The sequence below is a fragment of the Nesoenas mayeri genome, assembly GCF_963082525.1.
Source record: "Nesoenas mayeri genome assembly, chromosome: 5".
Taxonomy (NCBI): domain Eukaryota; kingdom Metazoa; phylum Chordata; class Aves; order Columbiformes; family Columbidae; genus Nesoenas; species Nesoenas mayeri.
In genome coordinates, this window is record NC_137548.1 from 14,123,430 (window position 1) to 14,195,518 (window position 72,089).

The window sequence follows — 72,089 nt, forward strand, 5'->3', positions numbered from 1 at the left end:
AGCCAATTGCTTCGGTTCATCTAGTAATCATGTTTCATTCCACTTTTCAAGTGCTTAGATTTGGTTAAAGTTTTAGATGAGCATTTCCACTCCATTCTCTCCTCCTGCACAGAATATGTGACCCCATCACTTAATTTAAAGATCTGAGATGAATTCTGCACCTCCCTCTTCCCCCATTCCAGGCTCCCCGTCAGTAGTAGAAATTGCTGTTTATGTTTCACCTAAACTCTGACCACATTTTCCATAGATGTGAAGTCACTGTGACTCCTGGTCTTGACAAGTTATCAGTTAGATTAGTTCCTTCTTTTTAATGAAACTGTTGGCCGCTCCAAGGGGAGGTAGACCACTAGACATCTAGTGTTGTTCTGAAGTGCTATCTAAAGCAGGCCAGAATTTGTCCAGTTTTCAAATGTGAAATCTCTACCCCTGTACATGTAGCCAGTTCTAAGAATATTTGCAACTCACAGGCAGCTTAAATCGTACTCACCTGTTGCCAGCCTTCAATGTACAGATTTGGGCTTGTGTTCTGCAAAAAAGGTGGAATTTATTGTTACAGTTAGACATGAGCCATTCCCTTCTCTGGTTGAAACATCAGATACATTTCAAGCTCTTCCATTTAACTCACCAGGAATACTCAGAAGTATATACCCCTGCAACTAGCTTAGCAAGCCCTAGGCAACTGTTTTGATACACTGATCCTTGATGAACAGAAAATCCTATGGAAGACCATAGTGGAAACTCAGAAATTGTAGCAATTAAGCACATTAAATTTATCTGATGGACTTTAATACTTCTGAATTCCTTTCTTACTAACTCTCTCAACTTCATGTTTTAGTGTCCTAGAGAATGGCTTATGTTACTGATGTGATGATAATGTAAACAATTGTGATTGCAAAGTGCTGCATTTGTGTGTTTTCTTGACTTGGAATGTCTCAGTCAAAGAGGACATTTTCTTAAATACTTTTAAAATTAATTCAGCCATTATCAAGAAATCTATACGAATGCAGTAGCCACAGAAGTTTAACGTTTTATGATAATGTTTTCCATTTGTGTAACTACATAAGTCATAAAATAGGTTCCAATCCAGTGCTGTCTGCTCCACAACTGCAAGGGTTCTTTCAAAAATCATTCACAAAATGCTAGATGGTAAAAATAGATGAAGACATTTTTCTGGTCTATGACTATAAATATTATTACACAATTGCACTCGTACATTTGTATAAATCATGAGGGAGTGTTCAGTTCAAAAGAATGTGTTTCTGAGAAGGGAATATAATCTTGGGGTTCAATTTTTTTTCAAAACATTTGAAAGTATATAAAAATATAATTCAAAAGACTCATGTATGTGTTGAGTTAATTTTTTTCTTTATTGTGCACATACTGACCTACGTTTATGATGTATATTAAGGCACAATAATACGTGTCCTACCTTCATGCATACACAAACCCATACAAGCACACATGCATCACACAACAAGAACAGTGAGTTATGTTAATTGAAAGAACTGTAATCCATTCTGAATCCTAGGACTATATGAACAATAAAAAATTCTAAGATCCACTTATGAATTTCTAAATTTCACTGAATTTTCACAAGGAAATATGTTTGTTCAAACACTTTAAGAACATTATATGATCTTTGATGAAAGAAAGGGATAGTTAACAATTACAGTTATAAGCTTGGTGAAGTCAGAGATGGAAAAGACACCTGTCACATAGTGTAGCTCCACATTTTCCACTGTATGTATTTGCTTTGTGCATTTGTATTTTAGAAGTCCAAAGAAATATACTTTTCACCTCTGAGTCATATAGGGGCATATTTTTGACACACACATGCACCACTGTATCTTTACAGCTTTTGGTATAATCTTTTCCCCATTGTTTTGTTCCTATGGTGTGGGATGATCTGGGTAAGACCTGTTTGGGAGCAAAGGATGCTACACAATATATATGAAAGGGGAGGGAGGGCAAAAGTTCTCGTGATATGAATTTTAAAGAGTTGTGTGGAAAGGGTTAAAATGTTTCAAACTAGCCATGCGTTGCACTCGAGTGATTAGGTGTAACTCCCAATTAAAGATCAATAAGGCCTTTAAAGTGATTTATAAAAATGGATTAGTAAGAAATGTCCATTTAGAAAGTACTGTGAGTAAAATTACTATACTCTCTGTCATATTGATCGGGCCTTTATGTCTAAACATGCATTAACTGGGCCAGACAATAAAAATTAATCCTCTTCTTTCGTAAAATGGAAGGTCATTTTCCCAACTCTCCCTAGGGGGAATGATGTCATTAAACATGCTACTAAGACATTTTATTAAATCTGACTAGGCTGTTTGCATAAAAGTAAATTAGAGCAGTCAATACTGGAAAGAAAGGAATTTTAAGGAGCAATAACTATAGGTATTTATTGTAAGTGTATTATACAAGAGAGGCATAATTAAATTCAAAACAACTCCATTAAAATAATGTTGAGGGCCTGGCTTAAAATGACAAAAGGCAAGGTTTTTAGAGCCCTAAGCATGCCCTGTTGTACCTAAGCATTTCAGGGGTCTCCAAGCAGTAGGTGATTTGACATACCATATGTGCTGATATTCTCTGCTCTCTCCCCTCCAGGATAATGTTATTTATAAATAAAACCACTGAGCAAAGGGGTGAAACTGTAACTAGCGCCAACCTGACTGAGACAGTGTCCTCAATAAAACACCTGCCGTTTATGTTCCAGCATGCACCTCCTTGCATGCATGTTCCCTTGGATAAGAAGCGTCTTTCAACACTGAAAGAAAAAAAGAAAAAGAGAGGAAGTCATTTAAGATTATGTTCTGCTGAAGGCATGTGGACTTCAAGCTGCTGGAGCCACTTGCCTGGTCCCCGACAGGAACAGAGATGAGAGAGTTTACACTTAAGCATAACATCTCTGCCATGGTACCATGTGCAACCATTTGTGTCTGAATGCACCCTAGGGCCACTCCTGGGCCAATTTTTTTGAAGGTTAAAGTCAGAATTTCAAGTTGCATTTTTGTGTGTCCTTGCGTGGTGCAGACCTCACTACTATACCTCTGGGTAGGTGACCTCCTTCCCATCCCCTCTGCTCTGAGGCCTATAATTGACCTCCTCCCTTCTACAAAAAATTCAGAAGTGGTTAAGTTATGGGGCCACTGCATATATTACTGACCACACAGGAATGCATTATCTCTGCAATCTCTAGGCAGCTATACACATCAATTTGTTGTCTCTTATCTCTGAGACTATAGATAATTCGCGATATGGAACATCTTTTTGTTAGCACTTTAGCAGAATGGAGGTCTTGGTCATAGCCAGAGGACCATGCTCTCGTGCTAATTTCAATAATATGCAACCTAATGCTGCTCTTTTTATTACAAAATGTTCTTAGTATGTCAGCACTAAATAGTTCCTATATTTTGCCAAAGATATTATAGAGAATATAAAGATAAAAATTATCTTTCTTTTTAACCCAAATAACTGAAATTAAATCAGGGTAGTAGATGAATCTCAAGTTCAAACAATTTACCAGAGTTTGATAGGTTAGAAATAATCTTGTGATTGTGAAATCCAGACTTGAGCTCTGGGTTTCACGGTTGGGTCATAGATAACCCATGCCACAGGGTGATCATTTTAGGTCAAACCCCACAAAAGCCCTGAGGAGCCCTATGGTGACAGCTGTGTAAGTGCTCTAGAAGGAAATCATTAGAGGGGGGTCTAAGCTGTAAGCAGCCAAGAGAGATGAGGAGAGGGGATGTATGCTGTGGGCGTGGGAAGGCTGCTGACCACTGTGGGACCCGGAAACATGGATGCAGAACTGCCTGAAAAATATACTAATAGTGCCTCTGTCTCATGCCTACTAACATAGGAGGATTTTTCTGATTCTGCATTTTGGCCAAAGAGTGAAAAACTGAATAATTCCAGATTTTGGTGGATGGTTGGCAGAGAAAAAAAAAGACCAGTTAGAAATGCCGTTTTGACCATTTGAAATCTCCTCTCTGCTCTCCTTGCAATTAAATGATTGTAACAACCTTCAGATATTATTGATTACAAAGAAAAAAAGTAATAACTGCCAGTTTCCTAAACTGTTTATTAAGGGGTTTGAACATAGACAGATTTTTCGCTCGTATTTACATCTGTTTCATGGCTTGAATCTCTGAAATTCATAGAATTATAGAACGGTTTTGGTCGGAAGGGACCTGAAAGATCACCTAGTCCAACCCTCCTGCCTTCCACTAGACCAGGTTGCTCAAAGTCTTGTCCAACCAAGCCTTGAACACTTTCAAGGAATGGGACAAACACAACTTCTCTGGGCAACCTGTTCCAGTGCCTCACCACTCTCATGGTGAAGAATTTCTTCCTTATATCTAATCTCAGTCTACCCTTTTCCAGTTAAAAGCCATTACCCCTTGTCCTGTCACTACATGCCCTTACAAAAAGTCCCTTTCCAGCTTTCTTGCAGGTCCCCTTTAGGTACTGGAAGGATGCAATAAGGTCTTTCCAGAGACTTCTCCAACATGAACAACCCCAGCTCTCTCAGCCTGTCTTCATAATAGAGTGGCTCCAGCCCTCTGATCATCTTCATGGTCCTTCTCTGGACTCGCTCCAACAGGTCCATGCCCTTCTTATGCTGGGGAGCCCAGACCTGAGTGAAGTATTGCGGGTGGGTTCTCACAAGAGCAGAGGGGGAAGAGTCACTTCCCTTGACCTGCTGGTCATGTTCCTTTTGGTGCAGCCCAGGACATGGTTGGCTTTTAGGACTGCAAGCGCACATTGCCAGATCATGTTGAACTTCTCCTACCAAGTCCTTCTCCTCAGGGTTGCTCTCAATCCATTCTCTGTTCTGCCTGCATTTGTGCTTGGGATTTCCTCGACCCATATGCAAGACCTTGCACTTGTCCTGATTGAACTTCATGAGGCACAACTCTCAAGCCTGTCAAGGTCCCTCTGGATGGCAGCCCTTCTCTCCAGTGTGCCAGCTGCACCACTATTTATTGTTGACAAATGCATTAAACAATGTCACAATGAAATTTTGACACGAAAAGAAATACAAGGTCTCATAAATTATTTGCTAGGTAAATAAGTTCAGTCCATGTAGTTCTTCAAGGAAAGCATTTGAGTCAGTCTTATATATGGTATACAGTGAGCAATAGGTATGGCATCAGCTCTCCAGAGAATACAGATAGTGAGTGTCCAATTTGAACAAGTTAATCCAACCTAAGTCTGTTTTTTTTTTTTTCTTTTTTTTTTCTTCCACCAAAGCTTCAATATGCATCCAATCTCAGGATATTGGATTTTTCTTTGAGGGAAGAAATAAATGACTTACCTGGGGAATAAACCCAGTCTTCTCTCACTGTATTGCTCACCATATATATTGTGCTAAAATAAGGTTCACTGATTCTAATGTAAATCTCTAAAGCTGAACCGTGATAATATGAGTTTCTGCATTTTATGTGGTAGGTAAGTAGGTTGTATCTTAGAAAAAAAGTAGTGAGAGAGATTAGTGATTGTACCTAAGGAGAAAGGGAACAGGCTCAAATACCTTCAGGGTCTGAAACTCCTTGACAGACTAGGAAAAACTGTTTGAACACATTTGTTTTTGTTTAAAATTGAGATGCATCTTGCAATTTGACTGCTTCCCCCCATCTCCCTTTTTACACACACATTTTGTGACATCAGGATTTTGTCTCTATGGGCAATTCATTCCAGTATGAACCAGCTTGCATTGCTATGGAAAGATCCGCATCTCTAAGGCTCCATCCTTTATGAAGGTGTTATTGTAAAAATTTCTGGGGGATTTTCATTCTTGCAGAAACAGGAATTAATTTTTCTTCTAAAGAAGTTATGCTGTAGCACACTTCTGTCTGACATGATGTTTTCCCACATGGTTTTGCTGCTAACCCCAAATGTCCAATCTGTTTACTGGAACACCTTTTTGTAGCCTGAAGTCAAGGTAACCGGATGAGAGCTCCCTGTGCTAGCACAGCCAGCAGATTCAGCTTCTTTGAATGTCCAGAATGTCTATCAATGACACATCACATGCTCCTCCACATGTAGCACACTTCTTCAGTGTCCTGAGTAGGCTGTGGATCGCGTCTGTCCCTGGGATACTTTGTCTTGCCAACAACACTGGCTATAGCAATGACTGGTAGAGTGACTGTACAGGATCAAGGTCCAGGGATGGCTTATGAAAGCAAAAAGGAGACAAGTGTAGCTCTCATATTGGTGTGACTGCCTTGCCTTGTTACAGGAATTCTGACAGGATTTCAGGCTGGGATTAACATCACAGACTTGATACCAGTGAGATGCCAATCATCAGGAGTATTCCAGTAAATGGACAAAACATAACTTTTTCTTTTTTTTTTTTTTTTTTTTGTTTTTTTTTTGACAGACAAGAAGCTGTTTGATGTTTAACAGTCCAGCTGAGGAGATTCATTCAGTCACCCAGGCTGCCATTCTCACTGTCACCAATCTTTTAGTTCCTGGAAATGCTCAGGATGCCAAGACCATGGTAGAAAAAACTGGTAAGCAACTCCGCACTTACAGTGGTAGTGTGCTCCGTAATACAGAATGAACATTTATTGCCAAAGATGGAAATGGTCATATTGCATGGAAAAAAGATAGTATCATTTCCAAATACCAGTATTTCTCTTTCCAAATTGTAGCTTCCCTGGGGATCCCGAGAACGAACAATTACAACGCATGAGTGTGCCCACTGTAGAAGGGCCTGCACAGTCTTTCATTACTTCTCACTGATACCTTCCCACATCTTTCCTATCCCAGGTTCTGGATCAGAACATCTCTAGAAAACTATATACTTCCTATCGGTTCTCTGCTGGTTTCATTTCCTTCTCTATGCCAGCTGGGCCAGATTTAAGAAAGCATACTACATCATGTGGCTGTTTAGAGTCATCATTCTGTAGCTGCATTATAAAGTACCTATCATGCTTTGATCACCCAGGAAATTAATCCAATTAATCAGTGAATAATTACTATAAGCATAAATCTTTAGAAGGGTGGTTTTTTTTTAATCTTCTCAGGGCACTTTTTCAATAAAAAATTAGCAAGATTTTTTAATTGATAAAAATCTAAGAAAAACACATAGTAAGTAGAACTTCAAGTTTTTTAAAGCTAGTAAAAAGGTACATCATAGCAAATGCCAAGAAAGATAGGCAACATATCATATGCTATCATATAGCACTAGTAAGTCAGAAGAGCCTCAATGCCACAAAATAATTTGAAAATATCTGTAGCTATATCAAGTGTCATCTAAAACACAGAAATAAGGTTTCAGCACTTGCATAATGAACCTACTTTCTCCTTTACTCTTTAACTAGTGAATAGGCCCTTCCTGCTGTGCAGAACCATAGGAAGTATAACTTAGCAGAATAACAAGAAGTTACCCAGAAGCTTGCAGAGAAAAGGCTTTCCAAGGAGCAGGAGAAAAAAAGGGTTACATTGGTGCAAGCCTGTCTGGTCTACCATAGAGACAAGGAAACAGGGAGACAAATAGGCACTTTTTGATGTTAACGGATGGAAGAAATTATTTTTGAAAAACATTCTCTGCCAGACTAGGTACCCCTCTTCTATCTCTTTCTCCTTAGGCACACTGTTGCATATCCTGATTTTAGGGAACTTGTCATGTTAAGAAGAACAATTTTTCGTTTGTTCCGCTATCACAATATCCTGGCCTGGCAGAGAAAATAAGTTGTAGGTGGCAGCTTCATTTCTTTGATCTCTTTATCTATCTCAGATAGTGGTATTGAGGCCAATCACATCAGTCCCTTCAATTCCTGACCAACCTCCATCAGCAAAGCCTAATATACTGTCTAGGAACCATTTTTAACCTCTTGTCAAGTGAGACTAAACTTCCAAATTCTGTGAACTGATACCACACTTGTTTAATTTAAAATCTTGTAACTGGAATTATTTGCTCTGCTTGCATATTTAGTAATCTACAGGTTTAAATCAAATTTTTGGAAGATTTTTATTTTTGTTAGAATTGTTCCTGCCTAGCTAACATCATGGTATAGAGAATCACTTAATTAATGAAATATTGATTCATAATGAAAATATTTTAAAGCAAAACCAACAACTTTGAAGAGACAAGGGCAGTGGCATAGTAAAACAGGAATTATGCCATTTTCAAAGTTTGTCGTACAGATACAGAATGATTGTATTTCTGTGTATGTCCCAGTGTGCATGAAGTGCAGAATCCTACGGTACATAAGGACTTTAAGTAATAGAAAGGAGTGCAGGATACCTACCCACAGTGCTGAATATATACACTGGATGACAAACCTTTTGCAATAGCAGGGGTTCATAAGGATTTTATCTTCATTTAAATGCAGACACCTGCTTATGGGAACTATTGAATGATTTCCTTTAAATACAGATTCTCTTGAGGAGATAAACCCCACATACAGATAGTTCAAAAATGGTTTTACAGCCCAATATACCACTCACCAATGTCGTCAATCTATTTACAGACCAACTTTCATTAAGGTTGTCATGGTTTCTTCCAAAATAACCCTGGTTACCAATTTCTATCTCACTCATTTGACTCACCTGAGCCTTTTGCAAAGACCAATAGACATTGGCTAGAGAGTTTACAATAAAAATGACAGGAGTTCTTACTGAACAAAAATATTGAGATCCTAGTTTGAGTCTGATTCAGCAATAGAGAGGATCCAAGCAGTCTATTTTGTGCTAGTAAAATCTGAGGGCAGACTGGGAAGGGGAAGAAGAGGAGAAAAGGACAGACCACAATGTGCTGGAAGGTGAAAGCTGTGTGCACACAGGGTACTGCAGGTTAAAAATATTGTATGGGATATTGCCTAGAAGCTCCTAGGCAATTATCAGAAAATCTTTAGCCCTAGACATTCTGATGAGCTTATTTGACTAGTCTTAAAGTACTTCAGCAAAACTGAGGAGTTTATAACATGAAGCAGTGCTGTCTGAACACAGCTATCCCTTGCTTTGAATAACTGGCCAGCTAAACAAATTCTGATTTTATACAGGTCAGGTCTCCATCATACTGCAGTTGCTCTCTTGTTCTTTTCTTGTTCTCTCTCTTTTAGTCTTAATATGCTCATTCCTCTCTAGACCAACTCAGCACCATTTCAGTGACAGGCCCTTCAGTGACATTCAACTGGATGATGATGATACCGCTCCTGCACTGCACATCTCTTCTAATTTGCCCCTCAGTCTTTCCTCAAGTAAATCTCCACTGAGAGCCCAGAATTAGGAGAAGCCAAGGAAAGAACCTCCCTGGAGAGCATTTTTTATGTGTAAAATTTTATTATTTTCTTTTTTCTTAGCTTAAAGCGTAATTCAGATGCTAGTACTTATGTTATCGGATTGATGAAGACTACATTCAGTTGAAATCTTCAGGAATGTAATCATAGCAGTTATGGTAGCATTACAGGGGAAGTAAGTGGTGTTCAAAAGTACACTGTTTCCTTTACATTTAATTTTCTTAGTGTACCTTGGTAATAAGGGTCATCTTTCTCTGGCAGTTTTCTTTAATTGATTCAATAACTCAGGAATTGTCCCATTTCTTTGATTCAAATGATCCCAGCCCCAAGCTGCCCGTATTGCATCCCATATCTTCACTTTCTTGTGAATGTATGTCAGGGGGAATAGCTTGGGATACTTTGTAACTGCAACCCATAGCAATCTAGTTCAGAAGGGTCCATACTTCATTAACTCCTCACACCTTGGCCAATCAAGTGCTTGTCAATACTCCATAACAAATCTAAAGTCCCTAGTAAAGGCCAACATTCACAATGGTAATTTACTACAGGGATGGAGTTGGACAAATCTGGAGCATTGCTAGTACCTGTTTGTCTGCAATAGCCTGGATTTTGTTGCACAACCAGAATTTAATCTTAATAGCAGATCAATGAAGTACCTCAATATTCAGCATCCAGCAGACCCAAGGCAACCACCAGAAACACTGAACTTTGGGATTAATAGTATAGTGTGAGTGCAATGCAACTCCCCTTGATGTTCCACGACATCATCTAATCCAAGAATTCATGTAGTGAGCTTTAGTTTTTTATCCTTGGGTTTTCTCTCATCTAGTTACAAAATCATGTCCATAAGTAAATAGATGTCAGTCTGAAACAATACATTTTTTTCCTGTAAGACTGTTACAGAGCTTTATGCATTTGTAGACTCGTAAATCTACCCAATTTTTGTCTAAATTTATTAATGAGTTATTCATAATTGATTTTTATCTTTTGATCTCATGTTGATATTTTGCCTTAAGTAATTCCCCACAACCAAATAGATTCACAGAAGGTCATGATTTCCTACCATGCTTACTGTTCCTATCCATCCAACTCCTTTAGTAATGACCTGCTACATTTGAAAGACAGTCATAGCAGGCGAGTGCTTTATGACTGTGACTGGTGAGTTTGCTGATAGACCCTGTGGTTTCACAAGGACAGCGGTTCCCTGGGAAAAGGTGCGTAAGTGTGCCTTAGGCTGACTGGAGAGTCTTCTGACAGTTTCTTGGGGAACTGAGCTATGAGCACCAACAGAGACAGAGTGATTAAGGTAGTGGTAGGACACATTTGTCCTGGTTGTCATTCCACCTTCCTTCTCCTGTTGACATAGGTAAAAAGGAGATGGTGGAGGGAAGATTATTGCATAGACAGCCACTGCTACTGGGGTGCATCAAGGCACCATAGCAGCCATGCAGCACTGTAGCTGCCATGGCATGTTTAGTGAGGATTATCCAGCCAGTGTTTTGCACTGTACAAGAAATACAGTTTTCAGAATTTCTTTGTTTTGGAGTTAGATTTTCATGTGATCTGAGCTAGATGGATTTGTGGGGGTGGAGGGAAAAAGGTTTATTTGTGTTGTAGAAAAATCCAGGGCCTTTTTTATCTTTGCTATGAGATTAGATTTAATACAGTAATAATTTAATTTGGCTCTGAGAAAAAGACACTAACTGCCGTAACCTGTCCAAGGCTTGAAGCCACCTCTATATGGGTCACCCATTTCTTCTGAGTTCCTGTCCTATGTGGACAAACAAAAAGTCTGAGAATCAGGTCTCCCACTTCTTGTATGTAGCCTTAATAATTTTTTAAATAACACAAATACACCGTGTGCTTTATTCGGGACAGTGGATTTTTCTTTTTTCAAAAACTGTGAAGGAAAAGGCACCATTCTGAATATATTTTTAGAAGAAAAATGTGCCCCTCTCTCAGCTACTGCATGCCCATCCCTTTTTGTTTGCAAAGCCATGCACCCAGAGCACAAATGCGAGTTTCACATGAGGTGAAGAAGTTATAGCATGGAGTTGTGAGAATATGGCCTTTATCTACATTCTGGGAATGGTTTTGTTCTGCACTCTCTGCTACATGACAAGGAAGGACTAAAAAGCCTGGACATCCAGACAAAAAGAGGGCCATTTAGCCTTTTCACTGAAGTCTAGGATCCTTGCTGAGGGATTATTTTACGCAGGCCTGTGTTTTGGCTAAGGGGGTCTGGTTTTTACTCAAAGCCAGGCAGCAGATGTCAGGCCTCAGAATTGCTCACAAAATGATGACCTTGCTGGGTCAAGGCCTATACAACCTGCTTCGCTTCAAGCTGTGTCAAACACAAGCAGCAGAAAGACTTTCCCCGGGCAAGCCTGTCTGGGTGACCAGCTATCCCCAATTTTCCCTGTAGATTGAATTCCTTGTGAAATTCTACAGCTCTGAGAAAAAAAACTCCTGACAGCTAACTTGGCTTTTTCTTTTTATTTAAGTAATGAATAAGGCAGTGAAGGTTTTTTAGGGGGTCTAACACATTATTATGCTATTTTGTAGTAACAATTTATATTCTCAGGAAAGTTTGTTTGGGGTTTCCATGTGTGACTAAAATGTGTTAGTACAGATAGGGTCAAATATAGAGATGATACTCTTGAAGAAATAAATGCGAAAAAGAGGGCAGTGTATGAAATGCAATCTATGGCAAATTCACATTGTGTATTGGATGTAAATATCTTCTGTGTGATGATCTTTAGAGGCAAAAGAACATCTACTGTGATTAAGAACAGCAAATTATATTTGCTATAGTTATTGTCTTATTGGGAAATATTCACAGTCAAGGGTTTAAAAATGTAATAAAAAGTGGATCAATATGTGTTTGAGGATTTCATCAATTGCATATTAACAGTACTAGTCCTTCTGACCTCTTTTCTTTGAGCTATTCCCTTGATCAGAGCAAAAACGATCTAATAAATTATGAGTTTATTCACCCATGTGCTGAATTCTGCTTTCTGTTTCTTTTTTCTTGCATAAAAAATTGAAAAACAATGTGTTATTCCTGAATGTGCTTCATATGAGCATTGTATTTCTTGTAAGCAGAGATTTCAACCAAATTTCTGCAGAATAAAAATCAGAGAATTTTGAGTTATACCATAAGATATTTAATGCTCTAGTTTATAGCAGTACAGCTTGGCAAATCAATGGTAGTTAGCAGATTTCACATTGAATTTACCCCTTTGCAGAGGCTGAATTTCTGCAAGTGGATCACAAAGCTTTAGAAAAGTTTTGTGTTTTATTTTTTCTTTCATGCATTTGTTGCATAAAGGTCACTGCAAATGTTATTCACTGGACATAGTAAATCTTATCTACCTTCTGTACTTGTGGCAAACTGCATGTGTCCATTGATCTTGGTTCTGTATCCCAGGTAGATCATCAGGATGATGCTCCTGAAAATAAAAAGTTTTGCAGTATGGGAAAGCCCCAAACTGACTTTTTTAGGACTCCATCAAACTGAGGAAGAGCAAATATGGAAGATATTTCTGTTGTCTTTTTTATTCCCTCCTCATGAAATCAGGCACAACTTGCTTTACATGAATGAAATTGTACTTTCTAACAAGTCATCTACAGACAACTGAATTCGTTTATAGACAGAAGCACAGAGGCAGATGGAGACCAACCACAGCATCTTTTCATTTGAAATAATTAATATTTTGTGAAGAGAATAATTAGCTTCATGTAAAACCATTCATGTATAACTATAATAGTAGTGACTCAGTGGTGAATTGGGCCTAATATTTGTGTTCATATTTGGACAGGTGAGCAAGACATTAATGAACTCTTATTTAGAGCATTCTGAATTGCCTGTGTGGAAGAAATGCTGCCTGTAATAAAGCTGGAAAGAGTTTTTCCACTGAGCCAAGACTTCATGCCATTTATGTTGTTACATCTTCTTTTTGGTGTGGAGTAAAACATTTCTGGATGTGGATACTGAATATTACGTAACTCAGAATAACATACATATTTTTCTTAATTTGCTTGACTGTGTATGTGAAAATGTGTATAAAACCATATTTATTTATAACTCTTAACTCCAGCTCTTTTGAAATACATCATCCTTGCTGAACCTCTGTGCTTTAAGATATAGTGTTTCTCAGGAAACACAATGCTGAATTCTCTTCAGTGTTTGCAAAATGTTTAGCTGCCCTAAACTACACTCACATGTTATTTCATTTAATTTAGAACACTGTGTTATAAACCTGATGGGGCTTGATGTTTTCACCTGTTACCAATTCTACTATAGAGCAAATAGAATTGAAAAGGGAAGTATTTTCTTAGCAAAATGTTTTCTTCTTGAAAAAAGATTCATGTACTGCATGAACTTTTAGTGTCCCTGCATGTCCTGTGTAATAACATTTTCTGCTCTTGTGGGTAAGCAGCAACTATCCCCAATCTCAAAGGGTACTGAGTCAGTTCCTGGATGGGACTATTGAGGTACTCCTCCCCTTACACCAATATTTTGTTCAGATCTATTAAAAAGGGAATAAAGGACTTGCACAGATAATCAGGAAAAGCTAACATATCTGTCTATTTAAAATCACAAAAGTCACATGAAGATTAATGTAAAATTCTGATTTTATTAGGAGTTGGAACTTGACTTGTACTGCTCTGTTGTCCTGGAGGACAACTGGAGTCTCTTTAAAACAATGTCCATTTTTATCCCTCTTTCTCTCTTTGAAGTTGGCTATAATAAAAAGAAATTAAAATAAAAAAGAGAAAAAAGATCTCTGTAGTAAAGTAAAATGGTTATTCCTCACACTATCATCCAGTCTGAAGCGTGATGAGACATATTCAGGAAGTCTAGAGCTGAATGATTTTCTAGATTAATGCTGGAAACTAGTCATTTCTAGTATTAGATCTAGTTAGTTTTTGTTCATATTTCACTCTTGGGTTTATTTTAAGTACTACTGTCAAATGGTCCTGAGAAAGACCTATCAAGTTTCATTTCTTCCACATGTCACTATATACCTTTAAAGGTGTACTGTATGGAAATTGAGCAAATGTTCCCAGACTCTGTAGTCACATGTTTATTGACAGATCTATTCTGAAGCAGGTGTCAGTTAAATAAAAATGTTAAAGCAAATACAAACCCATTTACTTCAGGATATAAAAGACACTTTTTTTTCCAGAGTTTATTGAATAGACAGGAAAATAAAGCATACCATTATTTATCTTGACATTTCTTGACAGTTTGCAGTACAAATCCTAATCTATATTAGAAATAATCACTTCTCTAACTATCATGAAAGTTTTTAGTTGAAGGTCATACTCATATGTGTATACTCTGTTTTAATATCATCTGATTCAACAAACAACCGTATTGATTTCATGAGGATGGTTCCATTAGAGAAAGCAAAACTTCACCACAGTGAGCAGAGGAAAGGTAGAAAGATATTCTCTTTAAAATCACAATAGAGAAACAAGATGAAAACCAGTATGGAGTCCTATAACTGAGAGAATAGCATGACACTATTTGCCTTGAGTTAAATAAGTGCTAGACTTGTCTGTTCATGGGAAATATTACAAATACATTTTGGTGCTAAGGAAATATGAAATACCCAGCTTGAAAACAGATATTCTCCGTGCACAGGAACTGAAGATCTAATCTCAGGGTTTTGTCATGTGAGTAGGAGCATTGTCATTTGAAATTAAATGAGGCTTTTGAGCACCGGAGTTTTAATTCTTCTCTGATGCATAGATAAAAGCAAAACTGTCTTACACAAGTGAAAACTACCAGTAAGTTACTTTAGTTGCATCTTCCTTGAGTCAGAATTCAGTGTCTCAGAGCAGATCCAGCATTAAGTCTTCTACATAATATCTCAAAAGATTTATTAGAAGCAACCTGGCCTTTTTTGGTAGCAGTTGGGAGATCAGCATTGCGTCAACCCAGAGTATATTTAGTTTTGTATGTCATATTTTAAAAAAACTTTGTAAATGGCAGTTCCTAGATCTAGGCTGATTAGACATATTCTGGGTACTTAATGACATGCAATGGATAGAAAGACACAGCATACAATTATAAAGATGTCACTCATGTAGGCACATGCCTGATTATATAATAGAGGTAGTGGTTTTACATCTATTAACCTCAGAAACTGTGATATCCAACAGATTGATTTTGTGCAATTCCTGATCATCTTTTATTTAAATAAGGTTATCTTTACCTAGCCAAATTTTCAGTTGATTGGCAGAGTCTTCCATACCTGAACTGTCTTTGAATCAAAGTCCCAGTCTTCTCCATATACATCTATATTCTCTCTTAATTTTCCATTGCACAGCAGATGTTCACAGGGAGGATAGTGTCTACTTCAAGGAAAGCATTAACAATTTGCCAGCTTTCCTTGCTACTTGGTTTCTGGTCATATAGAATATATCATGCATGAGCAATAATCGCTGTCAGCTGGCACCTTATGGAGAAACAGGGACCTGAATATAGATGTCCTAAATTCCAGTCCCATTAAAAAAAGCAATTTTCACTTATGGTAGGTCAAATTGTACATTAATTACATCCATTCAAGCCTTGGGAGCTGAGAGATGATTTTGGCCCTGTGTCTGTATCTGCGCCTTCCTTCAAAAGAAAGCAGCACTATGAGGAAGTTTTGTCGTCTGAGGGAGCCAAAATTTGCTGCTCCAGGAACGAACATTTCCACACAGAAGCAGATAAAAATGAAAACAACTTAAAAAAAATTCAATTAGATTAAGAGAGACAAGTGAGTGCTTGCCCAGCCATTCCTGAGCAACAATTTATTCCTAGGGTGGTGCGAGAGACTCAAGCCAGCGGTCAGCAAGCTGACAAATCTGTCAGCTTTGCTGGGTGGCTGTCAGTCAAACCAGGTGCCCGCTGTGTGTTGTGGTGCTCCTTGTATTAACACCCTGCTGAGATAATTCTTTTTTATCCTTTTTTTTTTTTTGCCACCAAGAGGGTCTGCCACCACACTGCTGTTTTTCATCTTGTTAATTGAGTCATTTATTTCGTTAAAAGGTGAAACTTTATCAGGGTTTATGTGCCAAATGTGGGAAGGCATATTTAATGATATATCAAATGTTAGAAGCATGCATTCGCCTCTGTGTATGCTCTTTAAAATGCTGAGAGGCAAGGTAGTTCTTGTAAATTAAAATCACCTGATATTAACTAAAAATAGGCGTTTGTTCCCAGGCAACAATGCAAATACACAGTACATATGTGTGTATATGTTTGTTACTAAATATATAAAGCACATGGATATTTATTTTTAATTTTCAATCAGTAGATTCATCCATATTCCAAAGCAGATAACTGGAGCGATAAACAATACAAGAGCAGAATACAAAAATATGTTTAAAAAGTCAATAATTTCTAGGATGTCAGCTAAAAACAATGTTTGAAAAAAATCCTGCTCACTTCTCCAAAGATTTCCCTATCACTGATTACCACCTTTCTTCCTGGGATTATTTGTTTATTTTTTGGTTGGTTGGTTTTGGTTGGTTGATTTTTCTTTTTGTTTGGTTACGCTTTTGTTTGTTTGTTTGTTTTTGTCTTTTTTTTTTTTTTTTTCCCCCAATCTGTATTAGGAAGGCCATTTAATTGGTTAAGTGTGGGTAAGCCTCCAATGACATTAATGAGAATCATTCCACTGCTGTCAATGGCTGTTGAATCATAACTGTAGATCTGCTTTTAGGAGGGAATGAGTCTGGGGTCTTCAAAGAAACCTAAGCTCTACTGAGAACAAACAGGGTTTGAGCCCCCGTCCTCCTCAGACATCCAAGAAATCAGTGTGGGTTCATCACCAGGTAGGTGCATTTTGCAATATCAAACCCATCCTCCCATACAGAATGATAGAAAGTGACTAGGAGTGGGAACTATTGAGATGTCAGGAAGGCTGTTTGGTGCAACTACCAGTTTCTACGTAGCAGTCAGATTGGTTGTTGATACTAGTGAAAACTATGTTCTGTCTTCTTCTTGACTTTTACCTTTTAGTGAAAGTAGAAGAGATTGACATCATTAGCAGACTGTAACTTTCGCTTTAAAAGAGCTGTGTCATTTGCAAAAAGAAGTGTTGATTCAGTAATTCTTTTTTAGCAACCCAAATTACTTAATCCAATTAACAAGCAAAAATTGAAGAAATTCCATCTTTGGTAACTGGGTTTCTTTCCCCTGGAATTCACTGCTGAGTGTTGCCTTCACATTGAGGGTTAGACACCCCTCCCCCAGTGGTTGCCAAGCTCTCATTAGTTTAGGAGGACTAATACCATCTGTGTCTGAAAGGCATACTCCTACGTGGTTTATTTAGTCAGCAGCTACCAAATTTGTCGTGCCTTCCAAGGCTAGGAGTACGTGTGTGGATCTGAGATCAGGCCACTAAGACCAGGCTGGTGTTTCTGCAACCAACTAAATATAGTGGGTACATTGTGTAAGGGGTGCTTCACTTTGATTTCAGCATTAGTCCCTGTGCTCATTTATTGCTTGGAAGTCTTCTAATCCAGGTGAGTAGTTTTCATTCATGCCACAGAATTAGTTTGAAAAACTGCACCAGAACGCTTTCCACCTAACATCCTTGTTCTTTCCTCACTTCATCCCACAGATATCAGAAAGTGTATGATCACTTAGATAAATCTTCAGTTTCCTTGCAATAGCCATCAAGCACTTTCACTATCAAGAAAAGTGCAGTGTGATCTTCTCATGTTTCTCCAAAATAGCTGAACCACAGTTCAACTTTTGAATGGCAACCTCTTTCTCAATAAACCCACTCCTGTGTGGGTTCACAGTCCTAGTTCCCCTGTGAGTGACAAAAATAAGTGTTCACTGATTTTTAGACCCAAACAAGCTCTGGGAGAATAAAATAAAGTCTAGGAATGGATGTTACAGCATTGATAGTTTTAAGGACAGCCAGTCAAGCAGTGGCTTTGTTGACCCATTTCCTACTTCTAGTGGAAAAGTTTCAAATATTGGGCCAGAGTTGTCTTAATGTAAGCAGCCCATCTGCTGTTTCCCTGTGGCTCATGTGGTAACAGCTCTCTGGTGCCCTGTGATCACCAGCCCAACTCCTGGACAAGGCACATCTCCAGCCCTGCTCGTTTTCCTTTGAATGAATGTGCTGCCATCAGGTGTCATTGTGGCAAGAACAGGACTTTGGGTTACACTTACTGCCCCAGTGTCCATTGCCTGTTTCTTCCTGACTGTTGACGTAGTGGAGGCATTTATGGTGGGGCCATGCTGTTGGAGATGACTCTTGTTTCACGTTTTTGAACAATATGTAGCACTCAAATGTGGACAAAGTTCAGATGAACAATACCGTTAGGGTTTGCCAAGTCAGAAATCTTTTTAGCTGTCTGTCATTACAAACGTATTCAAATAAAAATAGTACAATCTCACACAAAGGAGACACAATAACATTTCTATTGTCTCATGATGATCAGAATCATTTTTCTATTTGTCTGGACATACTAATGAAGCAATTTTGTCTTCTCCTTACTGCGGCTGTTTTTCCTGTTGCATCTAGAAGACAAGTATAGATCAGATTATTATTTTGTTGTAGGAATAAAGAACAAAAGTATTCACCCTGGCCTCCAAAAATTTGCAATCTATAAATATGACAGAAGTCATAGGAACAGTAGAAATGATCATGCTAGTTGCTTGGACTAAGTTTATCTACCTCCATGTGGTATGTTAAAGTGTTTGTGGATGATGTTTAAGGGAAATATAGAAGAAACAAGGCAAGCAAAAAGCAATATGTTAAGAAAACAGCGTGGTGAGATTAGAAAATACAATGAGCCAATCTATTTTTTTTTGGTTTGATAAGCACTGTGTTGTTCATCCTGGGTATGTAAGGAGAAAATCTCTGCTAAATCTCTGCCTTTTGGTATCAGTCATAATTTGTATTTTTGTTGTCTTATGGTCCTGGGTGGCAAAAAACTGTATAAATATTAATTATTACAATACTGATATATTAAGTAGGTAGAGTTAAATTTTATTTACAGCTGCAGAAACTAAATCAGAGAAAAAGTGTGCATGAGATCAGTGACAAGGACTGTGTCTCATTCCCACAAGCCCGGACTTTCCATCATTTGTCTCTGCTTACCAGTAACCTGTACCTGTATTTTTCTACTAGACAAATATACAACAGAATCACTTCTCTTGTACTAGCAAGAGGTGATTGTCCCTCTCTATTCTGTGCTGGTGCAGCCTCACCTGGAGCACTGTGTGCAGTTCTAGGCACCACAGGATAAAAAAGATATAAAGCTACTGGACAGTGTCGAGAAGAGGGCTATGAAGTTGGTAAAGGGTTTGGAGGGGAAGCCCTATGAGTAGCGGCTAAAGTCACTTGGTTTGTTCAGCCTGGAGAAGGCTGAGGGGAGACCTCATGCTCGTCTATGGCTTCCTTTCCAGGGGAGGAGGAAGGGCTGGCACTGATCTCTTCGCTCTGGTGACCAATGACAGAACCCAAGGGAATGGCAGGAAGATGTGCCAGGTCCTGGTTCTGGTTGAACATTAGGAAAAGGTTCTTCACCTAGAGGGTGCTGGAGCACTGGAACAGGCTCGCCAGGGAGGTGACACAGCCCCAAGCCTGACAGTGTTCAAGGAGAGACTGGACAATACCCTCAGACACATGGTGTGAACTGTGGGGTTGTCATATGCAGGAACAGGAGTTGGACTTGGTTATCCTTGTGGGTCCCTTTCAACTCAGGACATTCTATGATTCTAGCACCATTTCTGCAGTCCTACAGATCTTTCCTATATCTATTATCCTCTCGCTTTACATGGATCATCTGAGAGTCAGTTTGTCTCCCATCATCACTCTTTCCAGTAGCTACCCTGTCATTTCCCCCACATCCTGGGACATGCAGAGAGATGTGGTAGTGAAACAGAGATTATTTGGCTCAGCAGACACATGAATACCTATAAGGGAGATTGCAATATGCAAGTTAATGCTCTTTGAAAACGAGCTCTGAACATCTCTAAAACCTGATGCTTTTTCTTTCTACGAAGAGTATAAACTGTTATCCAAGGGCTTATGCTCTGTCATGTTAATTTCTGAAAATTAGATGTGGTTGGAAAACTTGTTTTTATCTTGTAACACCTTATAACTTACAAAAGAAATACCAGTTTTGCTTTCAATGAAATTATTCAACATTGGCATTTTCCTGCTGCTGCAACTCAGAAATTCTACCTTAATTTCTTGTAATTGAAAAGCAGTGGGCAAATGAAAACAAAGTGGCTTTTTTTCACCCCAGAAGTTTGCAGATTATGTAGTCTTTAGTTGAAAAATTACAAATGATCCCAGAGGTAAGGACTAGAATTCTTTTTTTATTTAGAGGAGTTTGTCTTCTTTGTGAACATCTTAAAACATCCTAATGAAAGTGTACAAACCAGTGTTCAGCTGGGAAACTTATTTTCAACATAGAAATCTTTTGTCTTATTTACTGTGTTTGCCAGTTTACAAAGAAATATGATAAGGCAAAATTGGATTCAAATCTGTAGCTCATCAAGCAGTGACCAGCAGGGATGGTGCTGATTTATACCCCAGATCCTTTCTCCCAAGCTTTTGCCTGTGATTAATACCCTGCTAAGGTTAGGTCGATTTCTTTTCTTCCACCCTGTCTGTATCAAGCTTACCACAGCTTACACACTGTAATAGGATAAAACCAGCTTAGGTAAGTAAAGCCATAATCTGACAAAAAGCTGGGCCTGGAGGCCTTTTTCTTAGATTTGGGTCATGATCATGGTCCCACTTACTAGTGGCCCATCAGGCAAAAACTAATGATTGTAAAATTGCCATTAGTTACCAGGGTGGCCTCAGGACATAAGATCTCAGCTAATTTTGAACTCTGCTGATAGATTCCTGGGCTTTGTGTCTGAAGATCAGTAGTTAGCTTTCTGTTAAAGGCAAACTTCACACTAAAGCCACTGATGGAGTAGTATTAAATTATCTTTGTCATCCAGTATGTAAAGCTTGAGTGATAATGAAGCATGGAGTTCAAAGGGAAACACTTGCACTAAGAAAATGAAAAAGATCTTGTCTGTTGTACCTGCACCAATTGCTACGCTGACTAGTTATGAAGAAATTAACTTAATTTCCACTCCGGAGTCTTTTAAACATACTCCTTATTTTACCTTTGGAGATGAAGGGACATACAGCAGAACAAAGTGTTATCCAGGACCTAGTTGCTCTGCTCTGTGAGCAGAAAAAAAAAAAGTGAGGTCAATGCCAGTATCTTCACACAGTCAGAAAACAAATCTTGCTACTGTTTGAAAATTGCAGTCAGTTCACAGAACACTGCAGTTAACATATATGCATTTGTGTCATAGGGCTTGGGATCATATGGTGACATAACAAATCCTGTTTTCTGGAAGTTAGCTATTATAAAGAATTAAGGGTGTTATAATTGCAAATTTTACTTTTACCTCAGCTAGGTGTCTGATCTCCCTATCTTGCATTTCCCTCATCATTATAAAATTCAGTGGCCTCCTTCAAAAGGCCCACATTTGTACATGTTTTCACATGCAGAAATGCTCTTCCAGGCTAGTCTTCATTGCTCAGTGCCATGCTGTGCAGAAAGACTCAGCTAATTTGAAATGAGTTAACTGGGTTAACCTCTGTGACCACAACTTCACTATGGCTAAATTACAACCAGTAGCATAGACTTGCTGCAAGAGCATCACACATCTGTAATAGCTGTCATCTCCTTCTGTAGGTCTTGGAAGAAAATTTGGTGTCTCAGACACCACATTAATATAACTGTGGGTAAATTGATGATCTCTTTTCTTGAGTAACATATTTCATTGTCTTTCCTCCTCTAATTACTCCTTCTCATCTTTGTTCTTTTTCCCTTTCTTTCTATTGCAGTAATTTGTTGACATCACAGTGAGGATCCAAGGACCCAAAAATCTGTATAAACAGACAATAAATAATTAAACAGGTCTTCCCCCAACAAACAGAATAGAGGAAAAGTTCCCTCAGACAAAACTTTCTTACTTTGCATCATGCCGTATTTCTGAAACTACAAAGAGGAAGCACATAATGTGTTCTGGTTCAGGACCTGAGCTCATCTGTTTTGATGATTATTTGTAAAATCTATTGATCAGTAAAGTTCTCCTACTGAATTTAGGCATTTGGCAAGGAATGAGTTATAGATCCTCTAGCAGGATTGATTAATACCTTAACCAAAATATGCTGTCAGGCAAGGAAATGGTACAGAAATATTTTTGAATGATATGTCAAGATGGTTTCTACTGGAGCTTTCTGAAAAAATAAATCAGAAATACAAAGTTGTTAAGTATGCATCATAAGGGTTTTCTTATTTATTTGCCCCTTCAGTAATTTTTGGTGCAATATTCCCAGGTATTGTATTTTTGTTGGAAAAACGTGACTGATATTACCTGAAGGAAAGTAGAAAAAAGTGTTCAGGTAGGAAGGGAAGGATGAAGAGAAATTCCCAACATATATTTTTGTATGAATTTATATTCCTTTTGTATGAATTCATATTCCTTTAATTTCTTTTTAAAAAAAAAAAAACCAAAACAAAAACAAACCTCAGGAAAAAAAGGTAAAGCCTTCTCTCATTTTTAAGGTCATTTCACTTTTTAAAAGCTTCTAACAAAACATTTATCATACCTGTATTTGCCTGCAGAATTTTAACTACATGTATTTTATTCTGATCATAATTTCATTTTTTTGATGTAAAAGCACTTTTTTTGCTTTGGAATAAGTAGTAAACTATATAACTTCCCTGTTTCCATAAAGCTAATTTTTAAAAAGTTTGGGCAGAACACCAAACATCCTGAAGTTCCTAGTACTTTTTCATGTTCCACTAGTGCTAGGGTAGCACCAGGTTCTTCAAAATGGTTTTGGAACTGCATTCAACATATCATAACTCCCTTCATTTCCTTACACCATAACAGAGTTTCCAATGTTTTATACTAATTTTGCAAAGGATTTTTGTCAACTTATAAGATAGAGATGCTACACAAATTCCTACCGCTGCTCCTCTCTGCTTTCTGTGGGCAGGGGGTACTTTGTGATGAATTGAAAGTGGTATGGGACCCACTGCAATGAGATTGTATTGACACCTTAATGTCCCATGGTGTTTATCTAAAATGGAATGAGGGGGTGAAATCCTGAACCCTTTGGTGCCGCCCACCCTTCCCTCTACCTGTACCCATAATGTTCTTTGCATTGTACTCCCTGCACTGATGAGCACAGGTGAGGCAAACACAACTCCATATCTCTCCGAAAGCACAAATGCAACAGCAGTTCTGTTGACCTGCTCACATGTACAACTAATATTATTTGATTAAATGTGTTCTCCTTTTAAGAGAATTTAAACAATTTCTGAAAGCCCCACAAGTATCTCATGAACCCCATGTCAGATGTTGCCTTGTTTGATTTATTGGTCTTTTATACAATAACTTTGATCCCATTTTTAAAACCAGCTTTTGCCTCAATGCATCTTCACAGTTAGAAATGATAGATTAGATAAAACACAATGATACCAAATATATTAGGTTCATAAGGATGACAGTTACTGCTTATCTGTGGGCCTACAGTTATTCTTTATGGTAGGTTCTACACAAAAATGCATGTTTTCCAAAAGACTTCAGAACTTCTGCAATATTTTAATGAATTTTACATCCTGGAATTTTGTTCTATATTAAGGCTAGTAACATTGAACTCTGTGTGAATTGTGAATGGAATCTTGTGAGCCACTCAAAGAGAGAAAGAAGCAGAGATGCAGTTTAAATATCATAAATTTTAGCTTAAAAGTTAGCATTTTGCATTTAATAATTGCACTTAGCTATTTACCTGCATTATGTGGACTCACACACAGAGTGCATATATTCAAGGCAGATACGGAAGGAGAAAAATATATGGTATAAATATTGTATATCTTTGTTTAGAAGCTACCCTCATTTAGTAGCTACACCTTAACCATGCACCTTTACTATGCAAGCTGCAGGGAAAAGTAATTAAATTTAATAGCTGCTGCCCTCGTTTTGAAGTCACCCTCAATATAAAGCTGCACAGGAAAGTAATTAAATTTAATAGAAGTTGCGGATTCTAAACAAAGATATACGGTATAAAGTCTATATAGTTCTTGGAAAAAGTTAATTTCCAGCAGTAGCAGGCCTGTCACTTGAAATATTCATGGTTTTGTAATTGTTTGAATGAAATATCTAGCTACAAAAGAACTTTCTCTGTATTTGAAATGATGGAAAGATGGAATGATGAAGTATCTGTGCATGTACTTGGATACCACCATAACAAGAACAACAACAACAACAATAATAAAAGAATGAAGAACAAAATGAGATTATAAAAGAAGCCCCCCAAAAGTCACACGTTAATATTCCACTCTCATTTTCATCAATCACTGAAGCAATACCCCCTAGATCAGTGCATTAACTTGTTTATCTTTTACAACGAGGAAAAACTTCATAGCTTCATCATTCATTCCAGAGTGAGGGGAGAAAAAACAAAAGGCAGCCACCGAAATTTGCATGGTGCTCAATTATACATTAGTGAACATCACTTGGCAATCTGTTCATATCAATTTAATTGGATTTTAATACTGCCTCTGATCTTGTTTTCTAATTAACAGCAGTGCCTGGCAATAAAGCAGAACCATGCACCCAGCAACACCTTTGATCTCAACCATATGGAGCTCCTCTGTGCTCTTGAAAAAAATTTTTTCCCTTGCCTCCAATGCAGGCCGAGAGATACTGGGGCCCCCAGATGGCCGAATACCACTCATGACTGTGACTTCATTGATTATTTTCTTTCCTGATTGATCCTGATTGAAAATAAATTAAACATGCACTTGGAACTGGATGCAAATCGGTGTCACAAGCTTTTGGTTATGTTGATGGTTTTCTCTGCTCCTTCTTTAGATGACAAGTATTTAAGTAAACATTAATTGACTCAATGGTCTGTGTTTAGGAGTGTAACTTTATCACAAGGGTCTTTTGTTTCATGTGTAGTTACTGTCCTACCACAGCCACATTTTTATCTGGGATTGAAGGAAGTTAACTGTTCATTCTGTATCTTTCTCATGTTATCATCATAGGAAAACTATTTAAGCATGATTTGAACTCAGCAGTTTGATTTAGATCTGCTTTTTGATGATTTGCTTTTGACAGTTGCTTTTAAAAAATTTTTATTTATTTTTCTTTTATTTCAGGACCCCTAGGTAAAAAGTATTCAGAACAGAGCTCTGATCTTTGTTTCCTGCACAAGTCTGGCTTCAAGTACAGTATGCTCAAACAGACCAAATGTTGGAATGGTACATTTCATATGTTCTCAAGCCAGAGCTTTCAATAGTTCTCTGAGATGCAAGGAACTGACTTGGTACATTTCTTCCTCAGGTCCGTAAAAGAGGTATAAAAAATGTTCCAGAATATTAGTCTATGAAGTGGACTTTTATACAAACATTTTAAAATGCTATAAAGTATATATAGATATATGTTATTTGGCTTTGCAAGGGGGTGAGTGACTAGAGGGAAAAACATTGCTGTCTTTTTGTATCTTAAGTATTGCACAAACATAGCACAAAGAACAATTTTGATTTCTGGCTCTTGGATAAATAAAGAGAAATCATGCTTCTCTTCCTTCTCCTTTCACTTTTTATTCTGAACTTGCCATCTTTGCCTGTGTTTTGATCTCAATATGACCATAAGCAAGGTCAGGTCACTGTTGAAGAGTTACAGCAAACACCCCCACATGCTGCTGCAGAAGTAGGTGCTGCTGACTTTGCAGGTGACACCTTTCCCTTTGTGTTAACACTAACCCAGCATAGTGTTACGGACGTTGGCTCCAGGGCAGCTGTTCATCCGAGATGCAAACCAACACCCTGACCAGTTGTGTTCATTACAAAACTAGCAGACCTACTCAGCTCTGCTTGTAAACTGTGTGCTTTTTTATGCAGTGTGTGCACACTACATGGTGTCGTCTCCTTTGGTTTCAGATAGATGCTTTTCTTGCATGGCTCCGAGCTCTCATGCAATATTCTTTGTGTTTGGTAATAAACCTCTGCAATACACCGTCAGATGATACTGGTGAAACTGTACTAAGAGATCTCTCTCCCTTCCGTGCTTTGAGAACCTAAACTGAAAGTCCTCAGATGCACAAAAACGTATTAATACTCTTGGTTTTGTTGAAGTAGTTTATCTTTTGTGTCTCAGTTTCAAACCCCAGATGATTAAATATCTTTACTTTTGAACTTTAACAATTTCATTAAACAAACTTGATCAGAAGCTGTATGGCTTCCACTTTGGTGGAGATATGCTGATAGCTACCCACCCAAAGTCAGAGTCAACAAACCAGTAAATAAAATAGTGTGACAGCTGGGATACAGGCAATGAATCCATGAAGACACCAGGTTCCCTTTCCTCTGCAAAACCAGAGCCCAAATCTTGCTGGTTTTGGATTACATTTCATATGTGCTATTTCACACATTTACTGCATTTCAATCAGCTTCTAGACCTGAGAACCTCAGAAAGCAGGAACAAGCCTGCCTGCTCCGGATATAACCTTCCTTTCTCATAAGAATAAAAAGTAATTTGGAGCCCATGTTCTGGGGAGATGCTGGAAAGCTCCTCCAGTCTGATTGTGGTGAGCAGATATTCAGGCTGTTAACAGGACTCTGCAGGTCCAAGTGTATACCCTAATAGATTGGTTGTAGAAATGGGGCTTATACACTTGTACCAAATACAAGTTTAATCTGTATTTAAGTTTTTCTTCATTTGCTTTTCAGAATTTCAAGCTACAAACTCCTGAATTTTATCATGTAGCGTGAAAAATAAAACACTGAAGGAAATAAATGACTCAAAAGAAGACAGAAATTGCATTTTTATTCTGCTTTCAATTTGCTGATAAATTAACACAGTACTAGGTTCTCCGGAGTGCAATGACATATACTGATGAGGGAGCAGAGCTGATAAGTGTGAGGGTTTCCTGTTGCACCCTGCAAGTAAACTGCTGCTGATTGGATGTGTTGCACCAATATTACTGCTGTGGTCTTTTTGAGCACTGGGACGTGCAGACATTGTCAACATTAATATGCTGAGACACCATTTTGATCTTTGTTGCTGATTTCCTTGCTCTGATAACACGCTAGCTGATGTCTTATTTGCTTCCTGAACTGCTTGCTCCCAGTTTGGATGAAAGGTGTTTTGTTTGTTTGTTTGTTTGTTTTGTTTTGTTTCGGTGTTGTTGTTTGTTTGTTTGTTTTTAGTATTTTAGTTGTATATTTGACTCTTGTTTTTTGGATTAACCACTCTACTGCTCTCACTTTCCCTCTAGAAATGGGTGAGGGTGTGTCACATCACATACTTCATTTAAAATAAAGGCTGTTTTGCTGGGCCTTTAAATTGTTGAGGGACCAGGCCTTGTTTACCAAAAACAATTCAAGGTGTTGATGTTCAACATCCACCCCTGCTATGAAAGTCTTTAAAAATGAGATGGGTATAAATTTATGTTTATGCTTGAAAATGTGTGAATAAGGGTATAATAGCTCATATCTCCAACAGGAATAGTTACTCTAGCCATGTTCTCAGATCCTGGAGTACAAAAGAGGCTGCTCAGTGAGAACAGATTAACAGAAATGTCATGCAGAAACCCCTTCTCCCCTCTTTTATTTTCTTTCCTAAAGAAAAAATAGAAGCAGGCATGTGCATGCAAATGATTCCTATTAAAGTTGAGTTGTGGGAAATGTGAATTCTTAGACATAAGAGGAGTAGGGCTAGAGGTGTGTGGGGGCTGCAGCTGCCCAGCACTGCACTCTGATGCTGGGTTTGTGGGCAGGCTGCTCCCATCAGGAGGACTCTAGCTATGCAGAAATGAAACATTTTATTTGGGCAAGAGAGCATCCAGACCAGCAATGAGGTTCCTCCATGTGTGTGGGACATAATCAGGAGGTAAGTGTAAGTAGGATACTGGTTACTTACATGCTCATGGCTTTAGGAGGACACCATCTCCACATTGTTGGTGTGACTGTTTCACTGCGGCTCCTTATTCGGGTTTCCCATGCTGACTCCTCTCCAGGTAAATGTGCACATGCTTTCCAAACTACACTTCTTTGGAAATGCTGCTTATTTCTAAGTGCACAGAATAAGTAATTTAGTTTTTCCATTTCTCTGAGTCTGTGATATTGTGACCATCAGATACATTTTTAAAAGGATTGCTAGAAAATGAACATAAGCTTTTTTATTATAAGACAATACTTGGTAGGATTATTGTGGTTGCATTGGATAACAGGAGGTTAGTCAGCTACCTTATTGACTTAAAACTTTTCCTGATATTACTGCTTGTTCTATTTGATATTAGACACACCTGAGAGAAGTCTCCATTTACACATGTTTTGTGACATAGAATGGCAAGGATGAACTACATATCTGAGTCTCCCAGTATTAGAAACATTCTAATTTCAGTCTTTTCCTAGTCTCAAAATATACATATACTGGTTATTTGTATTCAGGCCAAAGTTATGAATTTGCACAGCAAATGCTGCTAACCACTAATATTTGATATGTTTCTTCTTGGTTATTTGAATTTTTAAATACTGTTTCCTGCATTTATTCTGAACAACTGATTCTTAAACATAAAGTGTTCTGTGATGCTTCATTATACTATGTGAATTTTATTTTCCCTTTTCATTTTGTCTGGGTCAAATGTAATTATTTGAATATTATTATTTCACACATTCATTTAATTTAGTCTATTGTTCGGGGGAAAAAATACTGAATGATGGGTGGTTTCTTCCCTGAAGTCTTTTTGCCCTCTTGAATTTAAGCATCTAAAGGCTTCCCCAGCAGTGAAACTTAAACATACATACAGACGATGACATGATATCCTGTGAATGTATCATTGTGAAATAGCCTATATTCTCCTAGGCTATATTCTCCTTCAAGGACCTGTCATCACACTAATGCCAGTCGTAAAGCACAACAGCTCTGGCAGCTGGCATTGAGCATATGGGTTACTCTCTCTGTTTGCGCCTTCCTTTGCTGATCTAGGCTATGGCTCTTCGGTAGCACTGAGTTTTCAAAGTCCTCTTCTTGCTATTGGTAATTAGTAATGGTAGTACTCTTGCTGCATTTACAAATTTAAATGAGAACCAGCATCTTCAGAAATGTACTGCCCTATTTCCTCCCCTTTAAACTGACTAAACAAGGTGACCCTGGAGGCTATGTGAAACAATAAATTGTTAAATGTTGTTGATTCTTCTACCTTATGAAGGTTACCTACATGGTGAGTTACAGCCTTATCTGATAAAAAGGCATAGTTAAGCTACCTCTGTTAACGACAGACAGACAGACATAACAAATTAGTGAAATGGCTTTGAGACTCTGTCCTCAGCTTCTTACAGCCCTGAAATAAAATTACCTTCAATCTGTTTTCCTTGTCTTGGACTTTCAGTTTAGTACTTTAGATCTACCATCCATGAGGGAGAACTCCTCCCCCACCTTCCTGCTCTTGTCCTCAGTTTGTGACCAGTAGGTTTTCTACTGGTCACATGTGCCTTTGCAATTCTCCCTCTTCCGCTCTTTGTTTATTTAAATTTACTTGACTTTATCAGAATAATATCTTCATAAGCCAGCAAACATATCTTTGGTGAAGCTGTCTTGAGCTTTCTCTCTCTTCCAGACACTGTATGCTTCTTTGACACTTCAGAGGTGTTTTTGTTCTCACTTCTCTGTGAAGGAAACTACAAGATGAGTAAGACTCCGAGTCTCAGAGAAACTTTCACTCCAAGATTTGAACTGGGCTTGTTTAGCTAGTATTTTGTGCCCAGGTGAAAATAACACCGAGCTCCAAGTAGGTCTGGGATGCCGTGGGCAGTTACTGCAGAGATGGCTGAGAAGTATCCTTGTATGGCAAACGGGGAGTGAACCACTTCCACCTGGCAGCATCTTCTTCTTTCCAGGGCATGATGCTACTAGCCAGGCTTTGTAATACAGGTGTGTAGGATGACACACATACCCTGGAGACAGGATTCATGTTCTTCTAAGACTAGAAGTAAGTCTATTTGGTTTGTTTGACTTTATCTTATGATTTATTTCATTTTTTCTGTTTAGCAATGATGCCCTTTGCCAATGGGGAAGAATCATCACTCTGCAACACTTCCTCCTTCCAGCCAGGAAACACACGGCTGAGCACACAGAGCTTCTCCTAACTGGAGTGCTTTGTCATCTTGTTCTGCTTCTTTTACTCTTGTTTCATCCCCAAGGGAAACAAGGGACTCCACCTGTGTCAACAAACCCCTCAGACTTTCGGGTGTTCCCTTGGGGGAATTATTTTCCACCTTAATGCAGTGAAACAGTGGACACTCTCTTGGCCTTCCCTCATGTTCTTTTCCCCACAACTAGATGTGTTCTTCTGCAGGTGGAAGCGGTTGTCTTATTATCTTAGGTTGCCTTCCCTTGCTATCAGTTGTTAGGTGTGAGAAAATAATCAGATGGAAAATTGGTGATTTTTCTATTTCCCCCTTTCCCTCTCTGCTCAGTGATGGAACTCTGCTTGTCCTATTACTTCCTTGCTGGTACCCTTTTTCTTACTGAAAGAGCAAGCCAACCATGATCCACTAGGCTTACCAGGACAAAACAGCTTTTGTGGCTGTTGTGCCAATGTAAGTCCAGAAAGGAAGTATATAGAGTGTACCTGTTGCACATCTATTATACGTTCCATGTGTCTAGCATCTGTTATCGTCTTTCCTTATTTAACTGTCAAACCTTCTAGCAGTTCTTCCTGTTCTCAGCATACACAGCTACTGGACTAACACTGTGTTGCTGAGTCAAGATTTGAGTGTTGTGTATAAATGAAATGGAAGCTATTTTGCCTTTATAATTCCTTTATGTTTCCTCTGGTTTATAAAGAATAAAAGTAATGTGAGTAACTCTTAATTGAAAATATGGTTAGATAATGTTTCTCTTGCTCTGATGTTCAGTGGAAGCTGGGTGAAAAGCTTGTTTGAGTGTTCAGATGTGCGCTGTTGAAAGCTAGGATACAAAAAATAAGAATAAAAGCATGTGCTAAAATAATATGTCTCTAGGGATTGAAAAAAAATTAAAAATTAGGTTGAACTTATAACAGTGGCTGTGGTTATGCTATAATTAGAATGTAATTACATTGTCTTTATAATTCTGGTTACTTGTAATTAACATTAATGCATATAAGGAAGTAAACTACATATCTGAATTGCTTATTAGTACTCTGTTAGAACTGAAGCCTATAAACATATATGGAATTTTACTCACCAAATATTTTCATTGGCCGTCATTGAATGACTCATGTAACTAAAGCTATGAATGTGTGTTTGTAGGCAACAACCCTTAAATTCTAACTAAAATTAACATAAAGTTACCTGCGCTAACCACTTTGGATTTACCTACTGCAATTACCCTGAAGTTAGACTTTGATACTTTTTTTTTTGGTAGGCATGTAAAGAATTGGTTCTGCTACAGATTTAGTGTTCCAGCTACATGGAAAATAATAACCATAGTGCAAGTGCAGTAGAATCCCAATCAGTTCAAACTGCCATAGAGTGGAACAGACTGTTTTTTTAATTTAATATACTTGTTTGTAACTGATATTTGGCTCAGGACTTCACAGTTCCAGAAGCTAACTACCTTTAAAATAGCTGCTAGCAATAGCAAGAGCTGGGAGTTCTCCCTGCAAGGTGAGAAGTGGCATTTTCAACCTTTTTATAAGAAGTGGTAGGTAACAGGGCCCCTTTCTATCCTGACATTCCTAAAGGGAATTTAAGTAGATGAGCATATTTATAATACGATGCCTTCCACAGATAGCTGGAATCTTTGAAGACCTCAAGAGAGAAAAGAAATATTGTTCTCTAAAAACAGGGCTAGTTTTTTCCTACTTTTAAAAATCTTAACTCTTCTTGTACAGAGAAAGAAGGGGGCTTAATGTCTTGTGAAATATGGAGAAGGAGGAAGTTTGCATATGGCATGTATCTATCATCTGAAATTAAAAAAATCATGTCCAAATGCCATCTATTTACAGCCTTTCTGCTCATCCCCAATATATATGATAGTCTCATAATGAATGAATATCAGAAATAGGTTTCTATACAGTAGATGAATGATGGACTGCAGTGCTTCTGAAAGTCTATTGTGGCAATGACCACTGAACTAAGGAGAATTTACGTGATCAACCATTATAATCGATCCAGTCTGTATTTTAGATAGTCCCCAAATACACATCAATGTGACAAATGGAAATAGCTATACCGTACAGGCCAATAACTTGTGCTTCAGTCGTAAATACTTATTGACACATAGACTGCTCAAAAGAACCCTCGATTTAATGAAGTAGAAATGGGATTTTGGAGTCTATTAAAAATATTGTATTCTACTAATTACATATCCCATTAGGATACTTAAAATTATTCTGTAGGCAGAAAAGGCTTCCTAATGAGTAAAATCCTGCCATACTTATGGTCAGTACTGTGGTCATATATGGGGTATGCTCAGGCAGAAGCGAAGATACAGGAAGCCTTCACAGTCATTTCTTCCCTGCAACATGAGGATTTTTCAGCTGTAGGGGTACTGTTTTTGTTCCTGCTTTAGAAAGGTGTCAAGAGTGGAGAGCATCAGTAAGATAGATGCATCATGTGAAAATTTCAAATGTAAATAAGAGATACTGTCACTCCAGGAGGCTCCTGAGTTGTTCCTCCCAGTGGTCTTAGGGGAGTTCCCTTTTTATTCCAAGGGTGGGGTGTGGGGGGTGGGGCTGAGCAAAGGAATGGAGAGTTTGGCTTGTAGCACATGTCATGAGCCTTTTGCTTTGTTAATGTTATTTTTATCTCTAAGCATTTATCACACAGATGTTTTGCTGCCAGAAGATACTGATTAGTGGTATTGGTTACAATTAGTGTTATGTGTTATCACTGGAATGGAAACTTTCACCGGTTATGGTGGGAACTTCTGGGGTTCAATGGGAATTCAGTCACTTGAATCTACGTACATGATACCATTTCAGAAGCCTTGGGTATGTGGGATATCCCCACGGGACTGGCAGGACCTTCAGAACACCTTTTCCTTCTGGAGTGGCAGCTACAAGAGACAGCAGGGAAACTCTGAGCTATCTCAGCTGCTATTTAGGCAGCAGCCCTAGGCAACTGAATCCCACCTTGTATTGGGGGTTCTCCAACTGCTATCCATGGCCGCGAGGGTGTGGCAGGAAACTTCAAAGTGATTCCCAAAATATTTTTACAGTGAAGGAACAGCCAGCTATCACAGAATCACAGAATGTTAGGGATTGGAAGGGACCTCAAAAGATCACCTAGTCCAATCCTCCTGCCAGAGCAGGAACAGCTAGATGAGGCTACACAAGAATGTGTCCAGGTGGGTTTTGAATGTCTCCAGAGTAGGAGACTCCACAACCCCCCTGGGCAGCCTGTTACAGTGTTCTGTCACCCTCACTGAGAAGAAGTTTCTTCTCACATTTAAGTGGAAGCTCTTGTGTTCCAATTTGAACCCATTACCCCTTGTCCTACCATTGGTTGTCATCGAGAAGAGCCTGGCTCCATCTTCATGACACTCACCCTTTATATATTTATAAACATTAATGAGGTCACCCCTCAGTCTCCTCCAAACTAAAGAGACCCAGCTCCCTCAGCCTTTCCTCATAAGAGAGATGCTCCACTCCCTTAATCATCTTTGTTGGCCTGCTCTCTCCAGCAGTTCCCTGTCCTTTTTGAACTGAGGGACTCGGAACTGGACACAATATTGCAGATGTGGTCTCACCAGGGCAGAGGAGAGGGGAAGGAGAACCTCTCTCGACCTACTAACCCCTCTTCTAATACACCCCAGGATGCCATTGGCCTTCTTGGCCACAAGGGCACAATGCTGGCTCATGGTCATCCTGCTGTCCACCAGGACCCCCAGGTCTCTTTCCCCTACACTGCTCTCTAATACATCATTCCCCAACTTATATTGGAACCTGGGGTTGTTCCTGCCTAGATGCAATACTCTACACTTGCCCTTGTTATATTTCATTAACTTTTCCCTGCCCAACTCTCCAGCCTGTCCAGGTCTCTGAATGGCAGCACAGCCTTCTGGCATGTCAGCCCATCAGCAAACTTGCTGATAGTACACTCTATTCCCTCATCCAAGTTGTTGATGAATATGTTGAATAATACAGGCCCCAGTACTGACCCTTGAGGGACTTCACTAGATACAGGCCTCCAACTACACTCTGTCCCGTTGACCACGACTCTCTGGCTTCTTTCCTTCAGCCAGTTCACAGTCCACCTCACTATCCGATCATCCAGACCAATTTGGACTATCTTTCATTTCCAGCAGCTGCTCAGTAATTACAGCCAGTGTTGTTCATTCCCTTGCACTGAAAGAGCTAAGGAGCTTATTGTAATGAAAAGTGGCAAACTTCTCTGGGACTATCACAAGCATTTGTCTCTGCATGGGAAGGAGATGGTTGTGGTCAGGGGCCACCCCAAGACAGGTGAACCTACACAAGGGTGAAATTTCAGGATCTCATTCTCTATTGTGTTGTCACCATTTATACAACTACAAAGAAAATACCAAGTGGAGGAAGGAAGCATCCACCACCTTGAGTACGGTAGCATTCTGTCTCTACTGTGCACAGGTGCAGAGTAAGATAGAAACAGTCCTGATGTCTGAATTTTAACTTTCCTGATTTGTCACAGTTTAAATTCCTTAATGCAAGTCATGTTCTTTGGCTGAAAGGAGCTCTTAGTTTTAAATGTACATTTAAAATTCAAAAAGTTTCTTTTTTTTGAAGGCAGAAAACAAACGGTATCTCTAATAATATTATTTGTTTGCCCAAGCTCTCCACCATAACTGAATAGACAGGATACCTCACTTTCTTCTCCTAAAATCAACGGTCTTTAGCATGCAATTCTTCCTGCAAAGAGTTAATTGAAGCAAATAAAGTTCTTAAATTGTTAATAATCCTCCCAATTTGATCTTGTTCTTTTTTCCCCCTCAAGCAGTAAGAGGATAAGTGCGAGTGATAGCCAGATTTATAAATTATTTCTTGCAAGCTGAATGCTTTAAAAGGGAATATAAAAATCTGCTATGTGTCAGGCGATCCATGGAGGCATTAGCAAGCGTGGCTGATTCTCAGTCCCCTGAAAGCAGGAGTAATAATTTGTAAATCTAGGAACTGTACGTGGAGAATGGTAATTTGTCATTAGTAAGATTAACATGATCAGGGGAATAGAATAGATTATTTACACATAAAATACAGAAGATCATTGATGCAGCAGTGATGAATAAATACATTTTGATAAAATTAAGTTAATATTTTTGGGAATCAATACAAGAGTTTTTAGCTGTCATATAACACTGCAGCTTATCTTTTATGTTGTATAAAATGTATTGCCCATTTGAGAATGGTTATATAGATGGATTTTTTTTTTTGTCCTGGGTTTCTTTGTTTAATCTACCTGTAGAGCAATCCTTTTGAAATGCTGTACTTTTAACCACAAATTAATTTTCTTAGTTCCTTTAGAATGAAATACCACTTAAGATGTAGAATATCTGAGGTCTCATATACTATTTAAAGGGATATGACATTTTTATTATTGCAGTTTCATATTCTAGTTAATTTTTTTTGTTCAAATAGATTTGCCTTGTTGCAGAGAGAAACTATCACAAATAATTTAATACATTTTGATCATGTTTTCTATGCTGACTGAATTACAGTTGCTGACACGGTTCATTTACTTACACAAACTGTTCTTGTGCTCACACTGTTGCTCAAAAATTCAACATTATCAGGTGAAAAAAATTGCATGAAGATAGGAAGTCATTATCCTGACCACTAAGTAATGCAGAATGAAATATCAATTGGCAAGTTGTTAACTTTGATTTTCAAATACCCCATTTGCAATGACTTCTAACTACCTACAATAAGTGCTTATAACCTTTTTTTAAAAAAAAAAAATTCTGAAAGCTTCAGTAAACTATGTTATCATGGTGTTTAAAGAATTTAAAGCAAATTACTTGAGGAATATTGCTCAAAGCAAGTGCTATGCAAGGCAGTAAGTGACTTTTGTGGGTGACTGAGCACTGAAGCAAAGCTATGAGGTTTGCTAATGTAGACACTGTTTATTTGCAGGAAGATTCCTTTGCCACAGATGTTCTCGACAAAACCAGTTCTTGATCTTGCTGATGTGAATATGTGCAATGCTATATGTGTATGTACCCAGAGAGTTCAGTGGGATTGCTCATGTGGATAAAATTACTTGTGTGCCTGCATGTCCAAGGCTCAGGGCATTGGAGAGATTTAATCATTAGAAGGTGAAATAGAGGCATTTTTATTATACTTTGTTATACTGTGAAAAATCACAAGTCAGTCTTAGTTACAGGATTACTTTTCTCACAGAACAGGATATCCAAGAAAATAAAACAAACCAGAAGACAACATGGTTTTGTAGCAATATAAGCTTTGAACATTCTCTGCCGTAGGTTGCTCAGACTTCCATTGACATCACAAGGGGGCTGTGTTTAGGTGAATAATTCTTTTGGCAAGGGCAAACAAATAAGTGCTCAAGGGAGAGCTATGCTAAAAGAGGAGGAAGCCAGAAATCTGGGACTCATGCATGTAAGGTTACTATGACTTTACACACAAACACAGTATTAGACTCAGTTATGTGTTTTTGCTTATAATCAGAACAACTGATTCACAAATGCATTAACCTGCTATAAGCACTCACCTTGTGACCAAACTGCTGGCTACAGAAGGCTCAAAATGACTCATTTTGCACTAATAAGTAGAAATAAATTGGAGAGGGAAGGATGGATGAACTGGAAGACATAAAGAATATGAAAGTGTTTGAACAACCACCTCATAGAACATAGTTTAGTGGAGAAAGTAACAAAAAACAAACAAAAAACCCAAGCAATTTTCTATTATCAGCTGTCTCATTTCAGTAGTGGAGGCTTGACCAAATGTAGATTTCTCCTATCCTGCTTCAAAATGGACCTTAAATTCTTCGGTGGCCAGACTGCCAAATAACTCAACAGAAATGGCAAGTACTTCCTGAGCTTCAGATTTATGATTCAAAATGATGATGGATTACAAAGGCTGCATATTTCCTTGAATTAGAAAAAAATAATGAATTCATGCTCTTATTTTTTTTTCCCTGTCTTGAAATCTGGATGAAGACTGGAATTTTCAGAGAAAACTGAGGTTTTGTGAAAGATATATGCTTGGCATTTGAGGTCTGTATTTGTTGCTCCTAAACTAAGGCATTTATCCAGGGACAGAATTTAGAAGCAAATTGACCATATAATCAACATAGAAAATGAGGTACATCCACTAATTTTATAAGGGACCACAGGGCAACTGTTGGCACAAATTGCACACCCAGTAAAGTGGCCTAATATTATTGGGATTAAATTCGGGCTTTAAGTGCCTTTGAAATGCCAAAGCATGATTTTCAGCCTGAAATGAACTTCCTTTGAGGATCTGTGATAACCCTTCAAATTAAGTGTCTCAAATGAATAATTACTTCCACAAACTAAAGAGTTCAATTTAATAGGATATTTATTGTGTGTTAATCAAAAATTATTAAAATAATATTTTAAGGGAAGTTTAATAACTATATAAGAATGACGTAGCTAAACACAGAAGATACATATCTTCTTTCTTGTCAAACCAGTAAGGATTGGTAATGTTTTAATACATCATTCAGAGCTTTACTTTATATTTTTTGAATTTGCATGCTGGAAAAACAAAGGTGTTAAAATAGTGAAATTTTCATTTTAGCTCATTCTTATCACTCAAAATTCTGACATAATGGGTGACAACTGAGCATACCTTCTTAACTAGAGTAAGAATTTCACCATAAACATTAGAGATAAAATAAAAGAGAAAAAACCCTTCATTTCAAATACGACTGTTTGGCATTAAAACTCTAGAAAAGAAAAGCGATGGCAGCAATTGTATAATGAATAGCTCCGCAGGCTTGTAGGCAAAAATTTTTATGAGCTACTTCACAAAACACGATTTTAAAATATGTGACTCTTTATATATTAGCTAAAAAATCCTATAAAAGATTTCTAAATCAGACTGACAATGTTTTTGTAACCAGTGGTAAAATGCACACTGGCTACTTTGATATTGTTGGAGTTGTGTTTTATAGCTGGCTTGACCTGAACTTTTTGGAACTGTCAGTTCAGGAGGAGTTTTGGGGGTTCAACTTTGAGTAAGGAACAGAAAATTGTTTGAAATCTAGAAAATGATTTGAGAACTATTCTCATCTCCTCTGTCTCTATTAGCTGTAATGGAAAGAAAGAGCCTCTCAGCACCAAGGAGCACACCCTCTAAATGTACTTTGTGCAAAGGTGCACTAGTCTACCACATTTTAGAAAACAGCCTCAGGCTTCAGTAAATCTTGTGGTGAGGACTGAGTGTGGTTCTCTGCATCCTTGGGAGAAGTAAATCCTCTCTTTACAGCAAGGCACATCCACACCCTTCCCTTTGCTCTGCTTCCAGGATTCCTGGTTTTCCCTGCATGCATTGTGATAGGACCCTGTAGACTAACCTCACTGCACAGTTACACAAACATGGACTTTGGTGAGTCCCAAGAACTCTTCAACAAGCAAATCTGGCTCATGAAGGATTGTATGAAACTTTTCCCTGGTTTCAAAGGAAGATGGAATTTTACTTTCTGTTTTGTATTTAAGCAGACTCAAAATCTCAAATCAAGACACCATTGGACCTACTGAGCTCCACCTGTCTCATGTCAAATCCATGTAATACCCCAAGTATTACCCATATAACAAATCAAAATGCCTTGAAAGGCTGAACTTCAGTGAACTTCAGGATAAACTGGAGTTGAGCTGCAAGCTTCTGTGAAACCTGAAACCAAGTGGATTTCACCTGGCTTCTTTTCATGTTCATGAATTTTGAGAAGATCCATAGTGTTGCCAGTATTTACCATTTTATCATGAAACTTGCCCTAACTGGTGTTTCTTTAAAGCCTCCATTGTTGAAATGAAGTGACCATGTGAGACTCTCATCTTTCCTTTAAAAGAAAGCAGAACTTTCCAGTCCCTGTGGTTACGACAAAAAGCTTGAACACGTGCCCAAGCACACTAACAGTTCAAAACCAAAGGTGACTCTAGAGACTTCAGCATGTACTTTATTATTTAAAACTCGTAATTTTAGGGTCTTAGCTAACAGTTTTTGATCATGAAATCTAGCCCACCATCTGTAATTATACTTTCTAGCCAGAGGATATTAAGTTTTTTTCCCCCCTTCTTATTGTTATGGTGCTACAGAAGGCAACTTCAAAGCAAAACACTGGATTTGGGTAGCTGCAAGCCTGGCTCCAGATCTGACATTTGCGGCAGTGTCTCTCTGCTGAAACCCTGCGTGCCCACGTACCTGCATTTTGTGTAACCAATGACACAAAATCCAGAGAAGTGTTTAAGTCGTCTAACCCAGGCCCACAGTCAATAACCCAGTTTCTTCCAACCTCCAAGTTGATTTGAACAGCACTGTTTTCCTTTGAAGGCTATAGGTACTTCACTCCTCTTTAACAATGTACAGATGGTTTCTGGAAAAGCCCCTTTGTTCCTTCAAATAAATAACACAAATAGGCTTACTTATTATGCTCATGTAAGGCACCGTGTTGTGCTTTTTTCATTTATTGGCCAATTGTGCAATTTGTTTTGGCTTGTGCCCCCTCTGGAAGTGTTAAAGGCTTTCTTGCTTGTGCTCAGAGAAGGAGTTTGTTTGATGCCAAAGTCAGGGAATTTCCTTGGTACCAAAGGGTCTTACGTTTTACACTAAATACGTTTCATGGACCAAAAATCCACCTGACTGAACCACACAACTTTTCTGAATTTTGCTCAAAGATACTGTAACTGCTTCTGAAAATCCAGCCTCATAGTAAATGTTTAGGTCAACAAAAATAATAGTCTCCAATTCAGAATATTTTGGTATGCCACTAGCAGAGAAATGTGTTGGTTGGGAGTTTTTGGTCATGTTTTCCTGTTATTTAATTCAGGAGAATGGATAATGCTGATAGTTGAGAACAAGCTGTCTTTTCTGAATTAAGTTAAAGCAGTTGTCAGAAAGGTTAACAGAACTAAGGCCCAGTAACTCGAGATTTTGTTGTGCAATAGCAATCCATTTTATTCAGAAACTGTAAAGCTATGATAGTGTTATGGAACAAGATCATGTGCTAATAAAGATGGCAAAGTTATTATTTCATGAAGAATACAAAATAGGTAGTGTTTGCTAAAGGTAGTAGCAACCTTTCTTATTTTCATGTTGTTTAAAAGTTTATATTTTCTGGAAGCTTATTTTAAGAACGTAATAGGGATAACTAATCTGCAGGTCAGATGTGAAAATGTCAGGTGTATTAGCCATGTAGTAATGACACTGCAGATTGAAGCTAGTCTAGTAAGAGTACACTTTGGCAAGTCACGTGAAACTGATGCTTCAACTGACAACCAGTTTGTGGAGGAACAAACACCTCAAAGCCTAACATGCAAAGAAACTCTTGCAAATCTAAAAATAAGCAAATTGAAGCTTGAGATGAGATAATTTCTCTTTCCATTTTTCCTGCTATATGACTGTAGCTGGAATTAGTTGGGTATTCAAGCTGGAAATATGAGCTTCAAATTACTTGGGTTTATAAACAGTGACTTAGAGGGCAGTGATATACATTAATTTTCAGAGGTGCATTTCAAGTTCCATTAGCTTCAATGAGAGATGTAGATAACCTGCAGTTTGGAAAATCAGGTCAATACTAAAGATTACTTTGCACATAACACTTCTTTCTGTATTCAGAAGCTTCAAAATACTACAGGTCCTTAATCAGAAATGGCAAGAGTGATCTCTTCTGTAAGTATTTACTTTCTTTCTGTTTAATGCTTCTGGAAAAGCCTCAGGAAGTTAAAACACACAAATAAATTAATGTCTATGTGGAATACATGGTTAAAATTGATCTCTTTATTGCCATAAATCAGACATAAAGAGTAATGTAAGAAAGATTGTGCAAGTGATTAAAGTACAAACCTTTTCATAGTCAAATACTTAATCATAAAGTGTGAAATAGTTTTAAATGTAAACAAATCATGCTAGGGTTATTTGGTATATGTTTTAGGTAATGTTCCTATATTATTTTCCTTCCAGAACACAGGATATGAGGTTGAAATACTGTATCATGTGCAGATTAAAGACAAATTAGATATAGATGAGGTTACATTTAATTACCTGGAATAGCTTTGTATGTTGAGTGAAAAACACAGTTTTCATCAACACCATATTAATTATTGCTGCCGAAAGCTGTAATTGACTACTGTGTTTTTCAGCTCATGAGTCAATGGTGACTAAATGTTTACTTTACTGCTCCTAATTGCCTGATATGCAGCACTTGTTTTTCCCTGGAAAATCTGTGGTCTAAGTTTTGCCTAGTTTTCATGCATATAACCCTACAATGTTTTACATGTATAGCATAGTTTGGCTTCAAATTTCCTGGCTAAAATGGTAATCTGGGAGTACTAACTGTCTTGGCATTCAATATGTAGAAAAAGGAAATGTTATGTCAATACTACCCCACTTCTGGCTCTACTCTTCCATATGGGCCCTGTAGAAAACTTGAACTTGTGTTTAGACTGGGGTGTCTACAGATCTCATTTGCCCTTGTGTCAGTTGAATTCTAGATCCCTGTAGTAAAGGCACCAGCTTGGCTTCTCATTTGTATTAAGCCATGTAAGGGAATGAAGATGACTGAGGCTACCATCAGGATTTTCTGCCAGAGGAATAACTTTGGAGACATAGAAACACTGGAAAAGGACCACAGGTGGAATCAGATTCTATAAACTCATAGAGATTAGACTCTTCTCCAGTTTTACAGGTGACAGGAGTAATATCCTCTCTCAAGACCAGAGGCAGTGTGGTTCCTAGGAGAAAATGCGCACAGTAGGAAACTATGTACGGGAAGTCTGAGAAAGTCCGTGGAGGAATCACCAGCCTTGAACTTCATTCTTCATTCAAAATCATCCTTCATCCTGTGGAGAGGATAAAAATATTGCAGGAGATGGAGGAGAAACTAAGAGGAAAGCAGTGGCCAACCCATTCTGGGGAACTCAAAGAAAAAAAAAAAAAAGGTGGGGAGAAAAAAAAGGGAGAGAAAAGGTTAAAGACCCTCAAGATCACTGCTCCTCTCCCTCCATCCTGTGATATACTGACAGCGACAGTGACTATTGTCCTGATAAGAAATGCTTTCCTGTTGCCACCAGCAGAGTCAAAGTTGCTCAGCTTCACATGATTTAGGGGAACATTACTGATTTTTGGGAACATCGGGATTCCTGTCAAGAGAAAGACAACTAATTTTTCTTTCATGTAATTCCATCCCACAGGTCTTCCCAGAAACCTGGTATGACTCTTGATACTTGTAGAATGAGTATTTTGTGTATGGAAGGATCAAATCTTAGATTTCAGCAAAATCATATCCCAGCTAAAGCTGACAAAAAGATATGTAGCACAGGGTCATTTGAATCACTGGGGAGTCTGTTGAATATTTCTAGATCTTTCAATGTTACCAGCAGTAATTTGAGTTACATGGACTAAGATGCTCCTCAGGCATAAGGCCGGGGCCAAATGAACATTGTAGATGTATTTCCACTATTTCTTCTGCATGTGTTGAAAATGGCATGCATGCCCAAGAGAAGCCAACCTGTCCATTGCTAAAAAAGTGGTTTATACATAGGTTTCATATCCATACTTGTGAGCATAAGGTAGAAGACATAGCGGAGTGGACAAATAGTTTTGTCCTCTCCAGATAACTACTGCAGTGCTCAGCTACAATGACAAAAACTTGAACAAATCAAACAACTCATGTTTAAAGAAAACAAACAGGTTAAATGAAGTGAGGTGTCAGTAAATATTTTTGGAATATAAATAAATCACTTTTACTGTGCTTTTGACAAATGTCTGTGTATCTGCTGTACACAAAAATAATTAAAATGTATTTCTGTATGTTCTTTTTTATTTGTTTGGTTGATTTTAGAGGTGATTTTTACATGTCAGAGTACATTTTCAGTAATAACTCCTTTCCTGAGTCTTGCAAACTTAAACTTCTAGCATAAGATTTCAATTATATTATCAAATTCGCATTCTTTTTCCTCACTATTTTAAAAATGTCTTGTATCAAAATTGTTCTCCCACTAATGGCACTGATCTTTCTTTTCTTGGATCTTTGTACAGCTGCTGCATTCACTTTCTGTTTCTGGAATCGGTCTGTGTTCAGACAGATTTTCTTCTTTCTTCATATCTCAAGACATTCTTATAATGGCCGTTACTGGTCTTCTGACACTTTCTTTGACTTTGTGGCTTTACATTGTGACAATTATTCCACAGAAAAATAAAAGGTAGCATCCTTATTTAGTGGTGAATTTACAACACCCCTGCACAGTTCTATCTTGGAGCTGGAATGCAATGTTGACAGAGTTCATCCTGCTGTATATGAATTCCTGAGGCTATTTTTCATTGGAGGCTCTAGTGCAGGAGGGATGGATATACATAGAGATGTGGGTGTCCAAAATGTGATCTCTCTTTCTCTCACATGCGCACATACAGAGACACATTCACAGAGCTTTGTTGCTGTTGTCACATCCAGAAGGTGGCCACTGATTCACTGTTTTTCAGTACTTGCAGAATTTTCCGTATTAATTTATTAGATTAGCCTGTGAAAAATGGATACGTGAAAATTTATCTGTAGCTATATAGTTGCTACCATACTACACACATACATGCATGCATGCACCCTTGTCTATACTGGATCTTCAGCTTTTCAAAAGTCTGCACTAAAGGAATAGAGTAGTTTTAAAAGAAGAATATCACAGGAAAAAAAACAAAACAAAACATAAACAAGAACTCAAACCAAGGGCAGAAAACTGGGTGAAGAATACTTACATTCTAGTGTTCAGGTTTCAAAACACTGCCTGCATTTTGATGAAATTTGTAGGAAATAGATCTCAAAATACCAGAAGGACCTAATTGTCACAGTTTCCTTAGATTTCAGCTTCTTTCTCTAGATGTCTCAACAGCAATCTAGATACTTCTCTATCATCATCCATATTTTGAAACAAGGTTCTTGTTTTTCAGAGAGTAGAAAACACCTTCTATTAGATAAAGATTTTTAAACAGAATCAGTGTGATGTGATTCTTCAGCTCACTATGAAATGTGCTGGCCTTCTCACCTTCCTTCAACTCCATTAGAATGGCAATATATGGCTTACCACATAAAAGGTGCTTTCTCTGCCAAGTAAATTAAATTCTTATAATAAGAGGCAGAGTGATACAGTGGTCAAAAAGTAGGCCTGGCAGCTAACTCCTAAATTTTAATCCCAATGCAACTTATTGAATGACTTCAGGCAAGTTACTTAACCTCCAAGTTTCCACTTCATAAAATCGTGATAATAAAAGTGTTTTTCTGAAAAGCAATTAGTTAATACTTGTTCTCTACTCTGAAAAGAAAAATGCAAACCACTGTGGAGGTGCTAAGCCTTATTAATTCTAAAATTCTAATAATATCAAACACTCATCATGATTACCACAGTTAAGTAAACTGGTAAGATTATAAAACATGTACAGCCCAAATAATCATCCAATGCTTTTGATTCACAGGATCCGTAAGGGACTTGTCATCCAAGTTGACCCAAGAGTGATGTGCAACTTTCGAAAGCCAGCCCTTGGCTCCCCATGGTATTTGTCTTCATCTCACAACTCCAGCCATGCTCCTGTCCCCTTGCACACAGGTTGCTAGGCTGTAGCATGGGCATTTTAAGAGTCAAAAGGTACTGCTATGAGTCAAAAGTCCAGACGACACAGAAGTATGAGGCTGATGTTTAGATCTCACATTTTGTTTAGGTTGGAAAACTGTCTAAGGAGGATGAAAAGCAAAAGTTATTCCTTCCAAGGCTCCAAACGCAACTCGTGCCCACTTAAGTAGTTCCAGATCTGCTTTGTATAGGCAGAAACATAGGAGTAATTTAAGTGTTTTGAGAGAAATATCCACTTCTTCCCAAGCCTTCTCTCTGTTGGAGACCAGCCATCACAAACATGGAGGACATGCAGATCTGAAGATCCATAATTTATGGAAGAGGATGGAATACCAGGCAGATCAAACATCTGGTGGGGTGACTGTTGTCAAGTGCTCAAATGTTTAACTGATTGCATTTGTCAAAGAGCTGTAGGATAGATCTGAGGAGAGAGTTTGGCCCTTGGTGTTGCTGGTTTTCATCCCATAATTTTGAGAGTGTTCTTTGTGCCTTGTTTACTGCAGAATATGATTAGATTTTAATTTAACAGGCAAGGAATGCATCTTTCATGTGGCAAGTCAGAAGGGCCTTGGAGCTTTATAGTGGGGATGGGGGGATGGGGCTGGCGCTTGTTGGGAAGCGGTGGAAAGTCCTGCTATATTGCTCATCTTAAGATGTTGTTTATAAATAGGTCCCGCTAGTCTGGGGCATAATGATTTCAATCATTTGTGCTGTATAAATAAACAGGGCATTGTGAGCTTACTTGTTCAGGAATTGTCCCTGGCTTTAGTTTTGGCCACAGGCTCCCAGAGGCCTGCAACCAATCTAAGCCGGAGGATTTAAAGAAACAGTCCGTCTGTGATCTGAAGGGACTGGGGGAGAAGGGAGGGCCAGTGGGTCTGGGCGGGGAAGTAGAACGGTGGGGAAGGGGGATCTTCCATGAAGTACTACTTTCCCCAGCACGGGGGAAGGGGAGCCTGGGAAAGCCCCTGGCCAGCCTGCCATGAGTGCAAGGGTGACCTAGGTTGATGGGATGAAAACGGCTTCTTTGTGGTCTGATGGGACAGGGGCAGTCTGCAGGGAAGCAGACTGCTCCCAGCTGCTATGGTGCTAAGCACGGGAGGGTAAGCAAGGACTGCTGCAGGGTCTCTGAGAGGTGTTAAGTGCGTGAACCAGAGGGTAGATTGAAAAGGGCAGAGCTGTCTCAGCTGGTGCTGACTTAGTCCAGACTCTACCTGTCTGCTCTGTGCTGTATTTGTTTCCATGGGTCCCTCCATGGGCACAAACCACATGGCTAAGCTCCTCTCTCATACCTTTGGCCTAACAGCCTGCCTGAAGGTAACCAGTGTTTTAATCTCTTCTTGCTTTGGCCCTGTGGACTTCCATTAGAAGTAAGACTTGACTTTGGAAACCATTTTTGAAAGTTGGAGACTTCCTTGATGACAATAAATATGCTGCAGTTTTCTGCTATGATTGACAATGTGCTTTTATTTTCTTATGCAGCACTAAAGATGTGCAATTCACTTAGTAGCTCTGTCAGCAGATCCTGCACTCCCTGTGTAAGCATTGCATATTTGGGGAGGACCTGTGGTAGTCCCATGTTCAGAGCCACTTGAGAGGGCAGAGACATGAGACTCTCCTAAATTCTCCAGTTCTTTCCTAAATTTGGGGCTTTTTTTACCCGCAGTAGAGTCCTCACTTCCCTTTGGAAGTAAGTGGGGTTTGGCATTTGCCTGTTTGTCTGACACCCAGTCAGGAAGCTAGAATTGATACCATTTGGTCTATATACTTATCATGTCTAGCAGAAAAAAAGTTTACTAGCTGACTAAGAATTGATTAGAAAATGTTAAGCTTACTCATATAAACATAAAAATCCTCACAAATAAGTTTGTTTTTGTTTTTGTTTTTTTTTGTAGTTTCCCCAAATTATTTTTAGTATCACTAAATTTCTGGAAACTTGAAGAAGCACGTACTAAGTGGAAAGAAAACCTTGTAGTCAAATATTTCAGGCATATCAGTCTTCAATTTACCTTCCAAATTCTGAGTACTTTATGTTGAGAATTAGATTTTTTTTTTTAAACTCAGTTCAGTAAGTTCAGTAAATATTACAAGCTAAGCACTTCCTTTTGAATTACTGTCTTGTTCAAGGATTAACCTCTAAGTATTTCATTTGTATCCATATACTGTAAGGGTTTTTTTTTTTGTACCAAATATTGTTCTATGGAAGGTTAATGAATTATAACTAAAAGGTTGTCATTTGGAATTTTTTAAAAAATTATTAAAATTAAAGAAATGGTTTCTTTTTATGTGTATATAAAATCATTGCACTTTCCATTTAACAATCTAGGTTTCATTTTCATTATCAGAATCATAAAAAATGATTGAAGTGATGGTTTCTTTTTAAAATGCAAAGTGTTTCATGCCAGAAGTCTGAGAAATTAGATTTTCTTATTCTATTTGCAGGTATAAAAAGAAAGGTATCTGCTTCTTTTATTTTGTTTGTTTGTTTGTTTGTTTTCAACTCTGTTTTATTCTACTTTTCAAATGGTTCCTCTGCTGTTTACAACTGAGGAAGAAAATCACTGCAATTATTTTTAGTGAAACAAAGAGAGGGAGTGAGGAAGTTCAGATGAAAAGTTGTATTTGTAAAGGCAGAATAGAGAAGTAATTCACATTAATTCAAAACAGAGTCTCCTTATTGGATTATGGGCTGATTGTGTTTACAAATACACTGCCAGGAGGGTTTTAATTTTGGGGCAATTTCATTGTTCATAGATATATATCTATATATAGATATATATCTATGAAATTATGTGGTTATGTGTTTTAAATGAGATACAGCTCCTTACTGCATAATGTAATATATGCTTCCATTTTATGACATAATGCAAAAGCAGACCAATTTCAGAACAACTTTAGTTGAAATATCATCATAAATGAAAGATGTAAACAATGTTATGTTTATAGACCCAGTTGAATTTGAATTCATTGTAACTTGGTGATCTCTTTATTTAACAAAGCTGGACTTTATTATAAAAGTACAGTCAAGCTGTAGTACTACTTCTTTGATTTCAAGCTTTTCAGCATTTTCTGCAAATAGGGTAGACACAGGAGTTTACATCCTCAGGCAGATCAGAGCTCCATCTAGCTCAATATTCTCTCTCTAACAGGAGTCAATAGTACATGTCCAGCAGAAAAATATAAGAAAACAGGTAAATATAGAGTGATTTTTCTGCCAGACTATCTTCCCTGGTTCATGCAACCATAAACTTACCAACTTCTTGAACTGGAGGTTGTGACTAGATTTGTTTTTAAAAATCTGTGATTGCATCATCCTTTGGATGCTGGGCTACATTAGCAAAGGCATGGTCAGCAGAGACAAAGAAGTTATTATCCTGCTCTACATAGCATTAGTCGTGACACACCTGGAATACTATGTTCAGGTTTGGTCCCTTGCTATACAAAAAAGATGTGAACATGGTGGAGAGGGTCCAGAGAAGGGCTAAAAAAATGACCAAAGGACTGGGAAGCTGCCATGTAAGGAAAAGCTGAGAGAACAGGGCTAGTTCAGACTTGAGAAAAGAAGATTTAGGGGAGATCTTGTCACCATGTTCCAGTATTTAAAGGGTAACTACAGAGATGGTGACTCCCTTTTTGCAAGAAGTCACGTGTAAAAGACTAAGGGCAATGGGTACAAGTTACTCCTGAGGAGATTCCAACTGGACACAAGAGAGAGATTTTTAATTATGAGAACAATCGGAATTATCTCCCCAGGAAAGTGGTGGATTCCCCAACAGTGGACACTTTTAAGATTCAAGTGGGCAGGGTGCTGGGCCATCTTGTCTAGACCCTGCTTTTGCCAAGAAAGCTTGGACCAGATGTTCCTTGTGATCCCTTCTGACCTAGTATTCTATGATTTCTAGACATTTTTATCCTTCTGGACCTCGCAACATCCTACAGAAATTTGTTCCAGAGCTAAATTTGTGTTCTGTTAAGACATCTTGCTGTTCATTGAATAGATATCTCCGCCTCTCTACCGTTTCTATGCTAAATTTGAGAGGGTCCATAATATACTGAAACTGTGTTTGAGAAGGGAATCCTCTTCTTAAATGGTGTTCCGTATCTCAAAGGTGTTCGACAATATCAAGGCCATATTCAACATTGAGACAGCATGTCCACAGAGAGAAATAAGACAAAGTTATTCACATCTACATATATAATTGTGTAGGTAAGGCTTGAGCACATAGACATGAATGTGTGAAACAGAGCAGAACATGGCCATAAGGAATGATGATTTAGCAGAGTATTGACTACAAGTCTGTATTCTCCATCTGGTTTATCTCAATTAAGAGGCAGAAAGCATAACTCAAGATGGAACCTGAAAGACCTGGTAAACCCTGGACTAGTTTAGCATAATCTGGCTGATGCCCTGTGTTTTGTTCAGAGTTAAATCATCAATCACAAACTAAGCTGTAGAGTGCAATTCCATAGTCTTTTCACACTCAAAACTCCCATTAATGCCATTCAACACTTATGGTGTTCATTTATCTCCTACTGTAAAACAGCCTGATTCAGTGGGAAAGGTCCTTGTTGTAAACTTGGAGGATTCTCTTTTCATTACTGGCAACAGTTTCCTGGAAAAAGTAGAAAAAACCTGTGTCTTAATATCACCATTTTTAACCTGACCTATTGATGTGTGTCTTCCTGATATTTTGATGATTTTGATATTTGCATAAAAAGAACGTCACAGGTATAATTTTAAGCAGGATTTCTGGGTAGAATTTTATATATCCAATAAACGATAGAGATAACTGGCTACCATTTTATCTACATGTCCAGTCTAGGATGTTTTTATTCTAGCACCTCATCAGAATATGGGTTATCCCCATTTTATAGAGGAATAATTTGATGTCAGTAATGGTATCTGCAACCTGCACATTTAATTGTTGCATAGACATATATGAGCTGGTTTCAAAGAAACCTGTGTAGTTGCTGGAAAAGTCTGTGGGACTCAGTTTCTACCTTCATAGTATTCGGTGTGTCTTATTCACACTTTGCAAAAAAAAAAAAGCTTATTTTTTGTAAATTATCATGTATACTTTGAGCCAGGTTACCTTTATCAGGAGGTGGATTTCCTGGAGAAATCAGACTAACTATGGGGAGTGTTAAAAACTTGTAACTTACTAAATTTTATCAAATAATTAAAGAATAGACTTGTGGATAGCCACAGCCTGCAGGAGAAATGTATTTGTGTAGAACTTCTACAGACAACATCCAATAAGTATTTGATGTGCTGATGGACTAGAGTAAAAACCCTGCATGTGAACATATTACTGGAATTGTTTTAACCAATCTGTGGACAAAATAATTTTCCAAACAAAGCTGAACTGAAACCTCAGGTCTAAATGTGTGTAAACTTCTGAGGGGAAAAATAGTGAAAGCCACACCTATATTTTTCATGTATTTACCCATTACTTACATTAGTTCAAGTGTCATTTTTAAGAAAGTAAAATTTTTTAAAAAGTTTCTACATATTCCATGATAAAGTGGAATCAATATTATGTATGTAACAGACATAAAGCTCTTTGTTGTTTGACAGTGCTGTGGTCTTTGTAAATGCTTCCTATTGTTGTTGTTGTTGTTGTTATTATTATTATTAATGGTTGACCCAACCACAAAGCCTCTCTGGCAAGTTAAGTTAGACAATTATTGCATTAACTCTAAACATGTTTTTCACTTCTTTTGATCATTTACTTTGAAAAGTTTCAGAATCTTTCCTACTTCTTCTCCAGCTCCATCTTGGACACTTTTTGACCTCATAATCTGTCCATGCATGACATCACAATCTGTTGCCATGGAAAGGACCATAATATCAAACAAGTAAGATGGCCAAAGGTTGTCTTGCAGAAGAGAGATAGAGATTTCACAGGAAAAATCCATTAATACTTAAATATAGTGCAATGGAAAATATCATGCTATCTTTACCTAAATCAGTTACATAATTTTGAAAGGAAGCACTCAAGTTGGCTGAGCTCTTATCTCCTGTCAGAATCCTCTATTTTCAGAGGTAATTGAAGTTTTATAAATATATGTTTATATATATATATAAATAAACTGCAAACTGCGTGCCACAATATCCCCTGCAATCCACTGAGTCTTTCTCTTCACATTCAGAATGAAATGTGAGAATTTAATCTGATACTTTAGCAACAACCCTGAAGCTACCATAGATTTCCTGAGTGACCCAGGTGCTCTCTGAAACAGTAGGCTTGTTGCTAGAAAAGACTAAATTAAGTCAGTGCTTAAGAATACTGAGTAGTGTACCAGCTCAGTAGTGTACTGAGCTGGTTTTAGGCTTCCATTGTTGCACCCCTTCAGTATAAGTTGTGGAATGTGACCAAAAATAGGTCATTCCTGCAATGAAGAAGAAAAAGGGAAATGCACTAAGAGGAATCACACAAGGTCAGATTCACTGCTCTTTCTGCTTCCAAGGAGATGAGAAGGCTTGCGGCAATGATTTCTGCCTCTGGGAGGGCTCCCACTTGCCCCCATAACTTGTGTACCACACACCTCATAATGCAGCTGCAGCAGCCAGCCTGGATTTCTAAGGCTGTGGTACAAGCGAAATAAGGACCAGGGCTTTGGCTGTTTTTCCTTTCTGGAAATTGGCTGTCCAAGTTAGTTGCTTGTTTTGGTTATGCCTAGAGCTGATCCTGTGTGCAGGGCAATTACCCTATATTATGCCTTTGAAATTAGGCAATGATAGGACACAGAAGTAGAACTGCTTTAATGGTTGAAAAGCTTTTATGGACCATAGGTGTGGCTGTTTGTGTTTATGTTGCTAATTTGTGGTGTGCAACCTCACTGAGGTACTAGACCTCAATGAGCACTGAGTTGTAAATAAAGGTTTACTTTTCTGTTTGTTGAAGTTCTATAACAAAAAGAAATTGTAACAATTCTTTAAAAAGTACCTTATTTTCTTTGTTTTATCACACTCAGAATGCCTGTCTTTGAACACCATGAGGCCTGCAAATGGCTGACAAGATTTTCTTCAGGCTTTCACAGAATTTTTCCTGGTAGAAGCGAAGACTGAGAAGATTTCAGCATCAAAGATTAAAAGACAAAAAAATAGGGCTGTTTAAAGGCAGAGTATTGTTACTGAAATAACTTATAATTTTTCAATAGCACTAAGGAAGTTGAGTTTATCAAGATTTGGACAGTCTATGTGTTATGCAGCTGCCCTCTACATATTAAACTAGCAATCATCTGTATTTTCTTTAGAAAATAATTTTAGCAGTTGGTGTAACTAGACTCTACCTGCTGTTGGCAAGGATGAAAAATACATCACTGCTTGTATCTCCAAGGTAAATTATTCTTCAGGGAAGTGTGCCTCTGGGGAGTATTTTCTTAGGAGACCCATGAACAATGAGAGATTTTCCACAGGGAATGCCCACGGGGTAAAGTGTACTTCAAAGGGAGAGATCCAAGATGAAATGAGACTCTTCAAAGGCCAGCCTCACTTCCCCTCTCAACAAGACAAATGACTTCAAAGGGGAACCCACCAAGGTTGTAAATAACTTTTACCCATAATACAAAAACCTTATTGAAGGCAAGTTCTTTCAGTAATGTGATATTTTTAAAGAAATCACCCAAAGCCAGGTGAGGACTAAATGCATCCAATGGCCATCAATATAAAACATTCCTACTCCTCAAGTAAATGTATGACCATCTAGAGGTCTCAGAAAGTTGAAATGTGCACTGTTCATTTCCTTCTTACTTATACAAAGTTATAATAGGATTTAAAAGTAGCAGATCTGATGGCCTAAGGAACCGTGAAAATCTAGCAGCAGCTTTAGGGACCCTAGAGACCATTTCTATCCAGTCTAGTTTATCAAGGTAACTACAGATCAAAAGTCAGTGAGGCAGTAAGAAGACCCTCTTTTTATATAGGACATTGCATTTCATTTCATGGCAACTATCTGACTGAAGTCTTTCAGACTCAAAACTATATAAAAGTAGTATCAATTAAAGGCAAGTTTTGTCAATAATTACTAAGGATCTTTCATTAGATTTATATCTTGTGGCAAGGCAGCGTTTGCAGACAAGTCTTTGTACAGAAAGTGAATTTAAAAGACAACCGTAGAATCACAATATGATTGAAAAATTCCGGTTGGAAGAGGACCTTAGGAGGTCTCTAGATCAATGTCCTGGTCAAAGGAGGGCCACTGAATTCAGACCAGGCTTCTTTAGACTTTGTCCAGCTTGTTCATGGAAACCTCAAGAGATGGAGTTGTGTTTCAGTCTCTGTTGACTCTTATTCATCTTGCTATGCCCTGCTGTGGAGAATCTGGTTCTATCTTCCAATAACCTTCACAGTGGGATTAGTTCCCCCTTACATCATCTTTTCTCCAGGCTAAACAACAGCACTGGAAGAAGAAGAAGAAAAGAGAAAATAGCAGCAACAGAAACCCAAAATAACCCTTGTCATTAGCATTACAGAGAATTCTAAGTGAAGAAAACAGCTACTGAGCCTGTTTTCAATCACATATATGGTAGGCAGGTCCAGCTAAAGGTATCTCTCAGGGTAAAATCAAGTTAAATTTTGAAATAAACCTGAAAATAATCTGCTGATCAAGCCCAAGAAAGATAAATAAAATCCTAGTGAGTTTTTCTACCCCCAGAGATCTACTGTACAAGCAGTCAATGCTGACTTCACCAGATACATCATAGAGAAACAGTCCCTTGTTACTCACCATTCACAACCTCGCACATATATGCACTCTAATGGAAAGGAGTCATACACAGTGGCACCAGACTATTGATATTTCTACCCTATTGTTTAAGTAATGCACAACATTTAATATGTCAAATAGCATGACCGTTAAAAAAAACAACTAATTACTAGATACTCTTCTCACAAATCAATGATGTCAATTAGCATTGGCTTGGACAAAACAATGGGGGTTGTATACACTAAGAGGCTATGCTGCACTTAATGCTGGAGGTCTGGAAGTCTTAGAAGCTCACCTTCTATTGGTTTTAGCTTGGTTTGCTGAGGAAGGGAAATAACAATTACACCATGTGTATGTGTGATCAATATATCAGTACATTTAGAGTATGTTGGCTAAAGTCAAGCAAATTTGAGGGGCAGAGATCTCAAGTATATTAAGTTCTTGCAGATTTTATGAAAATTGATAGCTGTGCAGAGTAGAGAGAAGTTGTTATCATTCTTGAGCCCCACTGAGGGAAGAACTACTGTGTGGATCAAGCATTGGTTCACCTCAGAGACCCCACACTGGATCTCAAGATCTAGCTACAGATCTGCAGAATTGTTCTCGAAGGGGGATGGGGTTGTAACTGGTCTTGCATCGGTGGGGCAGCACTCTAGAGTTGATGAAGGCTGGGAGGCCTCCCATACCCCTAGGGTGAAATTGGTGTGCTCGGCTCGCTCTCTGAAATGCTTGTACACCAATGTGCGCAGCATGGGGAATAAGCAGGAGGAGTTAGAAACCTGTGTTCGGGCGGGAGATTATGACCTGATAGCAATTACAGAGACATGGTGGGACAGCTCACGTGACTGGAATGTGGTCATGGATGGCTATGTTCTTCTCAGAAAAGACAGGCTAGCCAGTCGTGGTGGTGGAATTGCTCTTTACGTGAGAGAGCAACTACAATGTATTGGGTGTTGTCCAGGCACAGATGAGGACTGAGTAGAGAGTCTATGGGTGAAAATTAAGGGGCAGGCTGACAGGAGTGATACTGTCATGGGTGTCTATTACAGGCCACCAGAACAGGGTGAGGAAATTGATGGAGCCTTCTACAGGTAGCTGAGAGCAGCCTCACAGTCACAGGCCCTGGTTGGTGTGGGGGATTTTAACTTCCTTCATGTTTGCTGGAAGGACTACTTAGACAGCCAGTCACAGTCTGGGAGGTTCCTCCAGTGCATTGATGATAACTTTCTGTTGCAAATGGTGGAGGAGCCAACTAGGAGAGGTGCACTGCTGGACCTCATCCTCACTAACAAGGAGGGTCTGGTTGAAGCTGTAAAGGTTGAAGGCTGCCTTGGTTGCAGCGACCATGAAATGGTGGAGTTCAGGATCTCATGTGGTAGAAGCAGAATAGCAAGCAGAATTGCAACCCTGGACTTCAGCAGGTCAAAATTTGGCCTTTTCAAACAATTGCTTGGGGAAATTCCATGGGCAAGGCTGCTTGAAGGTAAAGGGGCCCAAGACAGTTGGTTAGTGTTCAGGGACTGTTTCTACTGGGCACTAAATCAGAGCATCCCGACATGTAGGGAGTCAAGGAAGGGAGCCAGGAGATCCGCATGGTTAAACAGGGAACTGCTGGGTAAGCTCAAGTGGAAGAGGAGAGTTTATAGATCATGGAAGGAGGGGCTGGCCACTTGGGGAGAATATAAGGCTGTTGTCAGAGGGTGTAGGGAGGCAGCTAGGAAAGCTAAGGCCTCTTTAGGATTAAACCTGTTGAGAGAGGTCAAGGACAACTGAAAGAGCTTTTTCAAATACGTGGCAGATAAAACTAACACCAGAGGCAATGTAGGCCCACTGATGAAGGAGGTGGGTGCCCTGGTGACAGAAAATACAGAGAAGGCAGAGTTACTGAATGCCTTCTTTGTCTCTGTCTACTCTGCCAGAAGCTGTCCTGAGGAGCTCTGTACCGCTAAGGCCCCAGAGGAAGTTGGAACAATGGAGGAGTTTTCTTCGGTTGATGAGGACTGGGTTGGGGAGCAATTAGGCAATCCGGACATCCATAAATCAATGGGTCTGGATGGGATGCACCCACAGGTGCTGAGGAAGCTGGCTGAGGTCATTGCTGGACCAGTCTCCATCATTTTTGCCAAGTCTTGGGAAATGGGAGAGGTGCCTGAGGACCGGAGGAAAGCAAATGTCACTCCAGTCCTCAAAAAGGGCAAGAAGGAGGATCCGGGTAACTATAGACCAGTCAGTCTCACCTCCATCCCTGGGAAAGTGATGGAACAACTTATTCTTGGTGCCATCTCAAGGCATATAAATGATAAAAGGGTCATTAGGGGCAGTCACCAAGGGGAAGTCATGTTTGACCAACCTCATCGCCTTTAATGAAGACATAGTGAGATGATGGCAGTGCAGTGGATGTGGTCTACCTTGACTTCAGGAAAGCATTTGACACAGTCTCCCACAGCATCCTTACAGCTAAACTGAGGGAGTGCAGTCTGGCAGTGAGGTGGACTGTGAATTGGCTGAAGGAAAGAAGCCAGAGAGTCGTGGTCAATGGGGCTGAGTCCAGTTGGAAGCCTGCATCTAGTGGAGTGCCTCAAGGGTCAATACTAGGGCTGGTATTATTTAATATATTCATCAATGATTTGGACAAGGGAATAGACTGTACTATCAGCAAGTTTGCTGATGACACCAAGCTGGGCAGAGTGGCTGACACACCAGAAGGCTGTGCTGCCATTCAGAGACCTGGACAGGCTGGAGAGTTGGCTGGGGAAAAATTTAATGAAATATAACAAGGGCAAGTGTAGAGTCTGGCATCTGGGTAGGAACAACCCCAGGTTCCAGTATAAGTTGGGGAATGACACATTAGAGAGCAGTGTAAGGGAAAGGGACCTGGGGGTCCTGGTGGACAGCAGGATGACCATGAGCCAGCACTGTGCCCTTGTGGCCAAGAAGGCAAATGGCATCCTGGGGTGTATTAGAAGGGGAGTGATTAGTAGGTCAAGAGAGGTTCTCCTTCCCCTCTACTCTGTCCGAGTGAGACCGCATCTGGAATATTGTGTCCAGTTATGAGCTCCTCAGTTCAAGAAGGACAGGGAACTGCTGGAGAAAGTCCAGCGCAGGACAACAAAGATGATTAAGGGAGTGGAACGTCTCTCTTATGAGGAAAGGTTGAGGAAGCCGGGTCTCTTTAGCTTGGAGGAGACTGAGGGGTGACCTTATTAATGTTCACAAATATATAAAGGGTGAGTGTCACGAGGATGGAGCCAGGGTCTTCTCAGTGACAACCCACGGTAGGACAAGGGGTAATGGGTTCAAACTGGAACACAAAAGGTTCCACTTAAATTTGAGAAGAAACGTCTTCTCAGTGAGGGTGACAGAACACTGTAACAGGCTGCCCAGGGGGGTTGTGGAGTCTCCTACTCTGGAGACATTCAAAACCGGCCTGGACACATTCTTGTGTAACCTCATCTAAGTGTTCCTGCTCCGGCAGGGGGATTGGACTAGATGATCTTTTGAGGTCCCTTCCAATCCCTAACATTCTATCATTTTGTGGCTCGCAGAAGGAAATAGCTAAATTTAGATTGATTGACTCCAGTCAGAATACTCATTCAGCTGAAAAAGTTCTGGCTGGAAAGACAATGCATTGTGATGCAGTAAATATCTGACACAAATATTTGAATCCAAATATTGTCTATTTTTACAAAAGCTCATCAATTCTCTGACACGATTAGCCTTTAATCCTTTGTGTGGCTCTTTATGAAACCATCCATAAAAATGCCACTCCTGAGCCAAACTCCAAATCCTTTCCTCCTTTCCCTAAAAAGGAGGCTTGACTTTTGGAAGAAAAGCTTCAGTGCAGATTAATCATGAAGTTCTCTGGGATTCTTGCTCCCAAATGCAACTGAACCATCAAACTGAAGTTTTCCCCTGAATTGCCTGTTTCCAACAAACTTGAATCACCAACAAATAAAGTGTAGCAATATTATGATAGAATGAAAAATAACTCTCATCACATGCTACATGCTGATTTTAATAAGTGTGTATGGTGTGTGCCCAGTCACAGATGAGAATCTACTATGCAAGACTTTGCAAGACAGACATGACTCTCCCTAGATGTACGCTTATTTTTTGATAAAATTTTATCCGGGAGGGGAATAAGCAAATATTAATCGGAATTAAGGAGGAAAACAAAGATCACAGTGAATCTGACTGTGCTTATTTACTCATGTACACCCTTGTGGATTTTGCTGCATGCCTAGAACAGAGTGTAGTCCCTATGAAAGGGCTTGATAGATAACTTCCTTGGATTTTGGACTTGGCCATTAGGTCATAATTCAAAAGGGAAACATTTTTTTCAATAATTGTGAAATCTGTCACACCTTTGCACACCTTTGAATGATAAATAAGCAACAACCTTAGCTGTGCTTTCTGAAGTCCACCAATCAATAATTCTGTGCACGCATAAAATATATGTTTCATTTAAATATCATGTTGTGGAATTGTGGAGAAACTCTTCCTGGAATTGTCAAGAAAGTAAGTATTCATTTTTTTCTTCTTTTTTTTTTTTTTTTTTCCTTTTTCTAATTTTTTTTTTTCTTTCTTTTTAGTGTAATATGTTATTTAGATAACCAGGTTATAAACATTTTTTCTTAACATGGCTGGAATGACTATCATGAATCTTAATTCAGAAAGCACTTAGCATTTACTGTTGTAATGGAACTAAATAATCACCAGAACCAAAAGTGATAATAATGGGTCAGGGTATTTGAATTAGAATATTAGTAGCTTTATTGCTTACAGATTTCACTAAAATTGCATCTGCTGTTTATGGACATTGAATGGAACTATTGTTAATAAACAGAATGCTAAAAATGGAAAGCTTCACATGCATTTTCTTTATGGCATGCATTCTAAAAATTGAAAAATATTCATAGTAAAAATAAGTAATAAATCTAAGTGGAAAGTTTGATTATTATGTTTTCATCATTACTCTCCCTTCTTTGAAGTTTTATACCCAAAAGGTATCTAATCATCAGGTATTATTTTCCACTTTCAACCATTTATGAAAGAAAATAAATGAAATGAGCTAAAGGATGGAAACAGCTACTGTTGCAGTACTAGCAGTGAATAACCATCACAATTTATCCAGCAAGTTGAAATCTGTAAAGTTACCTCAAAAAAAACTTGTGGGTTTGCTGCAAAGGCCTCTGGGAAAAAAACACATTTTGTGTAGCTTACTACAATATTGACCACATCCGGGTAGACTTCATCTCCTTGTGTACCTGAAACCAGCTGCAGCATGTCAGCGCTGGCTTCGTGTGCATGCTGGCTTTGCATCTGTGTTTGTTTTTGATGGGTCTCATCTGTGCAAGTTCACTGCTCTGTTTCTCACCTGTGTCAGTCAAGCTGGTCGCTTTGTAGCCTGACCTGTGAATACAAGGCCCGGGGCCGAGAAAAAGTGTTTCTGGCTTAGAACATTCCTGTCTGAAATCTTTTCAGGCTTTAAGGTTTGCATTTCTGTTTAAAGCCCTGTCAAGAGTTTCAAACAGATAAAGAGGATTTGCCGTGTGATACCGGAAGACAGAACAGTTTATGTTACGGCTTTCTCCTGTCCAGCTCCTTGTGTGCAGTACCTGGTACAAGCAGTCTGCACAATTACAGTGGCACTTATGTATGACGCCCAGAGTTCAGCTTTGGGGCTTAAACTGTTTGGGTTGAGTGAGTTGTGAACTAGTGACAAACTTGGTACCAAGAGAGGAGAAGAATATATGCTATGTAATGCATTTTCTACTAGAATCTACTTTTTTATTACGGCAGCTGAGTGCCTGTGTCATGTGGCTGAACTGAGGCCACACATCAGTTACATACCCTTTAAAAATGATGTGTATTCCCTGCTGGTGCTCACTTAGTTTTCCTCAAAATAAATGACATGAATAACAAACCCCTAAGCTATTTTTTTTTTAATCCTTTTTTCTGTCTATTTTCTGCTTCTTAGCTTGTTGCTTCTGAATTTTGTACTATAAGTGGGACATATTTTCAAGTTTTGAAAATAATTAAAACTTAGATTCTTTCATGATGTCTTCAGGAGATGAAATCCCAATGAAAACATCTAAAAATCTGATACTGTAGAACTTATGATGTGAAAGTATAGTTAGAGTGTGTGGGGGAAGCAAAAGAGGGTTCAGAGGGGTTGTAGAAACTATTCTGTTCTTCACAAAGTTCAAAACAAAAATTTTGAGAAAAGCATTTTTAGTGTGTATACTACTTCTTTGATACAGAAGTACTTTGAGATGACCTTTATCATGCACGACAGGAACAAAAGAAAAATGCTTATTTCTGAGAATTCATGTTAGGGCAAATTGTAAACAGAAACCATGCACATACTATTAATGAAGAAAAACATATTTTAGTGACAAATAATAGTTTATTGATTCCGAAGATGCATTAAGAGAAAACCTTACCTGTCACTGAAATGCAGATGAATCTATACAGGAGTGTAGTAGCTCCTGAGTGGCAAATTCTTGTGTTAAAGGCAGGAAGCTGTAAAAGATATACCCAGATTAAGTAATCTTATATTTATTCACTCATTTCCCATTATGATTTTGCTGCAAGGTTGGGTGGGGATAGAAAGCTTTGAAGTATAAACCAGCAACAAGGAACCTCCAATGCCCCGCCGTGATCAGGACAGGGGAACCACAGACCATGGACACAATGCCAGGGACCTCAGAGAAACATCTTGCCCATCTCAGCAAGAAGGTACAAATCACCATGAACTGAAAAGCAGCCAAACATTTTGCAGTGTCTCATCTTCTCCTCGGATTCTCCTCTTCACTTACTGGCCAAGCCCTATCCTATTTGGTTTCCAAAATCTTATATTATCACAGCCTGAGGCTGTAGGGTTGCAATTTATCCTGGGAAACTTGCTTCAGCAAATCTTAATTCAAAAGCTGACCACATCTTGGACAGGACAAAGCATTGCCTGGCTAACAGATGTAATACATGAATGTTGGCTGTGGTTTTGGTACAACTATGTGCAATATCTTACATGTTCCTGTTTTTTGTTTCACAGAGCATCTGTGAAACTAGAATATTTTGTATGAAAGGTTTTACTATGTTTTGTTTGTGTGTATGTGTGTGTCTGAAAAATGCTTATATCGTTAAATCTATTGGGTGTTTGTAGCAGTTGGTATATCTGTTCTAAAAGCAACAAGGGAGATGAGAATTCCTAAGTCCTATTCCAAATTTTCAAATGTTTGTGTGTAACTGGAATTTTTATACTACATATAAACCAGGTAACACGATATTTTACCTGCACAGCTGGATTAAATGGAAAATGTTTGATCTTTGTGTAGATGAAAATTTACCAAAGTGTACTTTAGTAAGTCTGTATCTACCAGCCTATATATACAGATAAAAAATAGAGATCTTTCTATTTTTTATCCCTCTGACTAACAGTTTCTCTCAGTATAACTTTAATTGTTTTGTGAAAATGATGTTTCAACAAAGCATTTTCACAGATGCTTAACTGTAGGCCTGTAGGGCCTGATCACTGAATTGAAGTTGTAGCATTTATATATTTCACTAAATTGGTGGGTGAAGAAAGAGACTTGAATAGACTTTACTCAGTTCTACAATTATTTGTTACCCAGAGATGAGGGTGGAGGTGGTGACCAAAGAGAAACAATGTAACTTTGTATTTATATTAAAAAAACCCCAGACCTAAACTACAGGAGGTCTTGAGTGAAATGTGTCAATATCTAATATATAGACTTATTTATACAAGACATGTCATTGATATTATGTGTGTGAGAGATTGGTTTTGTTCATGCAACCAAGATAAAAGGAAGGGTACTGATCATAGTATTATCATACAATCTTTTGTAAGTAAAATCAGGATACTGAGTGTTTGAAAATCCCCAGTCTCTTAGCCTGTTAAACAGTTCCTTGTGTTTTTTGGCATGGTGTCTTGAAATCAGACAAAAGCATGGCTTTTGGGACACTACTGGAGTTACACAGGTACCTATAGAATCATTCCTTTGAGAGCTAAATAGACCAGAGAAAATCTGTTTTGCCTGAAAATCATGCTGGCACTCTTTCTTCTTTTTCTGCTGGAATAAACTGTGTTTCCCACGGGGTCATGGTGTGGTCCCCACAAAAAATTCTTGACAGAGTTCAGGTTAGGAGAGGTCATTAAGGATGCTCAGTAATGTGACGAACTTGCCTTCAGGTGACAGTTCCTGTAAAGCAATACTAGAGAAGATAATTTCCTATCAAATTTTCACTATTTTCATTTAAAGCATTCTTGCCCCAATTCTAGTATGACAGACACTGTTTTATCCATTTGTTGGTGTAAATCTCTTAGCTTTAGATGCTGATTGAAATGAAGGCTCCCTTCTTCTTGAAGAATCCCTTTGATTGCAATTTTTCTCTTTATTTACACAGGTATATATATCACATCCTGGAAATCTAGCTTAAAAATACAGGAAACAGAGAATTAGAGACAGAGACAGAAATAAAATGGAAAAGGCAAGGAAAAACTATGTGTGAGAAAGGAAGAAAAAGTGAACTGTGCTATGTAAAACAAAAGAAAAGAGATCAGAATGAACCGAAGTCAATGGAAAAGAGAATAAGTCTAGATAGATGGCAGGAAGCCTGAGGGAGGCCTGGAGAAAGAAAACTACAAGAAAAGGATATCAGAAAAAAAGGAGGGGCTGAAAGAGGAGAGACGTAGGACTAGAGACAATGAAATCCACGCACACACCAAAGAGAGAGAGTTTTGTTTTTTTTTTTTTTTTTTTACTTAACTGGGGCAAAAGGTGCTATTTGCTATTCTCTGCTTGAAAATGAAGGAGTCTGGCTCCAAGTAAAATAGCCTCCATATACTTGTTGAACTAAATTTTGCTTTCCACACCTTGAGTTGCTTGGGTAGAAAAAGAATTCGTAATCATTGTAATCTTGCTCCATGAAAACATAGTCTGCAGAGAAATAGATAGTGAAATGCTACTAGTTTCATTAAAAGAAAAGTGTTATAATTAAACTGCATGCATGCACACACCCATACACATACATACACACACATTTTTTTCTTCAGAGAGCAAGAATATACTGCCTTGGCAGTGCATAATAATTTAAATTAATTTAGGCAGCTTTAATAAGGTATTTCCAGCTGCTTTTGTTACAAATAAATATTTAAAGTTCAGTTTTCATATACAATCAAAATTTAGGAACAAATCTCTTAAATATGCAAGGTTCCTTTCATTTCTCTGTCTCTTTCCGCCCCCCTTGCTCTTCCATCAGTGGCTAGCTTTCAAAGATAAAATGGTTGTTATCATTATTATAAAAGATCCCTCTGCATGATCATTCTAAGTGGGCCTAATCCTCTGCTTTTCTTATTGCATTGCAATATCCTAGCATAGGGATGGAAAGAAGACACAAAAGATTATGACTACTGGGTATGAAAAAGGAGGACCAGAGTTAAAGTTACTCTTTCCACAGAAGTGCTTAATAAACATTAAAGTTTCACACACAGGCTGATAGGAAAAAAAGCCACATGAAAAGAGCCTCTTTAGCACAATGTTTTCCATTGCAATTTTACTGAAAACACAAGTTAATTAAAACACACACACATGAAATAGCCTACTTTTGAGTTCTAACTATGAGACAAGGCCATCCTGTATGCATACAAACGGTAAGAAATAATTTATAGGACAAATTCCCCACAAGACCATTCAGGGGAAGAAAAAAAAAACTAAAAGAAAGAGAGAGAAAAAAAGACCTGGCTCTTGACACTAAAGGCTTAACATCAAATGCGGCCAGAAATCCATTTTCACAGTTTTATTGCCCATTCTGGACGCTTCATTTCAAAGGAAAAGAATTTGAATTCAGACACATAAAATTCCCTTTGTTCTCTTGCCCTCCAGCCTTTGGTGCCAGTGTGGACGGTCCTATAGGGAGAGGTTGAGATCAAAAAAAAATATGCAGCTTAGATACCTGGCCCCAAATGATGCCCCTTGGCATTCTTAATTAAATCAGCTTTGCAATAGATTGACAATGCACTGTCAATTATAATCATTTATATTAGCAAAAGGAGTATTTTTAACACTTTGGAAATAACAGAAGTTCAGTAGACCTGGGGGAAAAAAAAAAAAAAAAAAGCTGTGAAATTATACTTCATGATGGTCACATACAATACAGTGCATCGGATTGAAAGTTGCATAACAACTTAACATTGGGCAAGGCTGATGTGATTTCGCATATCTTTTCCCATCTGAAAGGACATTTCCAGCTAGGTTCATTGGGGTTGTTTGTTTTTCTGTCAGCTTCCAAACAGAAGTTGAAGCGTACTGTAAGGGGGTAGGAAGGAGGGGACATTGCAGCCGTGTGATGGAAGAAACCTTTGTTACAGAGAAAGGGCCTGATCCAGAGTCTATTGCACTGGAGGGAGCTATTCTTATTGATCTCAGTAGGCTTTGGACCAGTACCTGCAGAGATTATTTTCACTGAGAGTTCTGAGGTACTTTTGATATTAAAATCTGCACAGGCATATTTATGAAAGGAAGATATCTCCTTTGCTAGCAAACGACTTATACTGATGAATAAGGTACTTTTTGCTTTCTACAGTATTATTTCTTTATGTTTTAGCCTCATGCTTCTTTCTATTCCAGTTAATTTGGAATAGATACAGATCAGCTCCCAGGCTTCAGAGTGTAAATTGATCACCTGGAGAGGTCAGGAAGGCATTTTTTCCTCTCCACATATAGCACTGCACAAGAGATTAGAGGTCTGTATAACAATGCCTGTATTTCCACTTTCTGCGGAGTTTATAGCTACTTTTTCTTTTCTTCTTTTTGGAACCTGCTGACTCTGATATTCATTTTGCTTTAGTGGGTTATGCATGACTTTTGCTTCAAATGTTCATGTAAGTTGATTTTGATTTTTCTGTATGAAATATAGCTTTACCATTGAATGTTAGTATAGGAGAGCAGATGAGCTGCATGTTGGCAGACTATGTTCTTGTTTGTTGGCAGTTAATGGACAATTCTCTGCTAAGGTTACAGACATGGACAATTTTTAATTGCTTATTGGATTGATTTTTTGAGACTCTGTCACCACAGCAGTTAAACAGAATCTCATTGCTAACCCTGAAAAATAGATTGTTTTCCATAAACTACCCATGGAATAGGTAACTAATTTTTTCTGAAAATTTAAAAAGTTTCTGTAACTGGGAAGTACTGATCAAATGTTGCAGATTTCACCATAATTAGAACATTTTTCTAAGGCTTGAATCTTTGGATTTCAAACCCAGTTGGGTGATTTTGACATTTCTCTCAACTGAACTATTCCCATGTTCCTTAGCATTAAGGACCTCACAGACATCCTAGCAATTCATTTGTCCAGAAACAGGAGGTAAGCTTAAAAGATAAGAAAGAAGTTAAAAAATTATTGTGACTTGAACTGTGGAAGAATCAGGACCTGAAATTTGGGAACTGGCCTTCAGAATGACCTGCCATAGGTCCCTCAGGAATTATTCTTGTGAACTGAGATAGAGAGTTTCCAAGTCAGGACCCATCCGCAAACTGTTATACAGAAAAGAAAGTGACATCTCATTTGGTGAGGTCCCATTTCAAGCATGTCTCAATGACATCTTGAATTGCAGTGGATTGAACTGCAGCTGGAAGAGAATGGGGGAGTTTTTAAACCCAGGTATCCTGCAATAGTTTGTGTGACCATGGTGGCAAGTAGCTGGAGTTGTGCACTACTCTGCATTACTTCTAAATAAATATAAATTTGACCTCATTACAGTAGTTGATCATTAGCAGAGATTTTTTGACTAGCTTTATACATTAGCATAAGATCAGATGTAGATCGATCCTGTCACTGCTGTAGTCAGAGAATCATTCTGAAATTCTTCCCCTTCATCTTTTCTACTTCCATTTTTTTTTTTTTTCTCTTAAACTGCTCTTTGCTTTCACTCTTTCTTTATACTACATTTTTTCTCTTGCTATGAATGTATAGTCAATGTAGGATATATTAAATCTTGCTTGCAGATCCAGCTGTTTCCTCTGAACATGCCTTGTAAGGGCAGTCATTGAACTGTGCAGAGTTTTCCTCTTCTGTTCTTTCATCAGCCTCAAATCCCTTAGCAATAGCAAGCTTGTATGTCAGACTGTCCTCTCTTCTTAGTGTCACTGAACATGATTTGGATTTCCAACCTGCTTTGAGAAAACCTTTCTGGTTCTTAGGTATTCCTTATTGCCTTATTCTAGAATTTCTTCAACCAGTCTACATCCTTCCTCCAAATCAGAATTGTCTGTCCATAATAAACTTCTGTTTAGCTTTGGGAACTAGCTGAAGTGAGGACTAGTCTCCTTTTATATTTAAACAGTAGCTGTCCAGCTACAAAAAAACTGAGGAACATGAGAAGTACCTGGTAATTCAAACAGCCATTAACATAATGGAAAATATAAAAGGTGAGGAGATGGTAACTCCCCAATAACGTCTACTCTGATGTAGTCTCTTTCCCCAGATCACAACCTGGAATAGCAGAGCTAAGTTGTTTTTTTTTTTTTTCTTCCTTTTTTTCTTCCTGTTCCAAGTGGATATCTGTGGAGATTTATTTCCTGTGTAGATCAAATGGTAATTTAGGATGATAAATCTCTTATAGACAACTCTCTGCAGACCTAGTGAAAATGTATGCCTGAAGGTAATTTTCTGCAACAGTCTGGCTTTTCCTTTTCCAGTTATATTGGCTTCTGAATAGTTCAGTCCTTTGTTTTCTGGTGAATCCGGCAAGTATCTTGTTTTTCAGAAAAGACACAGCATCTTATTTTTCAGCGATATCCATGAAAACGCTCCTGTCCAGGGACTCCTGTGAGTATCCAGGTAGAAGTATGTTCCAATTTCATCTTTTCTTTATATGATAATAGTGATGGAACTTTAACATGCAGTTATACAAAAAAAGTATGAAAGAGAACAAAAAAATCCAAATCTACCCTTGTCTCCCAGGGCAGAATGAGCTGTACCTAAACCAGTCTTGTCATTTCTGTCTAACTTGCTCTTAAGAATTTCCAGCAATATAGATTCCATTGTCTCTTTACACAACATATTCTGAAACTTAGAGATAATACATATATATATATATATTTTTTTTTTTTTCTGGCTCATTATTTCTTGCCTTATAGTGTGGAGAATGGATGATTCCATTTTGCTTTGTAGTGACCTTTTCTGAATGTCCACTGATTTTTACTACCTTGTTGCACGGTTTCTTCAACTAGTTTACATTTTCCTTCAAGTGTGGGTCCACAGCTGGACACCATTTTCCATTAGCTGTTGTATCAGCTCAGAGGAGAGGACAAATTACCCAGGTGCCTTTTAGATCCTTTTATATGACATTTTTTATATATACTGTTTGCTGGGGTTTTTTTGGGGGTGTCTTTCTGTTTCATCAAATATAATCAAAATCTAAACTCTACCTCTTAATGTAGTCCGCTATTTAATGTCATTAGTATCTAAACTTTTTCATGGGGGTTCACTACTTAGTATTTTTAATATCTAACTTTTACCGCATTTCAGCTTTATGTTCCATTTGGCTCTTCCAACCTATTTTTTTTTAAATAGAACAGCAGACAACCCAGCTGAGTAACTACATTGAGAGAGAACTCAACATTGTTCACATAGTTTCTCAAACAAAACTGCAGTGAGCTCTGTTAAAAATAACGTTTACCGTGGCACGGTGCAAATATCTCATAGTGGAAAACACTCTAAGCAAGGAAATACTGTGGTAAAATCAATAGCCCGGAACACTATTACGCTTTCTAATGGCACCCACTGTTTCAGAAGGGAACATGTACAGATATTTCCACATTTCTTACATCCTAGTCCTGACTACTGGAATCAAATTACATCTAGGTCTGCACCAAAAAATAGATTTATATCTTAGACTCCAAGCTTCTCTGAAGCAAAATTTATCTGGGGTCTGGAATCTGTCACCAAAACCACTGAATCTGGGGAGATTTTCCCTTTTGTTCAACCAGCTCTGAGACAAGTCCAAAGCATCCAGCAGAAGGAAAGTGGGCAGCACGGTTCATTCAAACACAGCTGGCTTGGGATCCTGCACGTCTCTTGTCCTCGGGATGCAGAGGGGGAGAGAGACAGGTGTCCTGGCTGTCGCCAGGCATGGGGTGCACAGGGGAGCAGGGCACCGGAGATGACCAGCAGAGGTGTGGATCACCACTCCCTGGAGGATGTGGGTCCGCACTCCCTGAAGGATGTGTCTCACACCTGCAGAAGCAGGGAGTGTTTTCACCTGGGGGAAGAATACACTGAACCTATTATACATCCTCCTGAGCTGCAGTTGGTGTGGACATGCAGAACTGGCACACCCCACCTTTGGTGACTCATGGCAAACCTCTGCACCCTCCAGTCATCCTGTGTCAGGAGTGTCCCTGCCCCGACATGCTGGGCTGTGGCAATCAGGAGCACAATGCAGTCACAGTTTGAATGGCAGGCTCTCTTGGTCCTTCAGAACCATTCTGTTTGAGGCTGCACAGAGACAGATGCTAATAGTGCTCAGGTTAAGCTACCAAGTCATTAATTTTTTAGATTTTGGACAAGAAAACTGGTATATGCTTATGACAGCTTATACACATTCTTAAAAAAAAATTGGCTCTTAGTTTTGGTATATCACACTTTCGAACACAAAACTGGATGTACTACTTCTGTGAATATTATGTCTTGGGGGATTTTTCTAGCAAACGTAAAAGAATTCTGATTTTGTTTACTCCCTAAGAAGTATAAAATTGTTCCATATGATTAGTGCAAGTCCCGTTGTACAATATAAACAAAACTTTTCTCTTTTGGAAGAGGAATTGATTGAAATCAACCTTTATGAATTTTACCACTTCCTTGGCATTGTGATAGCTAGGAACTGAGGCTAGAATATGACACATTAAATAAAAAATATTTTGTTAACAGCATATATATGTATGTATATATGGAATATCCTTATATATGTATTGTTATTTTATTTTGTTGGTAACATTTCATAAGTACTATGAAGTACTTGTATATTTATATATATTCCATCATTATGTGCATGAGAAGTGGAACACATTGTAATTGGATAAAAACAATGAACCTTTGCATAGTTCAAACATTTAGCATGGGGTCAAACAATTTAGCTTGTGGGCAGGTAATGACCCCAATTACAAATAAACCTGCCTTTGACTTCAAGAAGATTACAGAATCATTACTGAGGAGACAATTTGGATATATATGTTTGTTGTATGCTTAGATGCATTTTGGAATTATTGTTTTAAACAACCAATCAAGGGTAACGAAAGGTGGAAACTAAGAGCTAAAAAGGATCCCATTGATTAAAATTTCTGCCAATTTGTTTTTTTGTCCTTTTCATACTATATTATTTGTGAGCTTGCCTGAAGTACTTTATGCAAGATTCAGGGGCAACCCCCTGCTACATTGTATAATATTTAAATAATTGAATGCTGGCAGAAAGGTGGGGGTTTGATGAGTCTGCAGTTTTGTATTGAAATCAAATATATTGTAAGCATAGGGAAACACAACTCTTTGCCCTGAGAAGGTCTGGTGTCATGGTCAACATTTGAAATTTGCATGAGAGGTTATTCAAAAGAGAGATAGAAGACTTCTCTATTGTATATTAGCATGGTAATGCAATTCTTTCTGTCTATTATCCTGATCCACACCAGCTCTGGTATGCACAGAGTCTGGGTTTTTACGAGCTATAGGCTTTTATGCAGAGATGTTTTATTAACCTAATTAAAAGTTTTATAAGAGTAAATTATATTTATGTTTGTGTCGCCTATTTGCAATCATTAGGGAACCCAGACCACCTCCGGTGACTTCAGAGAGGGCTGGTCAGGTCCCATCTGTGTAAATCTAGTGAGTTGTCATAGACTCATTGCATTTGATTTACATGTGAAACCTGCGGACTGAGCACAAATGCTAACCAGACAGCTGATAAGTAACACAGTAGCAAAGCAACACTTTCACATTTCTTTAACTCCTTTCCTACAGGGACCTCCAAATGTTTTTCAGACCTTAAAGAATTAACCTTCACAGTAAAAAGATCTTGTTAAATTAATATCCTCAACACCAAAATACTAATGTTTATATACCTTATTATGTGTATCGATTTGATGCATTGTACCTTTAGTAATGGAGTAAGACTCATTGCACAAGTTTTCTTAAACACAAAACCAAAATCTGGTCCTGTCCCAAACATCTCATGAAGTAGAGACCTGACTGGTGACTTCCATTGATTGACAGAAGGAGTCCTTCAAACTCACTGCCCCTCTGCTGAGACATGTCTGTGTAGATCTGAAGCATGTGAAAACCAAACAAGCTCAAGTTACCCAGGAAGTGGCTTAAATCCACTGTGAGTTTGGTTTCAGGCAACCAGTTTCCTTTCATATTTGCAGCAGGCTAGAAACATGTATACATTCAGTTATCAAGTCTCAGCTGAGGGCTGTACCTCAGCTGCTTGTGGTTGGCCTGCTCATACACTAAATCTTGTACCGCTTCAGATGATGAGACTTAAAATGAGGTAGCAATTCCAGCTTTACAAGTGTGAATAAAAAGAGGTTATGCAGAAAGGTGGTGGAATCAGATGTCAAATCCAAGAATGAAGGTTTATTTCCCAGTGTGTTGCTATAAGTGCCAGGAGACCCGTTTCACAGACCTAAAGCAATTTAATATTGACTTTGAGAAACAGGTCCCAGGTAATACAGAAATGAGTCAGTGTTTCTGTGGAAAACTCACTTGGCTCAGCTGCTTCTCATCTGTATAAGAGTCTCATCCCCTGGCCAGTAATGCCAGGGGGAAGCCTTGCAAAGTTGCCTCCACAAAGAGGTTGAGCTCAATTAAGATTTCTCTCTGAGATCAAGGAGGGAGTGATGTGAAGAGGCAAAGAGAAGAGAAACCACAGAGGTTGTAACAACCTGCTGCTTGCTGAGATGCAAACTAACAAACAGGCACAGAGATACACACAGTAGCCATGGTCCTTCTGTCACTGTGCCTCTTCATGCACCTCTGAAAGCCTCTAGACGAACTTGTCAGTGTGACCTGTCAGTCTTTTTCATATCTTTTACTTTGTCTTGTCTAGCCCCACCAAAATGTATTAAACATTACTTCAGTGGATGCTGGATCAGGCCTTGGATTCTCTGTAAAATAGTGTTATGCATCTAGGTCCATCAGCTTCAAAGGGGGAATAAACATATGCCAAGAGTGTAACAGAAAGGAGCTTTAGAAGAAAAAGTTGTGAAACAGACCTATTAGCAACTGGTACTTACAGGGCAGAAAGCCACCTTGATGCTGAGGGGACAGGAACAAAACATCAGGTTACATGAACCCATGACCTTCATGGGTGGGCAAGGGAAGCACATGCCAAATTCATGGCTGTTTTGCAGCATGGGATGTGTATCTTAATATAGATACTGTCCATTATTTGGAAGTATTTACTTTACAATGAAGACAAAACCTAATGGTTAATCTAGCTGTTCTGGGAGCACAGTTTTGATGGTCACTGCTGCACAAATGTAACCTCTAGATAGTGTTATAAAAAAGCAAAATTAAGGCAACATGCAATGTTATTATCGTAACAGTATTTAACAACTACAAAGTAAAGCAATCAGATTTACATAATGTTGGAATTAAAGCTGGTCATTCAGCTCTAATTTAACCCACTTACACATATGGTTTATGTTAATATTAATTATATAATTGCCTTTTAGTTTTCCTTTAAGATCCAGGGTTTATTCTGAACACAGCTTAAGTTCTGTTTATGAATTAAGCTGCTATTCCATAGTTTGGTTTATTTCCATTATTTAGTCAGTGTAATTTTAATGTACTTTGACCAATAGTAGGTATTACAGCTGCATTTAGCTTATGAAAACTTGCCAATTTTACCTGCAAATCCTTTTTCATTTTGTTACGGTATTTTCTGAATATTTCTGTAATTAGGATGTGTGCAGAATGTGTAATTCTGCAAACCCCATAGAGGTGCACCATAAACACCATGATAATTGTCATGCTTCTAGCAGCACCCAGTAGGATGTTGTCAACACCACATTAATTGACCAAGACCAAATTTTGCCAGGTTTTATTGTCATCACTGTTGGGTCAAATGCAGTCAGAGTCATAAGTAAACAGAACTTTTTTACAGTTTTCTGGTTTCCTTGAGTTCTAATGTGAAGTAATATGCTGTTTTTCAGCCCATGTACTAGGCTATGCAGGCTCACATCCCGGAGTTCTGTTGCT